Source organism: Bos grunniens, chromosome 23 (genome assembly GCF_055505025.1).
Source record: "Bos grunniens cultivar Pamir isolate PY7600 chromosome 23, Bosgru_T2T1.0, whole genome shotgun sequence".
In the NCBI taxonomy this organism is placed as follows: Eukaryota; Metazoa; Chordata; class Mammalia; order Artiodactyla; family Bovidae; genus Bos; species Bos grunniens.
Genome location: NC_141187.1, coordinates 36,622,212 through 36,672,873, shown reverse-complemented (window position 1 = coordinate 36,672,873; position 50,662 = coordinate 36,622,212). Strand labels below are relative to the sequence as shown.

The following is a 50,662-nucleotide window of genomic DNA, read 5'->3' as shown; positions in this document are numbered from 1 at the left end:
GGGCTACAGGACTCCAAGGTTCACGCTTAAAGCCACTATGTGGCAAAGATCTCAACATTTCTTTTTTTAGCATTTTTATTTACTTGGTTGTGTTCCTTAATTTTTGCACATCTGGATCTTCCAACTCTCTTGTGGCATGTGGGATCTAGATCTGTGAGCAGGTATTTAGCCCCAGGCCCCCTGCATTAGGAGCATAGATCCTTAAGCACTGGACAATGGGGAAAGTTCCAACAACATTTCCATTTGGAGGAAAGTTTCACATGCAAGTGAACATTCACTTCAAAGAAATGAACATGCAATTCAAAGAAGATTGTTGAATTAATATTGTCCAGTCCTGTCATTCTGTTCCACAGCATATATGAATTAAGAAAGATACAACACTAACTCTTCTTGCTATCCATTTAACAGAAATAAATAAAAGACAGAAAGACATGAAGACTTACCATAAGTGCAAGATGCCATGATCAAAGAAGGCTTAGGCAACAGAAGCATTTCAAATGGTCTTTTTGACTGGCATCCCAGAAATCTGTACACCCTGGAACATCATACAATAGTGATGATGAAAGTGAAAGGCATGTCTTTCTTTATCAAAGAGGGCCTGGGCAATTCTGAAATGGGAGGTGGGAAAGAAGACCAGTATCTTAGCCTTCAGATACAAATGCTTTCTCAGAGAGAAAAATTTAGAAAATAATTCATATGGATGTTGAGAGTCTGAAAATTGTTTTCCTTAAAACTTTCCCCAAGAGCATATGACATGGAAAACTTTGTGTACCCCAAAATGCCCTGCTTTGGTAACACAGTCTGAATGATCCAATATTCTAATGATTTTCTTAATTTTGGGTGAAGCTTTCATGAACTTCCCATGTGACCAGTGGTGTTGATAACTGATAAATCAATTGGAATGGGGTTCCTGAAAATAGAGTGGACAGATGAGAAATGTAATCTGAAGTCTAAGTGAAGGGAGTTTGATACACAGTGGGAGAAAGGATTTTAACTTCTCTGAGGAATGGTTGGTGAGATGTGGTCCTCAAGGTTCTATGTGAAGGAGCCCACTTCCTGCATCAACTGAGGACAGGGGAAAGGATGGAGTCTAAGCTCTGGTGGCAAGACAGAAGTGTTTCAGCCCACAGCCCTTCATTATAGACAGAGCGAGCTCTCTGTAGGCAATAGTATCCAAAATAGGATACCAGCAACAGCAATACAAATGACCAAGCGATGGAGGAGCAACACAGACCTGTTCTAAGCAACCCAAGGTGTTCCTAGTGGGAAAATATTGATGGCCTCCCCACCCCTTACTTCCTACTTTTGTCTGAGAGAAAAGTTTCTCCAAGGAGGATAGGAGTTCACTCTCCTTCCAGGAAGCCAGTTGGGAACTCTAAGCCATGGAATTACCATTTGTATCTAGTCACTTTTATAACAATACTGTGTCTCCCACCCCTCAAGTGGTGGCCTTGGAAACAGCAGCTACAATAGTGATTTTAAAGAAATATTAAATACAGATGTTCTTCTCTTATACTGCCTGTAAAGTTTAGAGACAGATAATTGTGAAATTGTTTTTTAAAGATGGGACAGCTGCCTGCATTTTAATTAACTTGATTACTGTAGAATATGCCCTGAGGTTAAAATGTCTTTTACTGAGAAAAGTGACTTTTTCCCTACCACACCCAATGTATCATCTTCTTCACTAAATTTCGTGTAGCAATGTAAGTTCTAATTTTTAATTTCTTAATACCCGGTGTACCCAGGAAGAGTTGCAAAGAGTTAAACATGACTAAGTGACTGAACTGAACTGAACTGAATACCCACTGTCCCCAGGAGGTAAAAGCCTTATGGAAAAATGAGTACCCTATCTTAATACAATGCAGAAGGCAATGGCACCCCACTCCAGTACTCTTGCCTGGAAAATCCCATGGATAGAGGAGCCTTTTAGGCTGTAGTCCATGGGGTCGCTAGGAGTTGGACACGACTGAGCGACTTCCTTTTCACTTTTCACTTTCATGCATTGGAGAAGGAAATGGCAACCCATTCCAGTGTTCTTGCCTGGAAAACCCCATGGATAGAGGAGCCTGGTAGGCTGTGGTCCGTGGGGTCGCTAAGAGTTGGACACGACTGAGCGACTTCCCTTTCACTTTTCACTTTCATGCATTGGAGAAGGAAATGGCAACCCACTCCAGTGTTCTTGCCTGGAGAATCCCAGGGACGGGGAAGCCTGGTGGGCTTCCATCTATGGGGTCGCACAGAGTCGGACACAACTGAAGCGACTTAGCAGCAGCAGCAGTCTTAATACAAAGTGTCCCCGTACGGCTACTGTTCTAAAAGATCCAAGTGGCCATTCTTTCCTACCACCCCGAACTTTATTCAGTGCACATTTTTACATTTATTTGTGGTTCTCTTCATTTTCTCCAATGTCAGCTTTAACCACCTAATTTTTGTTTTACTTTTGTTCCCCTATTGTGTCACTAGCCACAGGATTTCTTAGCGAATGTAGTAGGTTCAGTTTAAATTTGAGTCATGCTCTATTATAAAGAATACAACTTTGAGATATAAATCAGGATCATTAAAGAAACATGGTAATTGGTTAAAAAATGTTGAAATGTGGTTATCCTAAGGCTATATAATTCTTTAACCCCATTTATCTTGATGAAAAGTTTGAGTTAGGTATTTGATAGGCCTCACATGTTTTATTTTCTTGGTACAATCATCAGTGCAGTTGATGCTGCAGCCATGAAATTAAAAGATGTGTGCTCCTTGGAAGAAAAGCTATGAAAAAATTAGATGGCATATTAAAGAGCAGAGACATCACTTTGCCAAAAGAATGACTGTATATTCAAAGGTATGATTTTTCCAGTAGTCGTGTACGGATATGAGTGTTGTACCATAAAGAAGTCTGAGCATGAAGAACTGATGTTTTCAAACAGCGGTGCTGGAAGTACTCTTGAGAGTCCCTTGGAGTAAAGGAGATGAAACCAGTCAATTCTAAGGGAAATCAACCCTGAATATTCAAAGGAAGTACTAACGCTGAAGCTCCAATAATTTGGCCACCTGATTCGAAGAGCTGACTCATTGTAAAAGACCCTAATGATGGGAAACATTGAGGGCAGGAGGAGAAGCGGGCAACAAAGGATGGGATGCTTGGATGGTATCACCGATCTGATGGACATGAGTTTGAGCAAACTCCAGGAGATAGTGAAGGTCAGCGAAGCCTGGTGTGCTGCAGTCCTTGGGGTCACAAATGTCAGATATGACTTAGTGACTGAACAACAAGAAGAACAAGGCCTCATGTGTGGATATGAAGTTTAATATTTATGAAATATAAGCAGTCTTACATTACACATATAGAGTAACTTCAGTAATCTGAGTTGTAATAAAGGCTAATCAGAGCACAATTAAAAGGCCCTATGTAATCACAATTCTTTGATTTCTAATTGATGTTGCTATTTAGTTGCTAAGTCATCTCTGAAATCTTTGGGACCTCCTGGGCTGTAGCACACCAGGCTCCTCTGTCCGTGGGATTTTCCCCCCAAAAAAATATTGGATTAAGTTGCCATTTCCTTCTGCAGGGGATCTTACGTTTAGAACCCAGTGCTCTCTCCAAAGGTCATGTGAGGAGGCTTGTCTCCAGGACAGACAGGAGTGGAGGGTTCACTCCTAGGCTCATGTGTCCACTTGTCTGCCCAGAAGTCCACTCATAGGAAGGACAGAGCTACAGGGAGCAAGTGAGATGTTTGAGTCACAGGCTAGAAATCTTTTGCTGTTTTTGCCTGGCCCTCCCAAAGATAGGAGAGAGTCGATAGAATTCATCATCTTTCCCCAAACCTGCCGTGCTCTTCGGATTTTAAATGTCTTTCTTTTTATAAGCTCTTCTCCAACCTGGAGTCCCGTCCCCATCTACTCCTAAGGAGCTCCTCCAGATCCTATTTCACTTCCCTTTTGAAAATTCTTGTGACTTTCCCAGACAAATCAGCTCTTCTCTCCTTTGGGTTGCTATGTTAAGTTTTACTTACATTCACCAAAGAAATGAATACAACTGAACTAATTATTTATTCACATATTTATCTCTTTCTCATGAAAAATTTGGGACCAGCAGGATTAAATTTAAACACTAACCTCTCCAATATTCAATTAATGTCTGTTGAACAAATGCTCAAAATACAACATTTTTAAATGACTTGGTTATTGATAAATTGGCACGGTCATTTCTCATGCCAAAATGCCTTAGGCTATGTTTCAGGATAGTATTACATTTTTATTAACGTAAAGGAGTAAAGTGGTAAACACAAAATCCGTTAAATATTTTTCAAACGTGAATAACTTCAAAAACTCATGTATAAATACAAATTCTTAACATAAAGGGATCCTTGAAAAAATATTGAGTGTTTATATTTAACATTCAAGTTAACTTTTTACTCTTGATCCCAAGTGTGGCAAAAGGCAGAGGGTTTAATCCGGGAAGTCTGGGGCATCTTATTTTCTGTTATCCAGGGAAAATGCCTGTTGAATAAGTATTACAACCTAGACTCTCTTTCTTTCTCCTCCTATGTCAGGATAACTTCACAAGTCATCAAGTTATTCAGGGCTATATCCTCCTAGATTCTTATGTAAGTTAATAAGGTGAAATAGGAATATGAAGGACAGTACAAAAACATGGACAACGTCTACCTCTACCTTTCCCCCAAGATGTAGGTTACCTTTTAACTGACATATAACACCATACACATTTTAGGTATGCAACACAATGGTTTGATATTTGTATATATTGCAAAATTACGACCACAGTTATTCTGGTGTTAATGTACTAGTGTGATCCATCATCACACACTGCTTCACATTTTTCTTGTGGTGAGTACATCAAGATCTACTCTCTTAGCAACTTTCAGATATACAATACACTATTATTAACTATAGTCACCACACTCTGTATTATATCCCCGTGACTTCTTTATAATGGGAAACCTGTATCCACTTCACCCATTCTGGCTCCCCCACCCAAACCCTGCCTCTGCAAACCACCAAAGTGTTTTCTGTATTTATGTTTTGTTCTTTGTGGTTATTGGTTTTTGATTCCTCATTTAAGTGAGCTCATATAGCATTTGTCTTTATCTGACTTATTTTGCATAGCATAATGCCCTCAAGGTTCATTCATGTTATCACAGAGAGCAAGATTTCTTCATGGTAAGTTCATAACTAATAAATTAAGAATACTTGCATAATCCTGAGGATAATCCTGTGGTTAGCTTCACACCCTATTCACCCCTCATGGTGAACAAATTGTTAATAGTGGTATAATTTGTGTAATTTACTCTTTCATTGTTCCCTGTCTGTTTGCCTGACACCATTTTGCTACCTGCTCTGCTGGACTTGAGTCCCAATGTCCAGTGCAATAGCAAGCATCATTTGCACCTGGCCTGAGAGGTGAGACATGGAACAGTTGCTATACTTTGGCAAAAACCATTACGATTATATAAAAACCATTATGATTATATAAAAAAACCCACCCAAAACCCACATCTGGAAACTACCAATCTGTTCTTTTTATTTATGTTTCGTTCCTCATGGTTGTTGTTTGATTCCACATTTTAAGTGTGATTATACAGCATATGATCACAAATATGAAGCAAATACAATTTTTACTAGAGAAACTATATCAATTTTTAAATCAAAAAAGCAATGCAGTGACTAAATTTTGTGGATTCTAATGCTTCACAATTGCTTACTATTTCTTTCCTTGGCTATTTCAGTTTATTTGAAAAAAATTATTTTAAGAAATGAACATTTCTCTGTTTATAAAAATACAATGCAAATCTACCCATGACACTACCCAAAATGGAAAAAAAAAAAAAAAAAAAAAGATGAGACACCATTAAAACTTAATTAAATCATTCAACATTTAAAATGAATTTCTAACTCTAGCTTATTGAATGGTTCCCTTTTATGTAGTTGAAGCCCTATTATGAAGTCTATACATAAAGAAAATTCAAAAGTAAAATCAATGTATTTAATGTATTCCTCTCAACCAAAAATTCCATTTCCTTTATCCTTCCTAAATTTAAATCACATCAGAACACTACATCTCTATTTATATTTTGCTCATATCAGAAAACACATAATGAAATAGGGTTACAAATGCATCACTTGCAGAGAAGTTGCATCTTTAAATATAACTCATTCATTTCATATGTTTCATTTCATTTCACTAATAATGTATAATAATATTGTCCAATTTAGAATGAATGTCAAATATGTGGTAGATGAGATAATGGATATTTATGAATTGCATTTTTAACATCACTCACGACCAACTATATAGATATATATATATATATATGTCTTCAATATCCTTCAGAAATTATTTCTTACAGTGAGACATAGGAATTTTACTTTGTATAAAAGACAGAATTAGACCATAATTACCTTCTTTGGTAAAAATGCAATATATTACCATATTACTACAAGGAATTGCACACATCTATAAGGTAACCACATCTCTTATATTATACCACATATATTAAAATGCAAAAATTGCATTGTTAGGATGCAATTCTAACAAAAGAATCAGAGTTGAATGGGTTTTTTTTCTAAATTTGTAAGACCGCCATATCTTTATACAGAATTATTCTCTCTGAATATTCTGAACGACAGGGAAGTCTGTGTGCTACAGTCTGTAGAGTCGCAAATAGTTGGACACGATTTAGGACTGAACAACAACAACTCTAAATATTCTATTGTGCCATTACGATGGAGCTCTATGTTACTCAGGAATTAAATAAGTGGGGAAAATTTGTATGGAGAAAAACTTACTCTTGAACATTCTTTAAATCACCCACAAAGAATAGTATATGTGGTTTTATACATACTTTGTGGTCTTGCAATAAGCCTAACATGGTCAGGCTTTCTCAAGCATTTAGACAAATTGCTACCTCTTTAGTGGAGAAACCAGATGAAACACTAGGCCTCCCTTTAGTGGTTAGTTTTTGAAAATAAATGGTTGTCTGTCTTCTGCTTTTTCAAAACAATATATACACTGTTTAAAGGTTGCTTTCTACTTACATTTACTACAAAACGTTGGCTACATTACCCATGTTGTATAAAACATCCTTCAGCCTATCTTATATCCAATAGTTTGGACATTGGCCATCACTAAATAACCCCCCACCCACTGCTAACCACTAGTTCGTTCTCCACATCTGTGAGTCTACTTTTCTGATGTTTTTTCAAGCACATGTTAGTTGAGTAACTTAAAGCTATTCAACTTTACTGCATAGAAAAGAAAAGTACTTTTCTAAATCTCATGTATACCTGTGGCGGATTCATTTTGATATTTGGCAAAACTAATACAATTATGTAAAGTTTAAAAATAAAATAAAATTTAAAAAAATCAACACTCAGAGTACTATTCTAATTTTTAAAATCAACTTTCAAGAATAATTTGAATCAATTTATTGTCTAATTTATGTAGTAAATTACCTAACTCTTTTGCCATGTCATTTAAAACAGTAAAATATCATTGGCCTAATTAGGCATGCTTTTAATGAACTGGGATATTAAATGTGCAGAAAAGAGGGAGGAGTAATGTAAGATTTCCCTTCTCTTTTCTCACTCATACGTGTACATTAATCCAAATGAATCCCAGTGTCATGTCATTCTAGATTTTCATTCATTCTCATTTAAATTTAGAACTGAAAGACAAGTCCAAGATTATCTGCCATGCCAGATTCCTTCTCTTTGCCCTTCTGGATATACTTTCTTTCTTCTCCATCATGTTTATGGCCTCTGTGGGATGGCCTAGGGACCTCATCAACAGGCCACCTTACTTTCTGTCTTCCTGTTGGGGTCAACAAATAGGAAGCCCTGGCAGGAGATGGATGGAAGGAAACAGAATGAGATCCGTGAACTTATTCCCCTGGCTCCCTCCTCTTAAATTTTCCCAGATGCAATCAGATTCTTCAAGGTGTCCTCCTCTGCAGGACTCTGCTTAAGTTCCACAGATGCGCCCTTCTCCCATTTCTTTGGATCTAGGCTGATAACAACTCATTTAATAGCACCCAACTCCCATAACTTGATAACACTCCTGAAATATTTTCACTTCTGTATACTGTTTGTTTGATTTCTAAATGCTACAATTTAATTTTACACATAAAAACACTCAACCTGAAGAAACACAGCTGTCAAGTTCAAGGTAACACAACCAGTAGCCAGCCAGTGAATGACGGTGGGAAGAAACCAGAACATTCCATTGCCAGGAACAGAAGCTTCTCTGAAGCAAATTAAACAGACAAAAAGATGGAGACGTTCTTTGGACCACAGAGCAGGGAAGTTCAGAGGGACTGACTTGGAGAATGGGAGGAGGCAGAGTCCAACTTTTATTATCAGGAATGTGTCTCTTTTCTCCATCCCTCTCCTTAGCTCCAGGTTGACAGGCAGGCTGTCCCCACAGAACAGAAAATGCAACTACTAGAAGCTGTATCTTTACTCATCCCAAAAGTTCTAGCAAAGTGCCAGAGGCAAGTATAGTTAAGTTAGCACTACTCATAAGCCCACCATGCACAAATTAAGTGAATCCTGAGTGCTCAGATCAAGACAGCTTTCCATCCTTGGAGTGAGGAAACACGGTCAGCCCCACCCCCAAAACATAGATTCAGGTGGGGAATAGATGATTTCTAAGAGAAAGAGACAGACAGAAAGCAGAGGAAAGAAACATTTCTAGAAACAGGAGTAGAAGGAGTGTAGAACCAACAGACAACTGGTATACCAAAGCAAGAACAGAATCAGTTATCTGAACCTAATTCAATTTATGTTTCACTATGACACATACAGCAACCAAATAATCTGACCTAACCTAAATCTTATTCCATGGAACCTAAAGAAAATAATCAAACTGTACATATCAATGATCAATATTAGTGTTGTAGTTACAAGTCACAGAGAATTATCGCATGTATTATCTCATTTAATTCAGTTATTCCAGATTCAGAATTCCATGTACTTTGCCTGTGGCCTTTTTCAAGGTCAGACAAATGTTTATGAACTTTGAGAATTCAAAGATTATTTATAAATGTTTGAACGGTGTTCACATGTGGTTAAGAAACTACAGTGTACACATTTCAGAAGAATTCATGGTTGTCAGTTTTATTATGCTAAGAATTAGTGTGGAAATTCAGCCAGAGACCCATTAGGATATATTTCTAGGTCAAAGGCCAAAGTTCTTGGAATAGTCATGTCTTCTTTTCTGCAATCTGTATTTTGCCCATGCCCCAGGGGTAACTCTAATACTAGAAATACAGCTTCCCCACTCCCTGTGAAAACCACTGACCAAGGCTTTTGCCATAATATTGCAGAAAACCATGGATATGTGTGCCTACTTACCCAGAAATGCATGGTTAGTGTAAAAATCTCAAACAAATGATCAAGAAGCCTAGGCTGGCAGACTCTAATGATGGTTTTGGGGCAAACTGTGGGTTTGCTCTGGTGAAATTTAAAGGTCAGAAAATACATGAAGATGACCCCATGATGAAGTATTTAAGCTGGGGAGAAAACAAACTTGGTGTGGATTTCACTTAATTTAGAGGGAAAACTAGAACTTGATTCAGAAGGTTAAGAGGAAAGACCAAACACAATAACTTGAAAGACTGAATTTGTTTTGCCCTTTCTTGATAAAGGTAAAAAGTATTTAACACAATAAACCTAGCAGATAAAAAGTATTTAATACAATAAACCTAGAAATTTATATATATATATATCAGATCAGATCAGATCAGTCGCTCAGTTGTGTCCGACTCTTTGCGACCCCATGAATCACAGCACGCCAGGCCTCCCTGTCCATCACCAACTCCCGAAGTTCACTCAGACTCACGTCCATAGAGTCAGTGATGCCAGCCAGCCATCTCATCCTCTGTCGTCCCCTTCTCCTCCTGCCCCCAATCCCTCCCAGCATCAGAGTCTTTTCCAATGAGTCAACTCTTCGCATGAGGTGGCCAAAGTACTGGAGTTTCAGCTTTAGCATCATCCTTCCAAAGAAATCCCAGGGCTGATCTCCTTCAGAATGGACTGGTTGGATCTCCTTGCAGCTCAAGGGACTCTCAAGAGTCTTCTCCAACACCACAGTTCAAAAGCATCAATTCTTTGGTGCTCAGCCTTCTTCACAGTCCAACTTTTACATCCATACATGACCACAGGAAAAACGATAGCCTTGACTAGACGGACCTTTGTTGCCAAAGTAATGTCTCTGCTTTTGAATATGCTATCTACATTTGTCATAACTTTCCTTCCAAGGAATAAGCGTCTTTTAATTTCATGGCTGCAGTCACCATCTGTAGTGATTTTGGAGCCCAGAAAAATAAAGTCTGACACTGTTTCCCCATCTATTTCCCATGAAGTAGTGGAACTGGATGCCATGAAATTTGTTTTCTGAATGTTGAGCTTTAAGCCAACTTTTTCACTCTCCTCTTTCACTTTCATCAAGAGGCTTTTTAGTTCCTCTTCACTTTCTGCCATAAGGGTGGTGTCATCTGCATATCTGAGGTTACTGATATTTCTCCCGGCAATCTTGATTCCAGTTTGTGTTTCTTCCAGTCCAGCGTTTCTCATGATGTACTCTGCATATAAGTTAAATGAACAGGGTGACAATATACAGCCTTGACGAACTCCTTTTCCTATTTAAGTTTATATACATAAATTATATCTATATATAAAACATATATAAAAGTGCATATATACAGTTTCAGACATATTCTAAATTTCTCAGTTATGACAACAGATGGATTGAAGATTCCCAAAATTTGCAACTGAAACTCACATCATGTGATATTTTCAAATGTACTGTTCTAAATGGTGATGGCAACCATGGATCAACCCATTGGCAGACATGAAGTCGGTATTCCCATGTCAGAGTTTATTTGGTGCTGCTAGTTAGAAAAACTGAAGTTGATATGTCTGTCAAAGCTCAAAACTATTTTCAGTGCATTTCACATCAGAGGCAGATGGAAACTCCCACTCTCTGGAGGAACTGTCTCAGAAAACTGGTGACAGATGGGATATGAGGACAGGAAAGGAGAAGTAAGTAAGCAAAAGGTGACTCTAAAATCTTGAGCCTCTAGCTGTGTATTCACTCAACTATGCTTACAGAGCCCTTTGCTTTTCTACTGACTACAAAACAGTAGGAAAGAAAACAGCCCAAATAATCCTGCTTTCTTGCACCAGTCACTGAGCAATACAAGAAGTAAGCATTTTAGGGGATGCAATTTCATTCTGCAAAGTGTTGGGAGGTTCCCCTTAGTCTATAAACTGTTTCTAAGGGGATTAACTAAAAGTAAATTAAAAGAACCTGATCAAAATCTCCTAAGTACTTTCGGAATTTAAGTAGAAATGAAATGCAGGTCTGGTAACCAAGATTCAGTCACAGATGAGTCAGATCCAGAACCAGTTTAGACAAATATCTGTGTATTGTATCTGCTCAATCTGGATTCTCTCCATTTTCCAAACAAATGACTGTGTAGTATCATTTAAGATCCACAATTCAGTTTCATCTCAGTCTACATATGAACTTTGACATGTTAGCACTGTGTTGGAAGGATGCAACAAGTAGATTTATCAGAGGTTGAGAAGCAAAATAAGAGCTACTGTTGTGGAAGGAAAAATATTGCCTTGCCAAACTGCTGACATAATGTCTAACGTGTTAAGGCAAAGTTAAGGAACAGATCAGACCTCAACATTCAATCTCTGAGTTTCATGTTTTGAGCTTTACATTCTGAACATAGACTTCCACAATATTATAATGCACCAACATCATGTCAGAAAAGAATATGAGCAAAGAAAGAGTTGTTAGGAGAGTTAATTTTCATCACAATATGGTTAATATTTATTTTCTAGCAAATCAGACAATGTATGCAGATACATATGTCAAGTAAACACCGACAAAATACATTAAAACATTTGCATGCATAGATGCACAGAGAGGACTTTTTCTATTGTTATCATAAAGCATGTTGAATATGCAAAGAAAAAAATAAAGAACCCTATCCCTAAAATCTTGTGTAATCTGAAGATAGAATTATACTCTACCTAGGAGAATGACGGACACCCATATAATGGGTAATCCACAAATACTATAATGACAACAGTAAAAAGTAGAATAATACAACTAATTTTCTGGGACTAAGTTCAGTTCAGTAACTCAGTCATTCTGACTCTTTGCAACCCCATGAATCGCAGCATGCCGGGCCTCCCTGTCCATCACCAAATCCTGGAGTTCACTCAAACTCACGTCCATCAAGTTGGTGATGCCATCCAGCCATCTCATCCTCTCTCATCCCCTTCTCCTACTGCCCCCAATCCCTCCCAGCATCAGAGTCTTTTCCAATAAGTCAACTCTTCTCATAAGGTAGCCAAAGTACTAGAGTTTCAGCTTTAGCATCATTCCTTCCAAAGAACACCCAGGGCTGATCTCCTTCAGAATGGACTGGTTGGATCTCCTTGCAGTCCAAGAGACACTCAGGAGTCTTCTCCAACACCACAGTTCAAAAGCATCAATTCTTCGGCACTCAACCTTCTTCACAGTCCAACTCTCACATCTATACGTGACCACTGGAAAAACCATAACCTTGACTAGATGGATCTTTGTTGGCAAAGTAATGTCTCTGCTTTTGAATATGCTATTTAGGTTGCTCATAACTTTCTTTCCAAGGAGTAAGCATCTTTTAATTTCATGGCTGCAATCACCATCTGCAGTGATTTTGGAGCCCCTCAAAATAAAGTCTGATATGGCTTCCACTGTTTCCCCATCTATTTCCCATGAAGTGATGGGACCAGATACATGATCTTCCTTTTCTGAATGTTGAGCTTTAAGCCAACTTTTTCACTGTCCTCTTTCACTTTCATCAAGAGGCTTTTTAGTTCTTCTTCACTTTCTGCCATAAGGGTGGTGTCGTCTGCATATCTGAGGTTATTGATTTCTCCCAGCAATCTTGATTCCAGCTTGTGCTTCTTCCAGCCCAGCATTTCTCATGATGTACTCTGCATATAAGTTAAATGAGCAGGGTGACAATATACAGCCTTGAGGTACTCCTTTTCCTATTTGGAACCAGTCTGTTGTTCCATGTCCAGTTCTAACTGTTGCTGCCTGACCTGCATATAGGTTTCTCAAGAGGCAGGTCAGGTGGTCTGGTATTCCAATCTCCTGAAGAATTTTCCGCAGTTTATTGTTATCCACAGAGTTAAAGGCTTTGACATAGTCAATAAAGCAGAAATAGATGTTTTTCTGGAACCCTCTTGCTTTTTCGATGATCCAGCAGATGTTGGCAATTTGATCTCTGGTTCCTCTGCCTTTTCTAAAACCAGCTTGAACATCAGGAAGTTCACGGTTCACATATTGCTGAAGCCTGGCTTGAAGAATTTTGAGCATTACTTTACTAGCGTGTGAGATGAGTGCAATTGTGTGGTAGTTTGAGCAGTCTTTGACATTGTCTTTCTTTGGGATTGGAATGAAGACTGACCTTTTCCAGTCCTGTGGCCACGGCTGAGTTTTCCAAATTTGCTGGCATATTGAGTTCAGCACTTTCACAGCATCATCTTTCAGGATTTGAAATAGCTCAACTGGAATTCCATCACCTCCACTAGCTTTGTTCAGAGTGATGCTTTCTAAGGCCCACTTGACTTCACATTCCAGGATGTCTGACTCTAGGTGAGTGATCCTACCATCTTGATTATCTGGGTCATGAAGGTCTTTTTTGTACAGTTCTTGCCACATCTTCTTAATATCTTCTGCTTCTGTTAGGTCCATACCATTTCTGTTCTTTATCGAGCCCATCTTTGCATGAAATGTTCCCTTGGTATTTATAATTTTCTTAAGAGATCTCTAGTCTTTCCCATTCTGTTGTTTTCCCCTATTTCTTTACATTGCTCACTGAGGAAGGCTTTCTTATCTCTTCTTGCTATTCTTTGGAACTCTGCATTCAGATGCTTATATCTTTCCTTTTCTCCTTTGCTTTTCATTTCTCTTCTTTTCAAAGCTATTTTTAAGGCCTCCCCAGACAGCCATTTTGCTTTTGTGCATTCTTTTTCATGGGGATGTTCATGATCCCTGTCTCCTGTACAATGTCATGAACCTCAGTCCATAGTTCATCAGGTACTCTATCTATCAGATCTAGTCCCTTAGATCTATTTCTCACTTCCATTGTATAATCATAAGGGATTTGATTTAGGTCATACCTGAATGGTCTCGTGGTTTTCCCTACTTTCTTCAATTTAAGTCTGAATTTGGCAATAAGAAGCTCATGATCTGAGCCACAGTCAGCTCCTGATCTTATTTTTGTTGACTGTATAGAGCTTCTCCATCTTTGGCTGCAAAGAATATAATCAATCTGATTTTGGTGTTGACCTTTGATGATGTTCATGTGTAGAGTCTTCTCTTGTGTTGTTGGAAGAGGATGTTTGCTGTGACCAGTGCATCAGTGCGTTCTCTTGACCAAATTCTATTAGCCTTTACCGTGCTTCATTCCGTATTCCAAGGCCAAATTTGCCTGTTACTCCAGGTGTTTCTTGACTTCCTACTTTTGCATTCCAGTCCCCTATAATGAAAAGGACATCTTTTTGGGGTATTAGTTCTAAAAGGTCTTGTAGGTCTTCATAGAACCATTCAACTTCAGCTTCTTCAGCGTTACTGGTTGTGGTATAGACTTGGATTACTGTGATATTGAATGGTTTGCCTTGGAAATGAACAGATCATTCTGTCGTTTTTGAGATTGCATCCAAATACTGCATTTCAGTCTCTTTTTTGACCATGATGGCTACTCCAATTCTTCTAAGGGATTCCTGCCTGCAGTAGTAGATATAATGGTCATCTGAGTTCAATTCCCACATTCCAGTCCATTTTAGTTCGCTGATTCCTAGAATGTCAACATTCACTCTTGCCATCTCCTGTTTGACCACTTCCAATTTGCCTTGATTCATGGACCTAACATTCCAGGTTCATATGCAATATTGCTTCTTACAGCATCGGACCTTGCTTCTATCACCAGTCACATCCACAACTGGGTATTGTTTTTGCTTTGGGTCCATCCATTCATTCTTACTGGAGTTATTTTTTCACTGATCTCCACTAAAGGTATCTAAAGGGCTAATCCACATTATATCTGTTTCTCAATTTATATTCTTCCTTAAAATGCTATTTCTTTAATAAAGTGTAGCTAATTTGCATTCCAAAAATGTGAGGTGGATAAAAGTTTGTCACTCTTGTATTCTAAGTGTACAAGATTATCACAGGTACAGGCAATTAATAAGCAGATTGCCCTACACCCAGAGTCCTTGGGGACCTATCACTAGCAGTAAAGGGATAGTTGAGATTTCAGCTCAGTTACAAATAGAATTAGGCAGAGAATATTTATACACCTGTTCCCATTTTCTCCATTTTCTTTTGAAATTGAGAACATACTTGAGTCACTCTGAAGTGATATTATTGACTTGCATAACATTTTTTTTTTTTTGCTCTGCAATGTGAATGTGCGTTTTTCAAATATCAAGCCTTTGATCTGAGCTGCTCCACCAGAACACTCTATAGAGGCTGAAAACCATTTCTATATAAGGGTTTGCTATGCTGAGGGGAAGACTACTCTAGCTTGAAAGAGGTTGGAAATATCCCATCAGAAAGCTCTTTTCAGTCCTCCTCAGCCTAAACACTTTACTGAGAAGGGTCAAAGTCACCAACTGCTATAACAAAACCCAAATTACACAATGCTTCCACAAGGAAGCTAAGCTAAGTGGAAACTCAGAGGTCACAACTGGACTCCTTAATGCAGCAAGGGTCAAACAGTAAAAATGCCCTTAAAAAGCAACAGGTACATTTTCTTAAATCCTGACTTTTACAAGTTGTCCAATAAGTTTAAAAGACTAGACTCTTAGGTATCATTATAGAAACTAAATTGAACTATTCAAGAAGGAGGGAGTGGTAACAATAGTGGTGTGGTCAGTCCAAGCTTTGAACTCTCAAAGCAACCAGTCTGCAAACTATAAAGCACCAGATGGTTTTATAAACCTGAAGGTCCATAAATCTTTCCTTACAGTTTAAAAAAAAATTGTTTTCTTTGTGGGATTGAGGAAAATGTTTGCCATTGACTATCTGAGCCCCCCAAACCCTAATAGCTTTTTAAGTTTTCCTGCTCTATATGCAGGAGACAAGCAGAACAGAGGCCAAGAGAGTAAGCTCAGAGCACAGTGTCATCTGGCAGCTGTCTCTCTGGGGAGAGAAGGCTGAGCTTCTATTTCTCAGCCTTGACTGTCTCACTGTAGTCATCACAACTTAATGAAGTTCTAAGATTTTAAACATTCATGGACTGAGTTTACAGATTCCTCCTTCAAATGGAAAAGTAATATATGTTTCTGATTTTCAATTACAACTCCAAATCTCCAGTTTTTAAATCATATTCAGCAGTGGCCAGAAAGAGGGAATGATGGGGGAAAGACTTCCCTGATTTTGTTATTAGTCACTAATTTGTGTCTGATTCTTTTGCAACCCCTTGGACCGTAACCAACCAGGCTCCTCTGTCCATGGGATTTCCCTGGCATGAATACGGAATGGGTTGCCATTTCCTTGTCCAGGGGATCTTCACCACTCAGGAAATCGAACCCAGGTCTCCTGCATTGGCAGGTGGGTTCTTTACTGCTGAACCAGCAGTGTAACTGTAATTTGTAATGGAGTCAACTTTATCCCTACAACTTTTAATGTGTGTGTTTGAGCTACCCATTTCCCACATCCTACCAGGTAGAACATGCAGGAAGAGTACAGAAAATTGAAGGGAAAGAGGGGCAGACCAAAGAGCCATTGGTAGACAGAATGCAAATTGGCTCATTTCACTTGTCAAGGTCTGTGTACACACCTGTGTGTGGAGCATCTGTGTGCCAACTTTGTCAGGATGGGATTCAATCAGGCAAGAGTCTGCAAAAAATATGAGGCTTTGATTTTGCTAGAAAAATTAGCGAATCAGAAAAGGGCAACTGTTCTTGGCAGACCCATCTATCTTACATAGTTTGGCCACTGAAATACATAAGCATCCCATTATTTCATGTTCTTACATCCACTTCCGGCTCTATTCAACCCTTCATTACACATCACCTTAACTTCCTTCCTTGCTTCCCAGATTTCTTTCTTCCTTATGTGCATGAAACCCTTGTCTCCTTGTTTATCACAATGAGACTAAGACCAGCATGGATATAAACATTGCTTTGTAAATTATGAACTTTGAAACAATTTCAATCATGATTATTTATTCATATGCCAAAATGTAGAAAATATAGAGTGGAAAGGAAGACATGAGAAATGCTAAATGCTGAAGATGGCTTACCCTTAGAAAATTATGCTTAAGATCATTTAATAATCACACCAAAGTTTATTAGGAATTATTAGCCTAGAGAGGTTTCAAATTCCATGGAAAATGGAAAACAAAACATGGAATGACTTCAAGCTTCAAGGTATATATAATAGGAAATTTCAACAATCTGGGTTGTTGAGTCCTGGGGTGGGTCATTAAAGGAGACTGTGGACTGACTTCCCAGGAATTGTATAAGGAGCAGAATGGTCACCCTCAGATGTGGTTCCCACTCTGTAATCAAGCAAAAGGATGAGAGAAATCAAGTCACCCCAATCCTATTTTCCAGTTCTAAAATTTGATCAAAGCATTAATTTTTAAAGAATGGCATTGAAACACGTAAAATATCATGTATGAAACAAAAAAAAAAAAAAAGGAGAGATAAAAACTCTTATGCAAAGTCCCTATAACTTTATTTTTTTAATTTAATTTTATTTAACTTTACAATATTGTATTGATTTTGCCATATATCACAATGAATCTGCCACAGGTATACATGTGTTCCCCATCTTGAACCCTCCTCCCTCCTCCCTCCCCATACCATCCCTCTGGGTTGTCCCAGTGCACCAGCCCCAAGCATCCAGTATCGTGCATTGAACCTGGACTGGCTATGGTCCCTATAACTTTAATACAAACACCCACATTTTAAAATGTAAAACTTCCTACAGAATGGAAAAGTAGTTGAAAATTCCAGCTATTATGGTAACAAATAATAAAAGTATCTTTCCAAATGCAATGCATGGACATTTTAACAGCAGCCATTTCAGATGAGACTTTTGTTTATAAGACATCCCCAGAGGTTCAAAAATCAGAGGTGGTGATAGCAAAACAAGAGCAAGTTTCTCAGTTTTTGCGTGTAGCCCCACAAAGGCTTTATGATCTGAAGTGTCCAGAAGAAAATATATATATTTCAGTCCCATGAAAAATGTCAAACCTTTCAGTGACTGGTCATCATAACACACTCAGAGACCTTCCACACTAAAGTTAATGACATCTTTGTTAGAAGATCGTTCAGCTAACCTTTATGTATATCTGTATGAATATATTGATATCTTTGTATTTATATTTGTTGAACATTTTTAAGATAATGAAAGAGGAACGTTAAAATTCTCTTTTGATTTGAAGGTTTTGTGTGGGATTTTCAGGTTTTTTATTCACATTTTACTCTGAAAAGAAGAGATTTAGGGCAACAAGATAAGCCTAAAGTTTTATATATATATACATATATATATATATATATATCACATTGCATTGTTTTAATCTCTTCACCTGCTGACAGATACTTGGATTGTTCCCATAATAGGTTGTTTCTAGGCTACTGTGAATATTGATGCAATGAACATGGGAGTATGGATTTCCTTTGAGATAATTATTTCATTTCCTTTGAATATATATGCAGAAATGAATATATATCCAGAAGTGGGATTAATGGCCGCATAACCGTTCCTTGTGAAATTTCATGAGATACTTACAGAAGGTATTCCATGGAAGTTGCACCAATATGCATTCCTACCAATAATCCATTAAGACCTCCATTTTCTACACATCCTCAACCACACTTATTTCTTACTTTTTGGTAAAAGCCATTTAAACAGGAATGAGGTGGTGTATGTTGTACTTTTGATTTCACTTCCCTGATAGTGATGTTGAGCATCTTGTGATATACTTCTTGGGCATTTTGTATGTCTTATTTGGGGGGAAAATTGTCTATTCTTAAAAAATAGCATGAATTTGTAAATTGTATTTGCATATATAAAACTCAGTTACCTATCCATACACCAAAACAAATTACAGAAATAAAAATAATTCCATTTACAATTGCATCAAAAAATAAAATACTTAGAAATATATTTAAGCAAGGTGTTGAAAGATCTATGTATGAAAACATTCAAGACACTTATGAAAGAAATGTATAAAGACACAAAAGGAAACATATTTCATATTTATTAACAGGAAGAATTAATATTGTTAATACATCTGTACTACCCAAAGCTATCTACTTATTCATTGCAGTAACTTTCAAAATTCCAAGGCATTTTTCACAAAACAGAAAAGAAAATTCTACAACTTGTATAAAACTGTTGTTGTTTTTCAGTTGCCAGGTCATGTCTGACTCTTTGTGACTCCACAGACTGCAACACGCCAGACTTCCCTGTCCCTTACCATCTCCTAGAATTTGCCCAAGTTCATGCCCATTGAATTGGTGATGCTATTCAACGATCTCATCCTCTGTCACCCTCTTTTTCTTCTGCCTTCAATCTTTCCCAGCATCAGGGTCTTTTCCAATGAGTCAGCTATTCACATTAGTCGGCCAAAATATTGGAGCTTCAGCTTCAGCATCAGTCCTTCTGAAGAGTAAATGGGGTTGATTTCCTTTAAGATTGACTGGTTTGATCTCCTTGGTGCTCAGGGACTCTCAAGAGTCTTCTACAGCACCACAGTTCAAAAACATAAGTTCTTCAGCACTCTGCCTTCTTTATTGTCTGTCCAGCTCTTACATGTGTACATGACTACTGGAAAGAGCATAGCCTTGACTATACAGACCTCTGTCGGCAAAGTGATGTCTTTGCTTTTAACACACTGTCTAGGTTTGTCAGAGCTTTCCTGCCAAGAAGCAATCGTCTTCAAATTTCATGGCTGCAGTCACCATCCACAGTGATTTTAGAGCCCAGGAAGAGGAAATCTGTCACTGCTTCCACCTTTTCCCCTTCTATTTGCCATGTAAATGATGGGACCAGATACAATGATCTTAGCTTTTTTGATATTGAGTTTTAAGCCAGCTTTTTCACTCTCTTTCACCCTCATCAAGAGGCTCTTTACTTCCTCTTCATTTTCTGCCATTAGAGTGCTATCATTCACACATCTGAGGTTGCTGACATTTCTCCCAGCAATGTTGGTTCCAGCTTTTAGGACTCATCCAGTCCAGCATTTTGCATAACATGCACTGCTTATAAGTTAAATCAGCAGGGTGACAATATTCAGCCTTCATGAACTCCTTCACTAATTTTGAACCAGTTTATTTTTCCTTGTCTGCCTCTAACTGTTGCTTTTTGAACTGCATACAGCTTTCTCAGAAGACAGGTAAGGTTGTTCTGGTATTCCCATATCCATAAAAATTTTCCAAGTTGTTGAGATCCACAGTTTGGTGAGGTCAATGGAGCAGATGTTTTTCTGGAATTCCCTTACTTTCTCTATGTTCCAGCAACTGTTGGCAATTTGACCTTTGGTTCCTCTGACTTTTCTAAATGCAGCTTGAACATCTGGAAGTTCTAGGTTCACATAATGCTGAAGCCTAGCCTGGAGGAATGGAGCATAACCTTACTAGCATGGGAGATGAATTCAACTATTCAGTGGCTTGAACATTCTTTAGTACTGTGCTTCTTGGGAATTGGGATGAGGATTGACTTTTTCCAGTCCTCTGGCCCCTGCTGGCTTTTCCAAATTTTCTAACATATTGAGCAGAGCACTTTAACAACATCATCTTTTAGGATTTTGAATAGCTTTGCTGGCATTCTATCACCTCCACTAGCTTTATGGGCAGCTGTGCTTCTTAAGAACCACTTGACTTCACATTCCAGATTGTCTGGCTCTGAGTGAGAAACTACACCATTGTGATTATCTGGGTCATTAAGATATTTTTTTGTATAGTTGTTCTGTGTCCTTTTCCCATCTCTTCTTGGTCTATTCTGCTGTATTAAATCACAAAACACCAAAGAGTGAAAGTGATCTTGGGAACGAAGAACAAATTTTGAGACTAGGGTTTCTGATTTCAAATTGTATTAGAAAGCTATAGTAATCAAAACAGAATGATTGGCTTCTGGCACAAAAACAGACATATTGATAAACAAAACAGAACAGAGAAGCTAGAAAGAAATCACAACCATATATTGTCAGTTAGCTTATGAAAAAGGAGCCAAGAATATCCAGTGGGGAAAGGACAAGCTTTTCAAAATGGCACTGGGAAAACTGGATAGTCTTTTGAAAAAATGAAACTGTGCCCCTGTCTTTTACCATACACAAAAATCAACTAAAAAGGGATTAAAAATTTGAACATAAGACTTAAAGCGATTAAACCCCCAGAAGAAGACATTGAGGTAATCTTGCCATCGGTTTTTGCAACGAGTTTTTGGGTTTCACACCAGAAGCAAAGGCAACAACTGCAAAAACAAAGTAGTGGGACCATCTCCAACTCCAAACAAAGGAATGTCAACAAAATCAAATGGCAACTTACAGATTGACAGAAGACATTCTAAATCATATATTTGATAAGGGTTAACATCCAAAAATACATGAGACATTCAACTCAAGGGCAAAAAACCCCCAAATAATCCAAATTTTTAATGGAGCATAATAAAAGTAAGAGTTTCAATAAATCTGAAGATTAGACTATAGATGAGAGACACAGCAAGGTTTTCCTTCTAGAAAAACAAAAGCCTGTGCCTTCCTGGGATTACTTTCTTCATCTCCACTCACTTGTTTGACAATTACAGTTCAATGTGTATATTCTTCAGTCAATAGCAATCACCCCACAGTGAGCTATAGTATGTACTAAGAAGACCCCCACTGGGGAAAAAACAAACTAATATTTGCATACTTAAGAATGAGGCATATCAAAAGGAAGGTAATTTCCAGAGTTTACCACTCCATTGTTTTCTATGTTTCATTTCAAAATTGAGCCACCTAGTAAGGAAAATGACCTCAATCATACATAGATAGAAAATCAGTTTTAAATGGGAGAATTAATGGATTATAATTTCAGGGTAATTTATTACTACTGTTGTAACTGTAGTCCTTTTGGTTCTCTACAGCATCAGGATAATAATTAATTATAAATATTAATAGCAACATAGGGACACATACTACTAAAGTTATAGTGAATAGAGAAAAACATAGAATATATAAGGCAAGAAGTCAAAGTATGGGAAGTCAGCGATGGCAGTAACGAAAAGTGCAGTTTTGCCTTGAGATGAAGGAAGGTTCTCAAAGTTTCTTGAAATACCAAGAATGAGCCAGATGTGAGGAATTAGCTTAATTTGGAAACCAGAAACTCTACCAGAAGAAATTTAAGTTCATGAAAACATTACGATGCTAAAACCCAAAATTTAGATGGAGAATAGGGTTGGGTAGAGTATATAGACATTCAAAGTTCTCCATTGATTAGTGCATCAGGCACTCAAGGACCACCCTCACTGAAGTCTTTCTCTATTGCTCAACCTGCAGGTACCAGCATGGAGAAAGAGATAGCTCTACTCCACAGGCAGTGGAACCCTACTGTTATGTCCTCAAGGTTTTCTTTAAGAAGCATTCCATGTAGCAGATTTCCTCCATCCCATCCCATTGGGCTGACTCCCTATGGTCAACAGGCGTCCTCACCCTGGGGTCATTCCATAATCCCCATGGCTCCAGCTCCCAGCTTCCATGCACACCAGTGGACTTACAACCCTGTCCGAGGTATGAAAGGCTGCAGCATGGCTTGTCTATGTGGTTCTCACTCCATTGAGACTGTCACAGAGTAGTGAGTTCACTCCCCAACTGCTTCAAATGCCTCCCCTGTCCCAGTGGATGGCCATGGACGCGGGGATCTCTCCCCTGCACTTCAGCTCCCTCTCCCCCAGGTGCAGGCTGGTCCCACTTGCTCTGCTCCTTCTTTCCCCTTCCTCCTTGTCCCTTCTTTCCTTTGTCCTACCAAGTTCTGTGTGGATCCGGATGTTCCTTCTCAGTAGTCAGGGAGTCCTGCCAGGATTCACCTGGTCTTCTGTGAGAACTGCTGCATCTTTAGACATTCTTGATGCATCAGTGGAGAGAGGTGTACCCCACTTCCACCTACCCCTCCGTCATCTTGTCCACCCCCATTTGTGCATGGATTAGAAATGAGATGCCTTTTCTATTAAGTAACACTGTCATCACCACACATGTTTAACTTTTGCTTTTTGAGGAGAACACAGGTAAGTTCCACTCTCTTCAGTTCAGTCAGTCATTCAGTGGTGTCTGACTCTTTGTGACCCCAGGGACTGTGGCAGCACAGGCTTCCCTGTCTATAATCAACTCCCAGAGCTTGTTCAATCTCATGATTAGATCTCATGATTAGATCATGAAGCTCAAACTTAGATCCTCAGACATTAATTTTTTATACATGAAAATATTTAACCTTTAAAAATATCTCCCTATTTGTCCTACCCTCCAGTGTTTGGCAATCATTTTTCTACTCTGAGTTCCATCTTTTGTTTTTTTTGGAACTCCTTATACTTGAGGCCTATGGTATTTGTCTTTCTCTGACTTAGTTCACTTAACATAATGCCCTCCAGTTTCATCCATATTGCCACAAATAGAAGGATTTCTTTCTTTTTCTAATGGCTAAATAATATTTACCTATATTTGTCACATCACATTGTTTTAATCCATTCACCTGTTGAAAGATTGTTGTTTCTATAACAAGGCTACTGTGAATAATGCTGCAATGAACATGGGAATAGATCTCTCTTTGAGACAATGATTTCATTTCCTTTGACTATATATCCAGAAGTGGGATAATGCATCACATAACAGTCCTTTTAAATTTCTTGACGAACCTCCACAGTAGGTTTCCAAGGGAGTTGCATCGGTATCCATCCCTACCAACAGTGCATAAGCACTCCTTTTTCTCCACATCCTCAATAACATTTGTCATTTTTTACATTTTTGGTACTAGCCTTTCAAACGGGTATGTGGTGATATCTCTTGTGCTTTTGATCTGCATTTTGTTTGATTATTAGTGATGCTGAGTATCTTGTCATATACCTCTTGATCATCTATGTAGCATACATTATGTTTACTATATTCCAATATACGAAACTCAGTTGTCTACCTATATATCAACAACAAACTATTACAAAATGGAATAAAGAAAACAATCCCATTTACTATTGCACCAAAAAAATATAAAACATTTAGAAATAAACTTAAGCAAGGTGTTGAAAGATTTTATACAAAACCTTTAAGACATGGTAAGAGAAATTTAAAAAGAATTAAAGATACATAAAGCTAGGTTTTCAATTCAATGTGTTTCTTGAGGTAGCATTTGTATTGCTATAAACTTCCCTCTTAGAACTGCTTTTGTTGCATCCTCTAGGTTTTAGATCATCGTGTTTTCATTGTTCTTTGTTTCTATGAATGTTGATATCCCTTATTTCTTCAGTAACCTGCTCACTATTTAGAAATGTGTTGTTTAATCACCATGTGTTTGTGTTTGTTAATGTGTTTTTTTCTCCTATAATTGATATCTAGTCTCATAGTCTTGGGGTCAGAGAAAATGCTTGAAATAATTTCAATTTCCTTAAATTTACTGAGGTTTGATTGTGACCCAAGATGAAGATAATGTTCTATGTGCACTTGAGAAGAAAGTCTATTCTTCTGCATTTGGATGGAATGTGCAGAAGATATCAGTTAGGTCTGTTTGCTCTAATATTTCCTTTTAAGCTTATGTTTCCTTATTAATTTTCTGTTCTGTTGACCTGTCCATTGGTGTAGGTGTGGTGTCAACATGCCTACTATTATTGTGTTACGGTCAATTTCCCCTTTTGTGTCAGTTAGTGTTTACCTTATGTATTGAGGTGCTCTTATGTTGGGTAGATAAATAGTTAAAATTGTTATGTCTTTTTCTTGGACTGATCCTTTAATCACTTGGTAGTGTCCTTCTTTATCTCTTATAATAGTTTTGATTTTAAGGTTTATTTTTTCTGATATGAGAATTGCCAATCCGGCTTTCTTTTTTTTCCCATTTGCATGGAATATCTTTTTCCATCCTCTCACTTTCAGTCTGTATGTGTCTCTAGGACTGAAGTGGGTCTCTTGTAGACAGCATATATATGGGCCTTGTTTTTGTATCCATTCAGCCAATCTATGTGTTTTCGTAAGAATGGCAGAAGATAATAGCAAATAAAACAAATGATAAAAGATTGCTTTCCAAAATACAAGCAGCTCAAACAACTCAGTCATCAAAAGCAAAGGCAAGAACTGCAAAAATAAACCAGTGAGACCACATCAAACTCAAAACCTTCTGCATAGTAAAAGAAGCCATCAGTAAAATGAAATGACAACCTATGGAATGAAAAAAAAATATTTGCAAATCACATATTTGGTAAGGACTTCGTATCCAAGTATATATAAGAGACTTATGCAACTCAGTATGAAAATAAATCAAACACCCCAAATTATTAAATGAGCAAAGGAAGAGTAAGTGTTTTGAAAAATCTGAAGAGTAGACTGTGGATGACAGACCCTGTAAGTTTTTCCTTCCAAAACAGAAGCCTGTGTCTTCCTGGCATTGCTTTCTTTATCTCCAATCACCTGTTTGGTGACTGCACTTCACAATATACATCCTTCACTCAATAGCAATCATCCTACCCTGAACTATATGTGCTAAGAATACCCTACTAACTATAAAAAACTAATAATTACATACTTAATCTTGAGGCATCTAAAATCCAAGGTGATTTTCAGAATTTTCCACTCCACTGTTTCCTACATTCTATTTCAAAATTGAAACACCTAGTATGGAAAAATGAGTAGCGGACCTCAGTAATACATGCATAGAAAGTCATTTAAAACTGGGAGCATTACTGGATTATAATTTCGGGGAATGTATTATTCCTAATACTATTGTAATTTTATTCCCTTTACTTCTCATGTACACTAGGTTGATATTTATTTAAAATAGTAAAAAAAAAAAATAGTAATTCCAACATAGAGATACATAGTACTCAAGTTACAGTAGATTGAGAAAGACAAGCTTATGAGGCAGGAAGTGAAATCACAGAAAATTAGCAATGGTAACAAAACAAGGGGAGTATTGCCTAGAAAGAAAGCCAGAGTTCTCTAATTGTTTGGAGACAACACGAACAAGCCAGATGTGAGCCAACCAGCTTAAACTGTGTACCAGAAACCGCACCAGAAGGAAAATGAAGTTCATAAAATATGCTGATGCTAAACGCCAACATTCAGACAGTAAGAAAATAGGGTAGGGTTTATGTAAATGCTGAAAACTACTCAGAGAGATAGACATGGAAGCAAATACACTAATGAGCATCAGAAAGATCAAAGCACAAAAGGGTCTGAAAAATAAATCGTAAAGAGACTTGGTAGTCTGATCAAAAAAATAAGAGAATCAAATTAGAAGACCAAAATATAAAGACTTCTGCACATGTTAGACCCAGAGAATGCTCAGGAGAGAAATTTTCGGCCTTAGTGACCAGCGAACAGAAGCCTCCAGCATCAGGAACAAAAACCCTGGGCAGGACTCACGACTGTGCGCTTCTGGGAACAGCCTCAGTTTCAAAGTTTGGGCACCATACCACCTAAAAGCGAAGGCAGACAAGGATTATAGCTTGCTATGACACTGAATCACAGACAGTAGTGTTTGTTAGTTTATTTTTCTCATGCAACTATAAAAAGTTAAAGAATCACTAACCAATGATAATTGACATCATCAGTTTCCAGTCAGATCCTCTTTAGTCATATAATGGATATCTGAACCTGTTATATGATCTCCAATAACAGTTTTAATAATTAAATTTATTGACGTTTAAGTGAAGCGTAATTGCTTTACAATACTATACTGCCTTTGGCCAAACATCAACATGAATCAGCCATAGGTATACCTATGTCCCCCCGCTCTTGAACCTCCTTCCCACCTTCCTTCCCGTCCCACCCCTCGAAGTCGTTACAGAAAAATATGGAAGGCTTCACAAATTTGTGTGTCATCCTTGGGCAGGGACCATGCTAATCTTCTCAGTATTATTCCAACTATTTAATATATGTGCTACCAAAGCAAACACATGAATAAACTTTTAATAGAAAAAAAATCATATAGTTAGTCATCTACCAATAAATGATCAATTACATTAGGAATTAGGGTATTCTTCTATATTTACCACCTTTAATAAAATTGAATTTTATAAGGTCCAAAGTTCCAAGAAGGAATTAAGCATACATTTATGCATAGCACATGTATACACGCACAGATATAGATGCACACAAATATGTCTATGTTATACACGCTATTATTCTCCTTGTCTGTCACAATAAGCTCTTTAGTTGATGAGAGATATATTCCTAAATTTCTCCAAATTATATGTCTTCTTTTGGAGAACCACTTCTTTTATTTTCATCACCTAATTTTAACTAACCATTTTATTCTTAGATACCATGCCCATTTATACTAACTAAGAACAGAGAAAACCTAGTAAATGCTAATATCTTATCCTTAATTAAATTACCAGTCTTTGGTAAATTGGAAAAAGAATCATGTTCAGATCTCATTCAGGAGGATAAAATCTCTATTTTATCAGTTCTCTTGTCCAAACTCAATTCTTGCTCACTTCAGTCTTAAATTCTGCTTACTTACAAAGGACAGACAGGAAAAGTAATACTAAAATCATGCTTGCAAGAGTCTATTTTTTTATGCTTCTGTTGGTTAAAGGTAGGGCCAGGAATAATTTCTGAAATATTACATACATCATGGAAGCATGAAGGTCTAGTTCTACTGTTAAAGAGGAGATGTTTGGAGAGGATTCAAAAACTAAGCCCCATGGGTTGTCAGGATGTACTCCTGACCAGACAGATAAATTTTGTCCCTAAAGAGTCAAAGTCAGGGAAAGGCAGGCCTTGTTTGCAGAGCCGATGATGTTGTCTTGGGTGCTGACCAGGTAATATTCTTGTTTTACCATTTGGAGATTTATTTGCTATTTTCTCGAAGAAACAAGTGTAAAGAGAGGATTAAAGATGAATAAAAGTAGAAGAGCTGTGAAGGTGCCTAGAAGGGAGGCTAGCCAGGAGAACCAGGCCCCCACACTGATAATTGCCAAAGACTTTAACAGTGAGTGTTTTACAGACAGAGCAGAACAAGTGGATAAAACCAATGTTCTAGGGTCACTGCTGTTTTGCAGTCAAAGGCAAAATATTTTTCTCTTTAAGCAGAGTCATCGAGCTCCGGAAGCGGTCCTGGTTACACACATGCAGACCGGGAGCCACAGGCATGTGTGATGTGACATCAGGAGGTGGACAGATGAGTGTATTGGTGCCCGGTGACCTGCATCTGCTAATAATGGGACCTGGGGAAAATTACTTGCCCTCTCCAAGTCATTGCCTCTTCATTACCATAACTTGATGATCATAGTGAAGATTAAGTCTATCTCACAGGGTTCCTGTGAAACACAAATTTTAAGATGTTTTAAAGCTCTTGGGAAAGTATCACCTTGGGTTACTAAGGTGAGCGAGCAGATCCAAGGTACAGTATCCTTTTTCTCTTAGTATTCTCTCTGTACTCAATAGTAGTGATCAGTCAGTCATGTGTTTACTCTTACCCAAGTGTGATGGTAAACCATACAGATCAACTAACTTTTCTTGTCATTTCAGTGTCTAAAATGCAAGCATTACTCAATGTAGAGTGAAAAACTTACAAACTCCTACAGGTCCTCGCTGCACAGAGTCTGCAGAGTCAGAACATTAAACTGTCTTAAAAAAAAATGGCCTAAAAACTCTGGCTCAGAATTAAGTGCCAAATGTTTGCAGAGCACAGAAGTACTTCTGGGAGCAATACAAAATTACAGGGAGTAACCTACTTCTCCAACTGTCTATCTGTGCAATATCATCATCCTTTTAAATTGACTCAGAAATCACTCCTTCTTCCCCAACCCAGCTACTACAGCACCAACTCCTGCTCAGAGCAACAGGGAAAGAGAAGGCTTCCCTCCACGGGATGGATCTGATAATCTTAGGTGACTACATCATCTCAGAATGGCTCATATTTTTAATTAAACAGGGTCCTGCCTGCTCCTGTTGCTGGTCATGTCAAATCTGCTACTGTGCCAAGGCAAATCATGCCTGTGCTCCTGTCCTGCCGTGACTGACATCCCCCTGGAATCCCTAACAGTACTGTTACTCAATGCCTCCAGGCTGTCGCACAACATCCTTAAGCATTCCAGAACAATGTTCCATGAGTTTGTAAGTACTGTGTGGTGGTGGTGGTTTAGTTGCTAAGTCGTGTCTGACTCTTGAGACCCCACGGACTGTAGCCTGCCAGGCTCACAGATGGAACCCTCGCATAAGTGACTGAGCTATACTGTCCTTTCAACAAGAAGGCTGCATCAGCCAAACTTCAAATAACACAGTCTCTAGGTCAAAGAAGCCATCAGCTCATAAGATGTGGACTACAAAGAAAGGATCAGTTTTGGGAAATCTCAAAGATTCCTAAGAGGTGCAATAACTTTTTCAATTTCCTTTCATTCATTTTCTTTTGTAAATTTCCAAAATAAATGATTTTGTATTTGTCAGCGAAGAATGCCATAAAAGAATAGAATAAACTCAGTGGAATAAACAACAGAAATTTATTTCCTTACAGTTCTGGGGTCTAGAAGTCCCAGATCAGGGTGCAAGCAAGGTGAGGTTCTGGTAAGAACTTTTTCCTCTCAGGCTGGATTCTCCATGTGTCCTCACACAGGGTGGTGGGTGGGGAAGAGAGAGAGAGGAAAAGACACAGAGACACAGAGGTAATTCTCTGGTGTTTTGCTTCATGAAGACACTAAATCTATTGAATCAGTGTTCCACCCTACGGGCTGATTTAACCTTAATGGGCTTCCTGGTGGCTCAGATGGTAAAGAATCTGCCCGCAATGTGAGAGACCTGGGTTCTATCCCTGGGTCTGGACGATTCCCTGGAGAAGGGAACTGCAAGCCACTCCAGTAATCTTGCCTGAGAAATCCCATGGACAGAGAAGTCTGGTGGGCTACAGTCCATTTCAAAACACAGCACTTTGGCAGTTAGGTGTCTAACACATGAACTTGAAGAACATACATTCAGCCCACAGTACTACCTGACACAAAGCACTTTTAGGTGGGACTGGAGAGAAGGAAGCATGTTGATTTTCTGGTCCTGCAGTGTCTCTCTGGGCTTTCTTCTCCAGGCTCAGAGTAAATAGCCAATAACTGAGAAGTGCTCTGCAGTGAACTGGGAAGATGGAACATGTTAAACAAAGCTGAATCCCGGTCACAAAAACGAATACTGGTAGTTTTTTTAATGCTACAAATTATTGTTTTAAGATTTGAAGTGAATAGCTTTAGAGCTACAGTAGAAGGAGAGTTTACAATTGGAAACAATTATTCTCTTTCTGAAGAAGGTACTTGAAAATTGTGTGTTGATTCTTTTAGTCAATCAAGGAGCACACAGTAGAGCAGACAGCTAATAAAAGGCGGTGTTAAAGGTTTCTATTAAATTCACGTAGTTCTTTTTACTCACTAGTTTTTGCTTCATCCTCCATTTTGACTGTCCATTTTTTTTCCAACTCTTCCAAGTAATCTCTTTAAATGTTCATAACTTTCGCTAAAGATTACTTTTTCTCTATCAATGTGTTAGCTAGATTTTTCTACTCTTATTATTCTCAGTCCATTGCTTAGTATTTCCTATAACTTTATGCCATGTTTTTCTGCAGTACCATTTTCTCACCATAAACAGCATTGTATTCTGCACCTGGGATGAACACTAAGCTTTTTGGTGTGCGGATCAGAGATAAGTCAGAGTCATAACCGTATAACTCCTTGCAAGGGAATATATTTGCTCTAACCCACACTAAACAAGAGACTAAATGGTTAAATACAGGTGCATGCATGCATTCTAAGTCACATCAGTTGTGTCCAACTCTTTGCAATCCTACTGACTGTAATCCAACAGGCTCCTCTGTTCATGGGATTTGCAAGGCAAGAATACTGGAGTAGGCTGCTGTACCCTCTTGCAAGGGATGCTCCTCACCTAGGGATCAAACCTGAGTCTTCTTATATCTCCTGCATTGGCAGGAATGTTCTTTACCACTACCGTCATCTGGGAAGCATCAAGTATTGGTACAAAAGTGCTATATTTGGTTCAAATACTAAAAAAAAAAACAAAACAAAAACAAAAAAAAAAAAACAGATAAAAAAAAAAGAGAAGGGAAAAGGTTGAACTTAGAAAAGTTACATGTAAAATCATTTCTATAGAGACAATGTATAGAAAAAAAAATAGAAAAAGTAGGAAAAAGATGACTTTCAAATTTTGTGATGCCCGCTAGTTAGAAAAATTACACGACTATCAAACATGTTAATGTTCTGGTAATGGGTTCATCTACCGAATGCCCAACAACCCTAACTAATTGCCTGATCACTTTCAGGATGTAAAATATGCCCAGGGCAAACTGTACTATATCAATGCCATCAAGAGCTGCCACACCAATTCCCTCCAAACTCCCGAAGAGCCAGAAAAAGTCCTAGAGACGAACGTGAGTCTTTCACCTGGGTTTTTCACTGGATCAAATGAGACAGTATGTAGCTTACCAGGCTTCAGATTATTAGAGGGAATGGTAACTGTACATGCAGAAAAAGGTGGAGGAACCATAAGCAACTGAAGAGAAATTATATTATGCACTTGATGAAGCATGAGTGAAATCAAGGGATGACTAAAGATCTGTAGTAGCAAATAAATAACAGATCCATAAATTGTCCATGCAGACAACTTTAGTTCAACCAATGCATTAGACACAGGATTGCAGCTATTATACTGTACGAAAACAAGAAATTAATGGGAACTTCCATGTGTAAAATATAAGATTGCAAAATTCATGAATATGTAAGAAACGCACCCCAGTTTTGAGTACTCCCTGTTACTAGTGACTCCTATGTGGGAGTCCTATACTGCACCACCTGAGCCACCGCATCTGCCTTTCAAGGCTCTCCTGATTCTGCTTCTACTTCTCTAACACCTCCTTCACTCGTCATTCTCAATGACTCCTCTGTCACCTTTTATTCTTAATTTGTAAGTCTCTCCCACAATGGCCTATAAAACATTGCTTTCCTTCTCATGGCCACAACACTTGCCTCTTTTCTGATGGCAACACAGTTTACATATCAAGCCTCAATCATTTATGGCAACTCCAAATTTTCACCATTATATTCTCTCCTTTCTGATTTCCTGCATTATCCTTCCTCCTAACATTATTTAAAATATTTTCACATGCATCCCCCCTTATAATACTATCTTCTCTCTCTACAACTTTCTTAATGATACCGGCATTCTTTTCCTCTGTTAAGCACATCCTATTCAGTTCTCTGTTCTTTACCAGACACGTGTGCCTCAATGTTCATCGCAGCACTGTTTATAATAGCCAGGACATGGAAGCAACCTAGATGCCCATCAGCAGATGAATGGATAAGAAAGCTGTGTTACATATACACAATGTAGTATTACTCAGCCATTAAAAAGAATACATTTGAATCAGTTTTAATGAGATGGATGAAACTGGAACCTATTATACAGAGTGAAGTAAGCCAGAAAGAAAAACTCCAATACAGTATACTAATGCATATATATGGAATTTAGAAAGACGGTAACAATAACCCTGTGTACGAGACAGCAAAAGAGACACTGATGTATAGATAAGTCTTATGGACTCTGTGGGAGAGGGAGAGGGTGGGGAGATTTGGGAGAATAGCATTGAAACATGTATAATATCATGTATGAAACGAGTCACCAGTCCAGGTTCGATGCACGATACTGGATGCTTGGGGCTGGTGCACTGGGACGACCCAGAGGGAGGGTAGGGGAGGGAGGAGGGAGGAGGGTTCAGGATGGGGAACACAGGTATACCTGTGGCGGATTCATTTTGATATTTGGCAAAACTAATACAATATTGTAAAGTTTAAAAATAAAATAAAATTTAAAAAAAAACAGTTCATGGCTGTAAAGAAATCAAGCATTAACTAGAGATATTCAGTCTCTGGGATTTTCAGGCTCAATTCTGCTAGTAGTAGTGAACTAGGGGGGACCCTCCACTGTGAATCCCACTGATGCTGTTACTAAAGACAACGCTGTGCCATTTTCTGCCCGGAGACATGTCAACAAAACAGACTGTTCTGATGTCAGCAGGGGGCTCGTGTTGGGATCAACTGAGGAGAGAAAGCCTGTTTAGGAAAATCATGTCTTTTCATTGTCCCTTTGTTGTAATATCATAAAACAATCTCCAATCAAACATCAATACGAAGGACTCATCTGATTCATTAATACGAATGAATCACTGGGTGACAATGATGTGGCCACAGGTGGAATCCCTCTTTCCTGGGTCAGGCACTGCAGCACATACTGACTTGCGTAAATGCTTAGATTCTCTCACGGAAATATACAAACGTAAAAGAACTCACTGAGTGGTGGTAGAATTTCAGAGGAAAAAATAAAATTTTTTATGTTATAAATTAGAATGCATCAGAAGAATTAGTTCTTAAAATAATCTAAATTTTTAATAATTCAGCAAAGTGTGAACTAATAGCTTGCATTTTATAATTTTGCAACTTTTACTACCTTCAAAAATCTCTGCATGCACGTAGGAATAACCAAAATTTTTTCAGTTCAGCAGCTCTAAGCAAAGATCACATGTTACCAAAACCACTGAATTATGATTATTTTAATGAGACCATTTCTTCTGGTTGGTTAGATTAAAGACCTTAGTAAGTGGATACTCATGTTACTGTACTCCTGGAATAGACCTCTGTATCATCTAGTCACAGACCTGCGGAGTATGAAAGAAGTCTCAGATTCTATTCAATCAAATGCCACAGAGAGTGTGAAAAATCTACTAGAACTTCAAGCAATCATAGAGAGGCAATTCTGCCAGGTGAGCATCCTGCAGAGGGCTTTCTTGCTTTGTTCATGAATGAAAGAGGTCACCGCTGTAATGCGTAATGTGTTTGGAATTATCTCATTTTGTAAGAAAAAGATTCATGACTTCTATATTCTAGACTGCTACTACATAAAGCAAGAGCCTTAGTCATTCATAGTGATAGATTCTACTGTAAAGGAATCAGAATTTCACTGCAGTTTTTGACATGTGTAGCCTTCCCTGCATTGCACACAATTCCACCAAAAGCTTCACTCTTCCTGGGCACAGGTGGTTGAAATATTTTCAAGAGTAAGAGAACTAGAGAACAGAATTTCCAAGATCAGCATTTTCTTCAAAGTAACCCAGGACATCTGCTATTGAAGTTCCACTTGTCTTCTTTCTCTGTTCTCATCAAATCAAAGGATAAGAGTGGGAAGGAAGAAAAGAGAAAGTTAAAACTAATCTTGAGTTATGTTTCTACATTTTAGATTCCTAATTGTTTTTTCATAGGCTGGCTTCAAAATCCATATATAGAGATTTTTATATACGTATGTCTTCCCCAAATCTTAATTTGATAATTAGAAGCAAAAAAAAAAATAAGCAAATCTTAATAAAACACGTAAGAAGTCATTATCTTTTGGGTATTCAGATTATTTTTCCAGTAAGGCGGAAGATGTTGAAGGCTCGCATTTACTGGTGTGGACTCCCATCCCTGGAATCCAGCGATGAAGATGTGCGTCATTCTGAATTTTATAAGCTGTTCAAGTGCCTGTATAGGGATTCACGTAAAGTTGACATGTACACCACGATCCTGGGATGCCGACTCAGCAACTCGTGCTAAATCCACATCCATCCCATCCAGCTCTGAGGTGGTCTTAATGATCTAACCCATAGCAAGCTTGTTTGAAATTTATAGCTTTTTAATGTATGCTATGTAAAATGGGTCTCCTCTTAAAAAAAATAAACACAGACTCTGCAGAGATGTCAAAATCTAAGAGGGCAATTTCTTAACATTTCTTATCTTCATTTAATTGAAAATCAAAAGAAAATCCACCCCTACAATTGAGAGAATGAAGCGCCTATTAAAATTAGTCACAAATAGCAGAACCTGGCATTACAAAGAAGATCATTAAGATACTACTTAAGAATCACAGCCAACTATTCTGGTCAAGTTATTAGAATCAAAGAATTAGACAATTGTTCATGGTTCTGGTCATGCTACCAAGAAGACTGAATTCTCAAGATTCTTTATGAAAGCCAGCCACGAACTGTCACCCATCACAGTCTTACATCAGATAATATAAGTGCTTCGCACCTTTGTATAAATAGCATGAGGTTTACTGAACTGTGTAAAGATTGTTAGGATGCTGTCTTTGTCCTTCTGCATTGCTATAACACAGGCTTAAAAACAATGGAAATGGATTTCCATAGTGGGGTAATGCAGGGTCCTTTCTGGTCACACACTACTTACTGTATCCTCACGCGGCGGGAGAGCTCAGGAGCTCCGTGTGTCTCATATATAAAAGCACTCATCTCATTGAAGAGACTCCATCCTTATAACTCCATCACCTCACAAAGGCACCACCTAGGGTTACCATAACCATGAGAATCAGGATTTCATCATATGAAATTTCTGGGGGCACAAAGGCTGAGACCATAGCAGATACAAAGGTGAACCGGCTCATCCTCCTGCAGTGGCTGTCGTCACCCACACTCTACTGCATCCTCTTTTCCTGCATCACCTTGCAGCCATTCCATACATTCTATCACTCTGGGTTTCACAAGTCCAGGTCATTCAAGTGTCAGCTCCATCTCATATTCAGCCTATTCAATGTCTCCCTCTTCCCTGCTGAGGCCCAGGGGACCTACCAGGAAATGCAGATGTGTCCATTTCTGCAAGGTCCCTTCTCTCTCCCTCTCTGGATCTTCATTCCTTGGGCCATGTTGGATCAGAGTAGATGGTAATGAGATGGGAAAGTTCTGACATCACTGACTTACATGGTGCTGTTGTAGCCTTCTCTTGGTCCAGATGGACTGATCTGAAATTCCCCCTGACTGACAAGTGTTTCCCTTGAGGGGTGATTTTCCAGGTGAGTCACCAGGTGAATTCCCTGGTGATTTTCCAGGACATTCACAAGTTGAGGATCCCCAACATCATCAGATCAGATCAGATCAGTCGCTCAGTCGTGTCCGACTCTTTGCGAGCCCATGAATCGCAGCACGCCAGGCCTCCCTGTCCATCACCAACTCCCGGAGTTCACTCAGACTCACGTCCATCAAGTCAGTGATGCCATCCAGCCATCTCATCCTCTGTCGTCCCCTTCTCCTCCTGCCTCCAATCCCTCCCAGCATCAGAGTCTTTCCCCAACATCATAGTTCACTTTAATCAGGGGAAATGTTGTGGAACCCACAGCTCCCCACCTACTGTAGTCACCAGAGCCTCTCTTTTCCCTCACTCTGCAAGCACCATCTGGAGAATATTAAGCAGCCCACAGTCAGCTGCTTACTAGCTGACCCACAGGAAACCCATGTATCATAAACACTCTGAACAATTGAATGGCAGATATACTGGTGTGCATCTGTCTACCTCCTGGGGATTCTGGACAATTGTCCAACTGGTCACATAGACACTGAGTAGATCAGAACGCTGGATTTAAAAGCACATTTATCTGAGAAGTGAGATACCATTCTCTCTTCCTTTTAGAGTAACTATCCTTGTCATTAATTATTTGGCCTTACAAACATGCCTTAGTAGGTCCCAGAATTATAAAATCCTCCAAATAGACTGAATCTCTACTGAGACTGGATTAGGGTTGCTCAGCTTGTTCAATAGCCTCCAAACAAACTGGGATGAGGGCCAATCTCTTGACTGGCTGTCCTAAGAAGTCAGCAATGTTTCTGGGCCAGTTTTGTACCATCTTTAGGGCTTCAGCAGTAATTCCTAGTAAACAGAAAATGGGAAATCAAAAGGTAGAAGGGAAAGGGGGATGAATAAGAGAGAAGGAAGAGAAAGACAGAAGGAAGGAAAAGCAGCAAAGAGAAAGTGTCAAGGACTCGCAAGAAGGAAATCGTAACTATTTCTAGTGACAGATGTTCACCAGATCTATTGCGGTGATCATTTTGCAATATATATCAAATAATTACATTGTACACCTGAAACCAAAATAGCATTATATGTCAATATGATCTATGTATAATGATACCTGAAAGTGAAATAGCATATTTGTCAATGTGACCTATGTATAATGATCATATAATCATTATGTTATATACATAACACATATGCATACCTTCAGTTAAGTTCAGTCACCAGGCTCCCCTGTCCTCCACCATCTCCTGGAGCTTGCTCAAACTCATGTCCATCAAGTCAGTGATGCGATCCAACCATCTCATCCTATCTGCCTTCTCCTTCTCCTCCTGCCATCCACCTTTCCCAGCATCAGGGTCTTTTCCAATGAGTCAATTCTTTGCATCAGGTGGAAAAAATTATTGGAGCTTCAGCTTCAGTATCAGCCCTTTCAATGAATATTCAGGGCTCATTTCCTTTAGTATTGACTGGTTTGATCTCCTTGCAGTCCAGGGGACTCTAAAGAGTCTTCTCCAACACCGCAGTTGAAAAGCATCAGTTCCTCAGTGCTCAGTGTTCCTCAGTGCTCAGTTTCCTTATGGTCCAGCTCTCACATCCATACTGACTGCTGGAAAAACCATAGCTTTGACTAGATGGAATTTTATTATATATATAAACATATATGTACACACAGCTATGTAAGGAAAAGTTTTGGAAAGAAATATAATTCTATTTTGGATGAAGAAAACAAATCAACTTGTACATATTTTTTTTGCAAATGTGCACTTTAGCTATCGTGTTAGGTCTAAAATTTTATATTCAAATGTAGGTTATGTTTATGCTGATGAAACAGAAACATGACTTAACCTTGTAACATTAGCTGCAGAACAGCTTATTTACAATAGCTAATCAAAACCACAAAATTTTGAAACCTATAGGCCTGCCCAGTACTCTGCTATTTGTCATTTAACCAAGTGATCATTGACTTAATTCCTCTTGACTCAGAAACTCTTATAGGTGCTTCGTTTACATCAATAAACTAAGCAGGCAGACACTTATTCTCATGGAACTGATATTACAGCCTGGGGAAGAGAGATAATCTGCAATAAACATGAATCCAAGTACATTATATGGTATGTTAACAGGTGATCTGTACTATGGGAAAAGAAATAGTAAAGCAGAGGATGGGGATTAGAAAATAAAGGTGAAGAAAGGGAAGTGATTTAAAGAAAAACAACCTAGACCACACTGAGGGGAGCAAACATTCTCTCTTGCATTCAAGATTCAAGTTTTCCCCTGCCCAGGCAGGTCTCTTGGTCTTCGACCCAACTTCAGAAATGTTTCCGTCTCTGAGGCTGTATGCAAACTCATGCAAACATGAATGTTCTGAACATTCTGCCTCTCTTCAGTTGAAAGGTTTCATAAAAAATTGTTGGTAAACTCTCCCAAATTAAGTAACATTTTATGCAGCAAATTTTGATAATTTTCTGTTTCCTGAAGAACTAATCTCCAACTTATTTTCCATTTTTCAACACACTGTCAGTGACCTAATTATATTATGTAAAAATATTATATATGCATTGCTATTCTAATATATTATGACATTTTAAAAATATACACAAAATATAAACTAAATGACAGTGAGATAAAAATAAATAGAAATGGAAATAGTAACAGTTTCTTCCCCAGGGGATGAGGATACTCATTTTTATGGCCACTGGACTAATGGATTCTGAATGTACACACATAATTATACCAGTTGTTTAACTATAATAATAATGTAATTTCTTTTATATATAGCTTCAATCAAAGTTCTCAGAATACCAAAGGGGCCAAGAATAAAATTATATGTAAATAACTCTCTTCATATGCATATATAAAATTTTGAGTTCAATTAAGTAATCATCTTATGTTCTATTGTTATTCCGCCAATTCATCTACTGGTAAGTAATCCAAACTCTACAATAGATTTGTTTTTTCAGGGTTTAAATCTCAAATCATAATAAAAGCAGAGCAATGGCCTTGAAAAAAAATGGCCTAGTGAAAAAGTTGGCTTCAAGCTCAACATTCAGAAAACTAAAATCATGGCATCTGGTCCTATTACTTCATGGCAAATAGATGGGGAAACAGTGGAAACAGTGGCTGACTTTATTTTTCTGAGCTCCAAAATCACTGCAGATGTTGATTGAAGCTGAAAATTAAAAGATGCTTACTCCTTGGAAGGAAAGTTATGACCAACCTAGACAGCATATTAAAAAACAGAGACATTACTTTGTCAAAAAGGTCCATCTAGTCAAGGCTATGGTTTTTCCAGTGGTCATGTATGGATGTGAGAATTGGACTGTGAAGAAGGCTGAGCACGGAAGAATTGATGCTTTTGAACTGTGGTGTTGGGGAAGACTCTTGAGAATCCCTTGGACTGCAAGGAGATCCAACCAGTCCATCCTAAAGGAGATCAGTCCTTGGTGTTTATTGGAAGGACTGATGTTGAAGCTGAACTCCACTACTTTGGCCACCTAATGCGAAGAGCTGACTCATTTGAAAAGACCTTGATGCTGGGAAAAATTGAGGGCAGGAGGAGAAGGGGACGACAGAGGATGAGATGGTTGGATGGCATCACGGACTCAATGGACATGGGTTTTGGTGGACTCTGAGATTTGGTGATGGACAGGGAGGCCTAGCGTGCTGCAGTTCATGGGGTCGAAAAGAGTCAGACACGACTGAGCAACTGAACCGAACTGAACTGAAATGGTCTAGAATAAATAAAATGTCATATGGATATCATTATATATATATATATATATATATATATATATATATATATATATATGCATTTGTAAAGAAAATGAATGAAAAAATACAGACTTACCATTTGCTGAACCAGAAAGTGTACTCTCTCAGAGCTGAATATACATATAATCTAGAAAAAATACTTTTTCCACTTCTATGACTTCTAAAGAAAGGGACTCATGACTTTCATCTCCAGCCCACTGTGGATTCCTTTCCACAGTTCTGCTCAACTTCCCTTCATGAAATCTCTTCCCTAGGTTATAAAACACACTTTGGGCTTCTGGTTCAGACAAGATAACCTTGATCTTTTGTGCCCACTCCTCTATTTATTCTGCAAATAAGACGAGACCACTAAAGGGACCTTTTACAGCTGGCAAGAAGAAGGTGAACTAGACCAAGGCCTGAAGAATGGAAGAGCAACACAGCAGCACCTAAGAGAGGACAAGCCAGGCCCAGCATTCCTACCTCCAGCCTAGTGTCAGAAGGCAGCCTGAGTAGGGCTGTTCTTCCAAGGAATAAATGTGAAGGAACACCAGGTGGTGGTTTAGTTGCCAGGCTGTGCCTGACTCTTGGTGACCCCATGGACTGTAGCCCACCAGGTTCCTATGTCAATGGAATGAATTCTCCAGGCAAGAATACAGATTCCCATATCCTCCTCCAGGAGATCTTCCCAACCCAGGGATTGAAACCAGGTCTTCACAAGGCAAGTGGATTCCTTACTGTCTGAGCCACCAGGAAAGCCCAAGAAACTCAATAATGGCATGGATATTTGGAAATTAAAAGTATAAAAACATTTGTTAATATTAAAGTAGACTTTAGAGCAAAGAAAATATCTAAGGACAAAGGAATACAAGGACATTACATAAGGAAATAACAGTCAATCCAGCAGGAATACATAATAATCCTGAAAATGTATATATCAAACAACATAATCTCAAAATACTTGAAGCAAAAATAGGTACACCATATGAATACTCCTATAAACTTTAATGAGATTGAAACTGTGACATAAAACTTTTGAAAAGGAAATCATCAATCCAGGATAGATTGACTAGAGAATTCCAACAAATATTTAAAAAATTAAGATCAATTTGACATAATCTCTTCAAGAAAATGAAAGAGTAGGAAACCATTTCTAACTAATTAGATGGGGCCAGTATTGCTCTATATCAAAATCAGACAAAGGCAGTACAAAAGGAAATTTCAGACTAACGTCTCTCACAAATTTGGAATTAACAGTTTTCACTCTCACACATACAAATCAACCAAATGAATTCCACAATGTATAAGAACATCTCTTGATAGTTTCTGGTCGTTCCTAAGTTTGGTCCCTTTAACTTCCTCTTCTAAGGGTTTAAGTGAATCAAGGATACAGTCAGTTAGGGTCCCAGTAATAATATTTTAATACCAGAAATACAGTGACAAATACTCAAGTCTAGGTCAAATCAGAAACTGACTTCTCCCATTAAAGTTAATCATACCAGTCATCCTAAATGCCTAGCAAAAATAACTGCAACTAGATTCATAAGATAAAGAAAACAGAGCTACTACATAGAAATGGTGGGTGTGTTTGATATTCTTTATATGCCCCTTGGGAACCCTGTTGATTATTTTCTATTATGTTTTGAACCTTCGGAGGCTGAGAAGACCATACTTTATACTTCCAGCTCTTCTGGCCTCTGACTTCTACTTGAGTTTGGCCAGGGATGGCCAAAAGAGATTGGTGAGTCAGTGGAGAAAGAGATTAGTGGATTGATTCTTTCCTCTGACTCCTTTCTTGCTGGAAAGTGGCCAACTTTCTCCACTGAAGCCCAGAGCTCTGGTGAGAGGCCCTCGCTTTTAGCTGCAGCTATGTACAAGACTCTTTAGAGACTGCAATATCCATTCTCTTCCTTTGCCCTGTTGCCCTATAAGTGTTCATGCCTCCATGATCTTGCCTGTATAAAACAGCTTTCCTTTTCCTTTTAAGCTATCCTTAGCTCTGATACAGGTTCCAAACCCTTAAAGTTCATTGTGTGTTAGTCGTTCAGGCATGTCTGACTTTTTGTGATCCTGTGGACTGTAGCCTACAAGGCTTCTCTGTGCAAAGGATTCTTTACACAAGAATGCTGGAGTGGACCTTGAGAGCTTGTTTGGAGGTTCTAGCAGGGGAGCACAGCTACTCGTACACCCTTGACCAAAGACTGGTCCTCCTCTATCCAGGATGGTTGTCCTCTTCGACCAAGCATGCAGCTTCGGGAGGGACGCACATGGAGTGGTGAGGGAGGAAGGGGACACCTGTCTAGCCAGCCAGATCAGCCGAATCAACCCTGGAGATCAATGGGGTGACAGATGTCGCAACCATATCACCCTCACATCCAACAGAGCAAAATAGAAAGCCCAGAGATAAATCCACGCACCTATGGACACCTTATCTTTGACAAAGGAGGCAAAAATTAAAATGGATTAAAGACAATCTCTTTAACAAGTGGTGCTGGGAAAACTGGTCAACCACTTGTAAAAGAATGCAACTAGAACACTTTCTAACACCATACACAAAAATAAACTCAAAATGGATTAAAGATCTAAACGTAAGACCAGAAACTATAAAACTCCTAGAGGAGAACATAGGCAAAACACTCTCCGACATACATCACAGCAGGATCCTCTATGACCCACCTCCCAGAATACTGGAAATAAAAGCAAAAATAAACAAATGGGACCTAATTAAATTTAAAAGCTTCTGCACAACAAAGGAAACTATAAGCAAGGTGAAAAGACAGCCTTCAGATTGGGAGAAAATAATAGCAAATGAAGCAACTGACAAGCAACTAATCTCAAAAATATACAAGCATCTCCTGAAGCTCAATTCCAGAAAAATAAATCACCCAATCAAAAAAATGGGCCAAAGAACTAAATAGATATTTCTCCAAAGAAGACATACAGATGGCTAACAAACACATGAAAAGATGCTCAACATCACTCATTAACAGAGAAATGCAAATCAAAACCACAATGAGATACCATTTCACGCCAGTCAGAATGGCTGCAATCCAAAAGCCTACAAGCAATAAATGCTGGAGAGGGTGTGGAGAAAAGGGAACCCTCTTACACTGTTGGTGGGAATGCAAACTAGTATAGCCACTATGGAGAACAGTGTGGAGATTCCTTAAAAAACTGGAAATAGAACTGCCTTATGATCCAGCAATCCCTGCTGGCCATACACACTGAGGAAACCAGAAGGGAAAGAGACACGTGTACCCCAACGTTCATCACAGCACTGTTTGTAATACCCAGGACATGGAAGCAACCCAGATGTCCATCAGCCGGCGAATGGATAAGAAAGCTGTGGTACATATACACGATGGAGTATTACTGCTGCCATTAAAAAGAATACATTTGAATCAGTTCTAATGGGGTGGATGAAACTGGAGCCTATTATACAGAGTGAAGTAAGCCAGAAAGAAAAACACCAATACTGTATACTAACGCGTATACATGGAATTTAGAAAGATGGTAACGATAACCCTGTATACTGCTGCTAAGTCACTTCAGTCGTGTCCAACTCTGTGCAACCCCATAGACGGCAGCCCACCAGGCTCCCCCGTCCCTGGGATTTTCCAGGCAAGAACAATGGAGTGGGTTGCCATTTCCTTCTCCAATGCATGAAAGTGAAAAAATAAAGTGAAGTCGCTCAGTCGTGTCTGACTCCTAGCGACCCCATGGACTACAGCCCACCAGGTTCCTCTGTCCATGGGAGGACGGAGTGTGCCATCACCTTCTCTGTATACAAGACAGCAAAAGAGACACTGAGGTACAGAACAGTCTTTTGGACTCTGTGGGAGAGGGCGAGGGTGGGATGATTTGGGAGAATGGCGTTGAAACATGTATGATATCATATGTGAAATGGATCGCCAGTTCAGGTTTGATGCATGATACTGGATGCTTGGGGCTGGTGCACTGGGATGACCCAGAGGGATGGTACGGGGAGGGACGTGGGAGGGGGGATTCAGAAAGGGAAACACGTGTATACCTGTGGCAGATTCATGTTGATGTATGGCAAAACCAATACAATATTGTAAAGTAATTAATCTCCAATTAAAATAAATAAATTTATATTAAAAAAAACAATGCTGGAGTGGGTAACCATTCCCTCTTGCATGGATCTTCCCTGTCCTTGGGGTGCAACCCAGGTCTCCCACATTGCAGGCAGATTCTCTACCATCTGAGCCACCAGGGAAGTCACTTTTCTTTATTTTCCTTATCTGTGTAAATCATCTTGATTTCTGACAATGATAGGGATGGCTATGGAGCTGCTAGATAAAGATGGTCCCTCAAAGATCTAATGCTAAACTGCTTCCAACAGGAGGGGGACTTCTTTTTTCCTGACTTGAAAATCATAAATACAAGAACATGTCACAGGTCATGTGAAAATAAGTGCTGAGAAACCAATGATTTAAGAATGAATTTGGTAAAGTGCACAAATTTTAAGCTGTAAGATAATGCATAAGGTCTGAGGATCTAATGTGCAACATGGTGATTATGGTTTGTAATATGTTATTGACATTTATCAGAGAAGGCAATGGCACCCCACTCCAGTACTCTTGCCTGGAAAATCCCATGGATGGAGGAGCCTGGTAGGCTGCAGTCCATGGGGTCACGAAGAGTTGGACATGACTGAGTGACTTCACTTTCACTTTTCACTTTCATGCATCGGAGAAGGAAGTGGCAACCCACTCCAGTATTCTTGCCTGGAGAATCCCAGGGACAGGGGAGCCTGGTGGGCTGCCATCTATGGGGTCGCACAGAGTCAGACACAACTGAAGCGACTTAGCAGCAGTAGCAGCATTGACATTTGTGGGGCTTTTCCAGGTGATGCTAGTGGTAAAGACCCCTCCTGCCAGTGCAGGAGGCATAAGAGACATGGGTTGAATCCCTGGGTCAGGAAGATCCCCTGGAGGAGGGCGTGGCAACCCACTCTAGTATTCTTTCCTGGAGAATCCCAATGGACAGAGGAGCCTGGCAGGCTATATAGTCCCCGGGGTCACAAAGAGTTGGACATGACTGAAGTCAGTTAGCACACATGTAAGAGAGTTAAACTTAAAAGTTCTCACCAAAAAGATCTTGAAAGGTAAATATGTGAGGTGATATTAATAGATATGTTAATTAAATCAATGAGGGACTCCATTAATCATGTATACCTATTTAAATTGTCATGTATACTTTAAGTATCTTGCTATTTTATCTGGAAATTATATTTTAAAAAACTGAAAAAAGAAAAAAACCAAGAATTTCAATGCATTTTATATAATATTGTAGATAACTCAGCCATTACTCTGGTATGTAAAAGGGTTTTTTTTAATTCCAGATAATCACCAGTGGGACTCACTGGATATTTAGCAAAGGAAGAAACCTTGGAAATTATCTAGACAGTCCTCCCATATTAAGGATATATAAGTAAATCCAAGAATGATTAAGTCACTTATCTAAACTTATAAAACTCGATGCAAAAGTAGCAATCGAAATCAGGTTTCCTACGTTTAGATGAATCTTTACCGAATTACCCGGCAAATGGAAATATCTCCTATGCTTTGCAAAACTTGATTCTTATCTCTTTCACAGAAGTGACGATATTCCACCTTTTATTCATTGTCCAGTTAGCATAAGTTTTACCAAGTAAATTAAATTCCTTGAAGGTTCAATCCTGGCTTGTCTGTTCTTCTCACTCTATGTTTTCACATATGCCTAAAGCTCTTTATCAATGCCATTTCTTCTCCCTGGAAGACCCTCTCACTTTGACCTGATTACCTCCTTGACATCTTTCAGATCTCAGTAAAAAACACTTCCACGAAGCAGCCATTCCTGCTTCTGACACAGCTCAAGTCTCCTTGTTATGTGGACATATGGCATTCTGTGCTTTTCCCTCTCGACACGTGTCCCAGTTGTGGTCCAATGTTTTACTTTGAAATTCACCTCACTTCTGTTTTTCTATTAAAATTAAGTCCTAATTCACAAAGTCCACATGTGTGTTCTTCACTGCTGTCCATTCTTTGCATCCAGCAGGCCTTCGTTATGTGTTTGTTCAATGAAACACTTTTATTTGTGCAGAGTAAAATTCCAATGAATTATTGATGCTGCTCTCACAGCATACAGTGAACTAAAACCATTGAGGTCTTTTCCCCCCACCCAAACCCTCATAGCCTGATTATTTGGACATAATTACAGAACTAGAACTGTGGGGGCTTCCGTTGTGGTTCAGCTGGTAAAAAATCTGCCTGCGATGTGGGAGGCCTGGATTTGATTCCTGGGTTGGGAAGAGTCCCTGGAGAAGGGAAAGGCTACCCATTCCAGTATTCTAGTCCATGGGGTCACAAGTCAGACATGACTGAGCGACTTTCTTTCACAGAAATGTGGATGCATTTGCTTTTAATTGCTACCCTATTAGATGGAAAACACTGGATGTTCGGTCTTTTATTCCACATACACTAGCCCTCATAGTTTCATGTCCTAAGATACTGTGATAATCGAGTCACTGACCAAAAGGCTGAATAGGACAGAACTAGAGACAGTGCTCTGAACCTGCCACTTGAGTCTACTTTTTACCATAGGATTCTCAGCTTCACTAGAGGAGTTCAGTTTCTTAGCTGTACTCTCTGATCATGACAGATGAAAATACTTTAAGGAGAGTCTACAAATCAAATATTCTTACATTGTACACAAACACCTACTCTCTCTTGGAAGGTACAAAATATTCACCTCCTGATGAATTGTTATCTACTTTTCCCAGATGAAAGTACCATCTTCCTCCTTATGGCTTCTTAATTTCATTCTCACAATTTTTATCTCACTGACCACATTCTGACTTATATTATTGTTAATTATCTGAACAACACCAATCCCCACTCCTTTAATTCAGTTCCCCTGGGGCTATAAGCATATGCCAACTGCCCTGAAGTTACTATTTATTGAGTATCAAACATGGCAGAAACTGGCCAGCCATTTGTTCTTTCTGAGGTAAATATTATAATTAAAAGCAAATACCCAGCCTCTGGTATTTTGGATAAACTGACAGCTGGACAAAATCTTAACTGCTATTCCAGATAAAAGTTCCTTTTGTGCTAATGTCTTTCTTTTAGAGAGAACTTGCATTCTAGATAGTTTTCAGGTAAATAGAAATGGGACTGATATGTTAGCTGGAAAAAAAACCCCACTGTTGCAGGAAACAAAAGTAGACAAATCACACATCTTCTGTATAGCCAAGACCCATTTATTAGGAGCTGGCAGCTCAGACAGTAAAAAGTCCTCCTGCATACAGGAGACCTGGGTTCCATACCTAGTCAGGAAGATCCTGGAAGAGGGCATGTCAAACCACTCCAGTATTCTTGCTTAGAGAAACCCCATGGACAGAGGAGCATGGCAGGCTGCAGTCCAAGGGGTCGTCAGTCCATGGGGTCGTAAAGCGTTGGACACGACTGAGCAACTACACACAGGAAACTTCTCATGCTGACATCCTGACTTTTAGAAACAGTTACTTTCACTAGTGTGCTTAACTACAACTCCTGCTTTTCAATGGAATATCAAAGATAAAAGTAATATTCCATAAATCAAGGAATTATTTCTATCAATTATTTTTCCTTAAAGCTAAGCTACAGAAATACACTGTGGGATAGAGCAGATAATGAGAAGTATAAGAGATCCAAACAGGGAAGCTACACAACCAATTGATAATTCTCTTTAGGGGAAAACTTCTATCTTTGCTCTTAAGGCCCTCAACTGATCACATAAAATCCACAATCTATAGGATTAAATGTTAATTACCTCTAAGAAAATATATTCCCATTAGAGCATGTCAAAGAACTACAATTTGAAAGAAATGTACAGTTCTATGGAGTATGTTACCATGTGCCACAGGGATTGAATATCTATGCTACCTCTTTCACATTCATGACCTTGGAAGGGAAAACAAGATTGACAATTTTTTTCCCCCCATTTAATCATGTCCAGTGTTTTAGTTCATGCAGGCTGCTGTTACAAAATGCCAGAGGCTGGGTGTTTTATAAACCACGTTATTTATTACAGTTCTGGAGGCTAGAAGTCCAAGATCAGGGTGCCAGCATGGTAGAGTGAGTGAGGGCCTCTTCCAGGACATATCCCTAAATAAAAGGGATGAGCAAATATTTCAGGCCTCTTTCACAATAGCCCTAATCCCATTCATGTGGGCTCTGCCCTCATATGGGTTCTACACTTATGACCTAATCATTTTCCAATGTCCCTCCTCCTAAAATCATCAATTTGGGATTAGGTTTTCAACATATGAATTTTGGGAGAACACAAGCATTTAGACCATAGCACCAAATGAGGAGACTGACTTGTCTAAGATAACCCAATGCCTCATCCATACTGAATGCTCTTTGGTGCTGATAGGAAGCCAAAGACTAAGGAAGCTGAATCAGGACCAGCAGCCCCAGGTGGAGGGTCTGAGATGGCAAACTCCTTGATGTATTTCACAGCAATATATGGGTATTTACAGTGTCTTCCTTGGTTATCAGTTATTGAGCAATCCCCCCTCCTTTAGATGTTACTATTTGAAATATGAGTTAATTACTGAGTTCTTAGACAAAGTACCATTTGACCAACATGATAATATCTCGACTATTATCAACCCACTCCAGTACTCTTGACTGGAAAATTCCATGAACGGTAGGCTACAGTCCATGGGGTCGCTAAGAGTCGAACACGACTGAGAGACTTCTCTTTCATTTTTCACTTTTATGCATTGGAGAAGGAAATGGCAACCCATTCCAGTATTCTTCCTTGGAGAATCCCAGGGACAGAGGAGTCTGTTGGGCTGCCGGCTATGGAGTCATACAGAGTCGGACATGACTGACGCAACTTAGCAAATGCATATGAAGAAAAGGGCCTTTGACAGATACAAATTTCAGAGTGGAAAGTCCTCAAGACTTTATTCACTTCAGATAGCAATTACAAGTTTGGGGATCTCCCAAGACCATTCTTGGGTTCTATAATCATCTCGTACTCTAAGAGCTCACTGAAAGCTATTATACATATGGTTATGGTTTATTCCAGATCTTTGACTTATTTTTAATTCATTTTTTATTTTTAATGCAGTATAGTTGATTAACAATGCTATAAATGTCAGATTTTGTTGAACACTGAATAAGTTATAAATATATGTATATCCACTCTTATTTAGATTCTTTTTTAATGGAGCAACAGACAGGTTCCAAAATGGACAAGGAGTATGTCAAGGTTGTATATTGTCACCCTGCTTATTTAACTTATATGCAGAGTACATCATGAGAAATGCTGGGCTGGATGAAGCACAAGCTGGAGTCAAGATTGCTTGGAGAAATATCAATAACCTCAGATATGCAGATGATACCACCCTTATGGCAGAAAGTGAAGAAGAACTAAAGAGCCTCTTGATGAAAGTGAAAAAAGAGGGTGAAAATTTTGGCTTAAAGCTCAACATTCAGAAAACTAAGATCATGGCATCTGGTCCCATCACTTCATGGCAAGTAGATGGGGAAACTGGACAGTGGCTGACTTTATTGTTTTGGGCTCCAAAATCACTGCAGGTGGTTATTGCAGCCAGGGAACAAAACGCTTACTCCTTGGAAGGAAAGTTATGACCAACCTAGACAGCATATTATAAAGCAGAGACATTACTTTGTCAATAAAGATCCGGCTAGTCAAGGCTGTTTTTTCCGCTAGTCATGTGTAGATGTGAGAGTTGGATTATAAAGAAAGCTGAGGAGCAAAGAATTGATTCTTTTGAACTGTGGTGTTGGAGAAGACTCTTGAGAGTCCCTTGGACTGCAAGGAGATCCAACCAGTGCATCCTAAAGGAGATCAGTTCTGGGTGTGCATTGGAAGGACTGATGTTGACGCTGAAACTCCAATATTTCGGCCACCTAATGTGAGGAGCTGACTCATTTGAAAAGACCCTGATGTTGGGAAAGATTGAAGGCAGGAGGAGAAGGGGATGACAAAAGATGAGATGGTTAGGTGGCATCACCGACTCAAGGGACATGAGTTTGGGTAGACTCCAGGAGTTGGTGATGGACAGGGAGGCCTGGTGTGCTGCGGTCATGGGGTCTCAAAGATTTGGACACGACTGAGCAACTGAACTGACTTAACTCAAGTAGCTCATTACAGAGAGTTGAGTAGAGTTTCCTGTTCTATACAGTAGGTCATTACTAGTTATCTATCTTATATATATTAGTGTGTACACGTCAATCCCAATGTCACAATGCATCCCTCCCTTCTTCCCCATGGAACCATAAAGTAATATTCTACAAGGTGACTCTCTTCCTGTTTGTAAATAAGTTCTTTTATACCATTTTTTAATATTCCACATATCAGTGATATCATATGCATTTATCTTTCTCTGTCTGACTTACTTCACTTGGTATGACAATATCCAGGTCCATCCATATTGCTTCTGATAGCATATTGTTCTTTCTTATGGCTGAGTAACATACATTGTGTATCTACACTACATCTTCTTTGTCCCTTTCTCTGTTGATGGACATTTAGTTTGCTTCCATGTTCTGGCTATTGTGAACAGTACTGCAAAGAACACTGCTGTACTTATTTGCTCAGTTGTGTCCGACTTTTTGTGACCCCATAGATTGTAGCCTGCCAGCCACCTCCGTCCACGGGGATAGTCCCTGTGGACAATAATAGGCAAGAAGATTGGAGTGGGCTGTCATCCCCTCCTCCAGGGGATCTTCCCAACCCAGGGATTGAACCCAGGTCTCCCGCAGTGCAGGAAGATTCTTTACCATCTGACCCACC

General features: G+C 38.9%; 1 protein-coding gene and 1 non-coding gene across 2 annotated transcripts; one reads left to right on the top strand and one right to left on the bottom strand.

The window, feature by feature from the left end:
* Positions 1-22,507: 22,507 nt before the first annotated feature.
* On the top strand, positions 22,508-34,846 carry LOC147347642 (placental prolactin-related protein 3-like). Its single transcript, XM_086370549.1, has 5 exons — positions 22,508-22,805; positions 29,152-29,333; positions 31,528-31,635; positions 33,841-34,020; positions 34,655-34,846. The coding sequence occupies exons 1-5, from the start codon at positions 22,583-22,585 to the stop codon at positions 34,844-34,846; spliced, it is 885 nt and encodes a 294-aa protein (XP_086226675.1). The 5' UTR covers positions 22,508-22,582.
* LOC147347643 (U6 spliceosomal RNA) lies at positions 27,058-27,166 on the bottom strand. The gene has a single exon (XR_015153308.1). It is a non-coding gene; the product is annotated as a U6 spliceosomal RNA (small nuclear RNA).
* Positions 34,847-50,662: the final 15,816 nt, after the last annotated feature.

Excerpts from the sequence above, each read along its gene's own strand:
- LOC147347642 (XM_086370549.1), top strand. The coding sequence starts at position 22,583 with ATGGAGAAAGAGATAGCTCTACTCCACAGGCAGTGGAACCCTACTGTT. Across the intron at positions 22,806-29,151 it reads GACTTACAACCCTGTCCGAG|GGTCCTGCCTGCTCCTGTTG; the intron begins GTATGAAAGGCT and ends TTAATTAAACAG. Across the intron at positions 34,021-34,654 it reads TAGAGAGGCAATTCTGCCAG|ATTATTTTTCCAGTAAGGCG; the intron begins GTGAGCATCCTG and ends TTGGGTATTCAG.